This window comes from Python bivittatus, unplaced genomic scaffold, assembly GCF_059951505.1.
Source record: "Python bivittatus isolate LINGU-HERP-01145 unplaced genomic scaffold, Pbiv_v1 ctg000610_np1212, whole genome shotgun sequence".
Classification (NCBI taxonomy): domain Eukaryota; kingdom Metazoa; phylum Chordata; class Lepidosauria; order Squamata; family Pythonidae; genus Python; species Python bivittatus.
In genome coordinates this window covers 43,151,795-43,212,651 of record NW_028277088.1, presented here as the reverse complement: position 1 = coordinate 43,212,651, position 60,857 = coordinate 43,151,795, and the positions used below count along the sequence as shown (strand labels likewise).

General features: G+C 37.6%; 1 protein-coding gene across 2 annotated transcripts; it reads right to left on the bottom strand.

Moving 5' to 3' along the window:
- Positions 1-17,238: 17,238 nt before the first annotated feature.
- On the bottom strand, positions 17,239-40,189 carry ACP3 (acid phosphatase 3). 2 transcript variants are annotated; one of them, XM_088150897.1, is made up of 11 exons: positions 40,051-40,189; positions 33,880-33,975; positions 30,869-30,955; positions 29,859-30,011; positions 27,955-28,053; positions 26,001-26,105; positions 24,027-24,159; positions 22,593-22,672; positions 21,420-21,526; positions 20,051-20,220; positions 17,239-18,252 (listed from the first exon to the last, which is right to left on the bottom strand). In XM_088150897.1, exons 1-11 carry the CDS (start codon positions 40,162-40,164, stop codon positions 18,029-18,031), a joined length of 1,368 nt encoding a protein of 455 aa, XP_088007023.1. In that variant the 5' UTR covers positions 40,165-40,189; the 3' UTR covers positions 17,239-18,028. The 2 variants fall into 2 exon arrangements, with proteins under 2 accessions (XP_088007023.1, XP_088007024.1); XM_088150898.1 differs by having other exon boundaries at positions 17,239-18,249.
- Positions 40,190-60,857: the final 20,668 nt, after the last annotated feature.

The window sequence follows — 60,857 nt, the reverse complement described above, 5'->3', positions numbered from 1 at the left end:
TGGTGCACTGAATAAATGGCTGGGCTCATGTAATCTCTACACCTATATCAAACAAGCCCCATTATGGATTAGTGGAATGTGTGAACCCAGCACTAAGGGCATATGATGATAATTTCTTGCTCACATTTCAACTGCATGAATCCAACCCCATGTGCCATATGGCCATGTCAGTGCCTCTACTCTAATCATGACATTAAGATTAGTTTACAGAAGCTGCATACTATAACAATGATTAATATGGGAACCCTTCATGTTTGACAGCAACAAATGGGCCTTCTAGGCTTTTATGCTCTGGAAGTAGATTTCATGAAGCCAGAAGCCTCTGGATTACTTATCCCAAATCATTCTCCTTATAGACCAACTGGCCCTCCAGGGGGCTTCCCTCAAGTGTGAAATGAAATTGCCTTTGCTTTATAAAGAAGAAACAAAGGAGTGTAGACTCCCATTGTATATTTCATATTGAAATCTAATTTGACTATAGTCTTCTGATTTCTTTCTTTTTCTCATTTAGTTACGTATGAAGAAAAGGCAAGAATTATAATGGGGCAGAATGATTTCACTTTTGATGCTGCCTCTAGTTTGTGCCCATATTTTTCCTAAATCTATTCACTCAGTAGGAAGTACTAGTAGAACATAATAACAAATTATTTATCATATTACCATATGTGTCATTAATAATGATGTATTCAATAAACTTCCTTCTGGATAAAATTTATGTGGTTGCTTGATGGCACATAATCAATTCAATAAATTATTTTTGGCTGGATTCATATAACTCTCTAAGCTTAAACTAAACACATCACATTATAGATGAATGCAGTTATGAGCCCAGCCTATGCTCAGCACATGAGAAAGTCATCTCTTGTTTACAAAAACGATGCATGGATCCAACCCAATGACCCAAATGTATATGGCAATGGACTCAGCTTCAACTCCACTCCCCACCCCAAAGGTAGTGTACATTCACAACAATTAAAATACAAATTAGTAGGTTGGAAGCCATCATGGCAGGCAACAAAAATGGTCTTCTAGAATATTCTTGGCTTTTATGGTCCAAAGCTTCTGTATTTCCCAGCCCCAACTCATTCTTCCCAAGAGAGTTGGACTATGATAAACCTCCTTCAAGTGTAGCAGTAGTGGTTCGACATCCCATTAGCATCCCACAATTAACACACAAGTTTCTGCTTATTGCTGCCTATTGCTGCTAAGCATAATGAGACCCACCAGGTAAATCAGGGGTGGGTGGAATCATACTTTCTATTATAGGTTACTTTATCCTATTATACCCTACTTAGCTGATTCTTAAAAGATTAATCTTGCTCAAAATTTATGATGCCTTACATTGACAAAAATTATCAGCTATGTATAGTTTATAGCTTATACTTGAAAGGTCTTAAGTTATAACAGGCTCTTGGAAACAATGATTTTATAATTTTACTTGTAAGTTACAGATTATAGGTACATGAGCATTAAACAGCAGCAAAGAATTACTGAGTATTCCACAGAAAGTTTAAGAATGTGCGTGGCAATCAATGGCCCAGAATAATGATAAAAATCATTGATCTGTAGCATGATCATGGAGAGAAGACAAGAGGACAAAATGTACCATTGAAAACTGAACATTGTGGCAATTAGTTGCATAGTACTGAAACAACAGTCACAAGTAGCCCAAAACTGGTTACATAGAGTCTTACCTGAATGTTAAATTCAGCATTCACAAAGCTAGTAAGAGATTGGGTATATTACTGTAAATATTACAATATGTTCTCATTTGTGTGCACACAAATGCATAAGGAAACTGAGAGGAAAGAGGGAAACTTACTAAGAGTATGGATGTGTAATGATTTGGAAGCCATGGTTTCATACTAAGTCGTGATTTGCTTAAGCCACAATTCTCTGAGCTGACACAGCATATTAAAACCTAAAGCAAACCTGGCAATATTAAGGGCATAAGTGATCATATTTTGAGCTTATCTAAAGTTGGACAATGGGCAGGCCTTTGGGGCATACATCCTTTTCAGACTTCCTGTATTTCCCATCATGGGCATATTTGGGAAAAACTCTGTGTATGTAACTTTGGAAAAAGTATAATTATGCATACACTGTTTTGTATTCACTAACTAAAAGCCAGTAGGTATGATGCTTAATCTATGTGCAGAAGGAGGGTTTATATCAGTCAACAACAAATGTTAGACCATCTGCGTAAGGCCATCAATGCCCATTGAAAGCAGGATTTTGTTTTTCACCCACAGAAATGGGTGGCAGCAAAAGGGTGTCATCAATGATCAGTTAGATGGAGTCTAAATGTATTTCTGCTTCTCATTCATTCATTCATTCATTCATTCATTCATTCATTCATTCACCAAATTAATATGGCCGCCCATCTCACAAAAGAGTGATTCTGGACGGTGTACAATAAAACTATAAAACAGTAATATATATATATTAAAAAATTTACAATCCAGAAAATTTAAAGATTGTGATTGAAGGCTAAGAGAGGGTAGCAGATGTCAACAACAATGGAGACACCTCAGTACCTCACTGGTCCCTTGGGTCCCCCAGGCCTGATGACATAACCAAGTTTTGAGGGACTTCCAGAATGTTCTCCATTGTTGGGGATGAGCTTCTTTCTATTTAGTCTCTTTTCCAACAGTCTCCATGAGGGTGGGGCTTAAAACAGGCAAGAGGCCAATTGTGGCATCACAGTTGAAACCCTGATTCTTGTATGTCTGAGTGATCCCTGTAAGAAAGTCAAGGGATATGTAATAAGACTTGGATCTTCTGTGCAGATAGGACAGTTAATCTTTGAGAGTTGCTCAGAATTCTTCACTTTTTCTTTAGGTACAGTATTCTGTAGACAAGGTATGGACATCCTGTGCATTCCAAATGATTTGAAATACAGGTAGTTCTTGTTCAGCGACCACTCATTGAGTGACTGTTTGAAGTTACAACAACGCCGAATGAGGGAACTCACAACCATTCTTCATAGTTGTGGCTGTTGCAGCATCCCCACAGTCATTTGGTTTGGGTACTTGGCAACTGGCTTGCAATGACGATGGTCACAGTGTCCTGCAGTCATGTGATCACCATTTGTGACCTTCACTGCTGGTTTCTGACAAGCAAAGTCAACGGGGAAGCTGGCAGGAGGTTGCAAATGGTGATCATGTGAGCACAGGAAGGGCTTTGAGCATGATAGATGATTGTCCCAAGTTAGAGCTGATAAGATATTTTGTAGTTTTATATTACAACATCTAGTTACAGCCAATTCCTATTAGGAACTGCTATACAGATGAAGAAGGTAGTTTATTTCATGGAAATCACGCCTTGAGCAGCATGCACCATGAAATGTTCAATAAAATCAAGCTTCTACCATCAGTTGCATAACTGGTACCATAGAGAGAATGTCCATTACATATAATATCTGCTTATAGTTTGGATTTACTTAGCATGCACTTTCCATGCAGGAAGTTTGTTCCATTGTAATGATTTGCAAGCAGAACTGGAGTGCCAATTATGAAACCGAACATTATTCCTAAGGCTACATTTGAAGTGCCACAGAGTTTTTGCTTGCAAACTGTTTTTAAGAAATTGATATTGCAGACTGTACACTCTCTTTTCTTCCCACTGGGTTCCGATCATTGTGCCAATGAAATATACATACATTAGTGACTGTGACATCTAACAAATTGCTGAATATGTGCCTGACAGTCAAAGGTCCCCAGCAATTGTTGATTCACAAGGTTATTGCAGATGATAATTTAAAATGTTGTATTTCTTTTTAATGATAGAAATGACACTTGTGGGACACTGAAATCCCACAAGATTTGGTGACAGCACAGCATTTTGGCAATCTTTGGAATTTATTTTTTTCTAAAAAACATTTAGTTTTGTTGAGATGCAGACCCCATTTGGAAGCAGCTTTATAGACATCATTGTACCCACAGTTGCAGGGTAGATCCCCTATTTTATATGATGTTTTGGAAAAGCTTTTGATACCAATGAAATAGTCCACCTAAAGGAACAAATTGTGAACTCCTGAGCAAAAAAATGAAAAAGCTAGTGATCCCCTATTCTGGGTAGCTATGTCAATGCAGCGACAGTACACTCATAACCTTTCTCTGACTTATACTGAGATGAGTATTATGCTGCCTTAAAACTTGTAGGAACGTAGGATATTCATCTAACAATAAAAAGAGAAATAGTCATACTTATCCAGGATTAAGTCCGGTAACCCTCAAATTACTGGACCATTGGGAAGAGAAATTATCTATTACCGAGTAACTTTAAATGGAAAATTATGCAATTTATGGCAATTTATGTCATTCGTGTAAAGACGTTATTACTTAACTGATGTAAATTACCTAATTTACATCAGTTTGTATCAGCAATAGACATAATTGACAGACATCATGCAATTTGCATAATGATGTAAAATTATTATAAATTGTGAAGTGAAGTAAAATTAATATAAATTTGAGTGCCTCATCCAGACAACTTCAAATGCAATGAACTTGTCATTAATTTGGAGGCCTATCCATAAGCTAAAATCCACTAAATAGATGAGCCTTAAAATTAGATTTCACTGTATTTAGAGTTACAAGTACTTAGAGTTACTTTGGAGTAGACTTCCAAGGCCTGACTGCCATTGAAATGCTGCTCAGTTCTAAAAAGGCTCTGATTGGCCTTATTATAATATATTCAGATGTTGGAAATAATCAGTTCCTTCCATAGAAGACAATCTTCTTAATCAGCCTTTCCTGACCAGTCCACCTTTAGACGTGTTGGTGTTCTGTTTCAGGTTGCAGGCATCCACACACACAGACCTAGTTGCTAAGGATTTGAGGTTTTTACTACAGCTAAGCAGATAACCGCAGATAAGATCATCAATCAAGGACTTTGCAAAAAGCGCTTGCCTGAATAATTCTGTTTAAAGTCCAAGTAGCAATAGAGTGGTCTAAATACGTTCCAGGAACTACAGAGAGCTGAGTCGGGTAATCAGACGGTCTAAGAGTCAGGGATTCAAGGTACAAGAGTCACAAGCTAGAATTCCAAATGGTTGATTCCAACAAGGTCTGAAGGCAAAGTGGCTACACAGATCTATTTGCAGACAACTGGCCACAATTACTCAGGGCTTGCCCTTTGCCTAGTGCTGAGCCTCATTGAGTGGCATTGCTCTGCTTGCCACCACATGCGTGGAGACCTGGGGATTGCAGGTTGTGCATCATCATCCAGGTGATCAGGAGGTGCCTGTGGTTGATCAGCCTCAGATGAATCATGGCTTGATGATTCCTGAGGCTGACATTCCTAAGGGTAACAATCCACAGGCGTCCAGATCTCTCCATTCAGTAGGAAGTAGGGGCAAATAGGGAGGTTCTTGCATCACCCTACCTTATGTCTCACCAAATTGTGGTGCATTGAATAAATGGCTGGGTTCATGTAATCTCTACACCTATACCAAACAAGCCCCATTATGGATTAGTGGAATGTGTGAACCCAGCACTAAGGGCATATGATGGTAATCTCTTGCTCACATTTCAACTGCAGGAATCCAACCCAATGTGCCAAATGGCAATGTCAGTGCCTCTCCTTCAGCCCCAAAATTATGACATTAAGATTAGTTTACAGAAGTTAAATACATTAACAGCAATTAATATGGGAAGCCTTCATATCTGGCAGCAACAGATGGGTCTTCTAGGGTTTTTATGCTCTAGGAGTAGATCTCATGAAGCCTGAAACTTCTTACAGTCTAACTGGACCTCCATGGGACTTCCCTTGTGTGCTAAGAGTATTCCTCTTCCCATCCACATTCTAGAATCACATTGCCAATTACAGCAAAGCCTAATGAGACTTACCAGGTAAATCAGGGTGTGGGGTGGGGGCATCACCACTTTCTATTATAGGTTATCCTATTATTACCTACAATCCCTATATCCCATAATACCCTTCTCAACTGGTGCTTAAAAGGCTATCTTTAGTGAGCAATTTTGCTATGTTCAAATGAGATCTTAATAGGACGCAAATATCAAACTAAGAAAATACTCTAGAATGAGCATAACTGACTGGCTAATCTGACTACAGTCCCTGATCTTTACTTTTTCTGCTCTTTACATACCACAACGGTTAGCTTCACACATTACACTAAGCCAAAACCATAAAAGAACCACATTAATGTCTTTTTGTCCAACCAGTCATTGTACAGCACCATTAGCAACTGCATTTATGGAAGCAACGGTTGAAAGCTGGCCAATTCCTTAACCCTGATTCCAGGAAAGAGTTGTTGAATTAATTCCCTGCTTATCTGGCCATTGTGAGTTCAGATTGGTGGGATACATAGTCCTGGGTTTTCTGATCTAGTAGTATTAATGTTTTAAAACAGGATTTTAGATGAGTTGGACCTTTGGTTCAACCTAGTAATGTCCTTCACCCTTAAAATATGCACAGCTATAATGTAAGCTATTATGGTCTGTAGAACGTTTCTGTTCTTCCCACAAGCCATTATCCTCAAGGGCTTTTAAAATAGATGAGGATTTTATTTCATGAGAGAATGGAGCTCACAAGCTCAGCTATTGCTGTTGGGAGGCAATATACAGCTATTGTTGTATCTGGTGGGGTCTAATTCCTTGGATACATGTAATTTTTTTCTGTATATATATTTTTTAAAATGGGCATTAAGATACTTTTTAATGCTTTTAAAAAATCTTTGCATTAAATTGGATTCCACCTGCAAATTGCACTGTTCACCAGGAAAGCAAGCTTTTCTTTTAAAAAGGCTATAAATACATGAAATATACTGGTCGGGGAAACAATTTTACTTTGTGTTTGATTGTCGGCAGTGTTGCTTTTTTGTGTGGTTTCTTAGAATTTGTGGCTTGGTTTCTTGGCTGTTCTAGTGAGACTTCTCTGCAAGTATCTTTTTAACTTTGATCTTTGACAATGGCATATGATACCTTACACTCCCAAAGAGATCCAGACATATTTGAATAGTTTACTGAAATCTGCACATTTATTTATCTTTCTACACATAAATATACATACAAGCAAAACAGTTTAAGAACTTTGGAGCACTTTACATTGACAGGCCAATCAATTTTAACATACATGTCCACAGATACAGTTTACTTAATTAGAAGTATTCCGTAGGAGATGTAGACTGTGAAAATACTTGTGAAAACCCACACAATTCTTTATATAATTCTACCACCTTTAACGCAATTTATAACAAACATTAACAAAATGGACATATGAAATGTTATGATAATGGTGATATCCCAGCCCCTCTACCACAACCTGTACCAAGAAAAATCTTGCATTAGATCACATTTATAGGAAGTATTTCTGTAATAAGAATACAAGAATCATTTATTGAAAAGCAGATTAATCTCTTGGAATACTATTCTGAATCTGGAGTGTCACTGTTGAAAAAAAGTATTTCAGAACAGATCTTAACTCTCAAGCAAGTTTATATTAGAAAGCTTCTATCTTGTAATGGGTAGATGATACAAATATTTAAATTTGTATGTGTAAGATATATAGGACAAAAATGTGCATGTGGGCCTTCGAGTAATGTTGACTCCTGGAGACTGCCTGAACAAGTCCCTGCAATTTTCTTGTCAGGGTTTTTCAGAAGTGATTTGCCATTGCCTCCTTCCCAGGGCTGAGAGGCAGCGACTGGCCCAAAGTCATCCAACTAGCTTTGTGCCTAAGGCAGGACTAGAACTCAAAGTCACCCAGTTTTCAGCCTGCTACCTTAACCACTACACCAGCTGTCTTATAGGACAAAAATGCCATTATCTTAATATATCTAGTATACTAAATTAATTGAAAAATGAATATGGTGGCAATTAGTTGCACATGATCACAAACAGCATAAAATTGGTTACACAGAGTTTTTCCTGAATATTGAACAAAGCATTCACAAAGCTAATCAGCAGCTAGTTAATGTTTATTATTGTTAGCATTATCCTAACTTCTCAATTCTCTGCGCACAAACTCACAAGGAAATTGTGGATAAGAAGGAAACTAGCTAAGATTGGATATATTATGTTTCTTGACTTGAAAGACATGGTTTCACACTAAGCCATGATTTGTTAAAGCCACAGATAGCTGAGCTTACACTCACATTAAGCCTAACAGGGCAATGTTTATGGGCATAAGGCAATGATTTGTAGTTCAAATGTAGAGAATGGGCAGGTCTGCTGCTCTTTGGGGCATGTGCCCTACAAAGTTATTGTAAAAAAGAGCTCTGCTAGATCAGACATCTAGCCCAGCATCCTATTTCTCACCTTTGGCAACCCTGGGAGACTGGAAAACCAGACTGTTGATATAGTTTATCTGTGATTTGCTTGCTTCATGTACGACATTTGAGCCTCACTTGTAGAAGGCCAATTATCATCCTTTCCCAAATATAAGGGCATTTTTATAAAGTGAGCTTCACCTGGGCTTCTGCTCCTAAAGGAGAAAGGTTGCCCTCATAAACACTGTGGGATCTATTTTCCAAAATAGCACATAGAAAATGGGGTTTTAAATTGTTGAGATAAACTGTTAGGAGCCTAATGGCAATCATGCCTCTTTTACAAGCCTGCTTACCCCCTTTAAATAAGAAGAAAGGTCTGTAATTTTTCCCAACAGAAAAGAGTGACCCTCCATTTCCATTGCCTTTCATAACCTCATGTTGTTCAGTAAATGGAATGTCAGTGTACCTCCTTGCATTTGTACAACATCCTGAGCCCAAAGTAACAACTATATTTTAGTCTAGCCTGTTGTCAGCTACTCCTTGTAGTTAATTTATGTTTCACTGATGGATCTGTGCCATCGAAGCCAGAAAAAAAGGATTGAATAAGCCACAATCAAGTTAAACCATGGGTAAGAATTAGTAAGTATTACAGTGGTACCTTGGTTCACGAACTTAATCCGTTCCACGATTCTGGTTGTGAGCCAAATTGGTTGCGAACCGAATTAAATTTCCCCATAAGGTTCAATGTAAATAAGGTTAATCCGTTCTGACCCCTACGAACGTGTTCGCCAACCGAATTGGTCGCCAACCGAATCAAATTTTCCCATAAGGTTCAATGTAAATAAGGTTAATCCATTCTGAACCATATGTATTTTTTCTTTTAACCATCTTTATTCTTCAAAATAGTTGAGATTGTCGACTTCGCCATCTTGTACTCCGGGGCCAGATCAGCCACACGAATACCACGCTCATGCTTTTCTACAATTTCCTTCTTCAATTCAATGGTTATTTTCTTCAAAACCTTCTTACCATTCTTGCTCTGCACTTTCTTGTTACCTTCATTACTGCTCTGCATATTCTTGTCACCTTCATTACTGCTCTGCACTTTCTTTGGAGCCATGCTGGATGTACTGTATGTGCTAAAAAGCACACCAAAAAGCTTCATTGCAAGTGTCTGTCTGCAACCGCGATCTCGCCTAGAGGAAGCCATGACCACGTGTCAGAGCAGGGAAGACGGCCACGGGTCGTGTTCGTCACCCGATGCGGAGTGGGCGAAATTTTGCGAACACTCTTGTTCGTGAACCAATTGTTTGCGAACAGAAGCGTTCATGAACCGAGGTATTACTGTACTTGGATGGAACATCTTGGTGTTAGGTTAGCATGTTCATAAACTTCTGTGTGATTTTGAGATGGGCATAGTTATTCACCTTAATAATGCTTGCTAAATATTGCAATATAATCTTGACAAGAATTTTAACTTTTTCCCATCACTTTTTTCTAAGGCAGGAAAAAGTTTCATGTGCTAAATACGAAACAAACAGACAATAAATAAATATCTTGCCAAAAGGGGCCACTGAGAATAAAACTAACTTGGCAAGTCGGATGAACATGCTGAATCTATGAGGATCAGGAAGATCACGGAACACTAACCACTGACACTTTTCCGTGGGCAGGCTAGTTATTTTTGGTTGGCCTTGCTGTTTCTATTCCTAGCTTGCTCCATCTGCTACATGGCTGGATACAGAGACATACACAAAGAAAGGGATACATTCTGCTACATACTGGTAACCCTTGCAAAACTGTAATTAAGCAAAGCATGGCTTAGTGAGAAGTAGAGCCTCCTTCCTCCTCATAGCTGTCATTTTTCAGATCTACTCTGTTTCCTTACAATAATCACGTAGTATACAGGTAGTCATTGCTTAACGACCACAATAGGGACTGGAAAATTGATCATTAAGTGGGGTGGTTTGCTTTATGATCACATGATTCGCTTAACGACCATCATAAAAAGGTTGCAAATCGCAATCACATGACCGCAGGGGTGGTGGTGTGATGGTTTGCAATGGTTGTAAGTGCAAGTACAGGTCATAAAACACCTTTTCCAAGGCCATCGTAACTTCAAACCATCATTAAATGAACAGTTGTTAAACAAGGATTAGCTGTAGTTACAGTGACCTTTATTACATATTTATTACTTTATTTCAGAAAGCTATCATTTAGATTTATTTATTTATTTTTCAAAAACTCACTTTTGTCCTGTATTTTAGTCATTTAACTTTTACCATACAAATGGTACCACTTAATGCACAGTCTTTCACATTCATGTGAAAAATATGGAAATTGAATTGTCTTTTTAAAATAAATTTATATATATTATTTAATTTTAGACATTTTTATTACAGTATACATTTTTGTAAAGTTTTTCTTGTTTTACTCTTGAATTTTCCTATGAACGTAAACAAAGTTTTTTATCCTTATGAACCTCTTTCAGATTTGCCCATTTTTCAGGGCTGTCCTTTATTTTTTCAAAGAAAATATGGTCAATGTATGTATAGTGTACTATCTGCCCAATTGGCATTGGAGTTGCCACAGATGGAGTCGAGGTGTCTTTACTACCTCTAATGTCTCATCACTCATACTTTTTTACCTGCAAGGGGGTGGAGCTTGAAAAAAAAGATGGAGAGCCTGGAGCAGCCTCACTTTTGCAGGTTGTCTCTAGGCTGTTCTCTCTCTGTCAGGGCACTGGAGACAATTCATGTTAACCTGTCATCAAGGCATGGAGAACCTATCAGGGCCTAGCAAATGTAAGTTGTCCAACAACAACCCTGTATACCAGGGCTAATTGGGGTTTGATCCTACTCTGGAATTGATAAGTGCTTAAGTTATACAGAACACTCATTGATTATGTGCCATCAAGTCAGTGTCTACTCTTAATGACCACTTAGATCAGTGTTGTCCAAACTTGGCCACTTTAAGATGAATGGACTTCAACTCCCAGAATTCCCCAGGTAGCATGGTTGGCTGGGGAATTCTGGGAGTTGAAGTCCACTCATCTTAAAGTGGCCAAGTTTGCACAACACTGACTTAGATAGAATTTCTCCATGAACACAGAAGATACTAACCCTTAATTTTGGGTTATCAAACGCAATTATTTCTTTAATTGCATTTATAAACCACAGAATCAGCCAAAGACTCCCAGTAGTTTATAGTCATAAAACATCATAATATGCAGGAAAATAATATAAACATTAAAATGTCAACAGTAAAAATCTGATTAGACTTAAAATTACAGCCAATCCAATTCTGACAGAGCAATTATTATCCAAAGTAAGCCACACAAAAATAATAGCGTTAAAATATTTTTTTTAAAAAATCCATAATAGAGGCAATAAGGACAGCTTAGAAATGATAGGATGCCAGGAGAGCTCTGTCTTTAACATCTTCTCAAATAAAGAACAGTTGGGTCAATAAATGCAGTGTATACTAACTTACAATGAGAATGAATGAATAGCAGTGAGGTGGTACACTCCCACAAGATCCAAATAACCTTCAAAGTGTTCACAGCCTATGAATAAATAAAGTAAAAGCATTTCTGATAAATGGATGAGATTCTAAAGAGCAGAGAGCCCTCTAGTGATTACACTGCTTGTCACAACTTTTTCAGTTCAGAATTTGAGCACTGATTCCCTTATGTATAAAACATGTCATCCTGGGGGTAGTTTATTCTATTATGGCTTATCTTCCATTAGAAACAGCCTATTCAGGTTAGTCATGACTAGACAAGTATAACCAGGCAAGGAATAACTGTTATTTAATGGAGTAAAGTTCTGAATTTCTGAGGATAGCAGCAGTGCATATGAGTCCTGAAAGATATTTTAATATATCATTATTAGAAAAATATGGCAGTTCCTAGGAAAGTTTCGGACTACTTTTCTTTTTTAAAAATAATTTATTAATTTTTTAAAAAAATAAACGACAATACAATCTAAACTCAGAATGGAAAAGAAAAGAAAGAAAGAACAGAAAGCGCAACAGAAAAGGGAAAAAAGGAGAAAGAGGAAAAGAAAAGAAATACTAAAGAATTAGACATCATGACTAGCAGCTATAGTAACTATTTTCCATTTAGCTGTGAATAGTCTCTCCTTTTCAGGCTGTCTTTAATTTCCCACTATGGACATATTTGAAAAATACTTTGTGCCTGTCGCTTTGGAAAAAGTATAATATAAAAATGATGTATTATATTCACTAACCAAAGGTTGATAAGTATTATGATCAGAGTGTGTACAAATGGAGGATCTGTAGGAATTCCACCAAATAAAGTTAGATTATCCATCAGTTGATGGCTATCGATGCCCATCAATGCAATGTTTTACTTTTCCCCAAGAGGAGTTATGGCAGCAAAAAGTACACCCAGTAATCTCTCAGAGTCTAACCTCTACTGATTCCTGCTGCTGAAGATATGCTTCCTATTGTTTGTTTCTCTAGAAGCTTGAGTAATCCTTCCCACTCAGGCGTCTCTAGGTAAATTGAGACTACAAGTCCTAGAATTCATCTACCACCATAGCTGAAGGATATAAAGCCTTTGGTACTTTACCTAAAGTAGAGAGTGCTAAGAAGAGTAAGCTGCTCAGTTGTACTAGAGTGTGATGGCAATGTTGTTACAGACTGGACCATTCATATATTAGTACATAAATTTGCCCAAATTTCATGTTCATCATGTAATGTACATATTACTGTTGTCTTATATAAAGTGTCCTATATAAATTCCTATATAAAGTGTCCTATATATATGTCCTATATATCTGTCTTTTATAAGAACAGGTTTTCAGCTGAACAATAATAATTGTATTTAGAATTATAAAATACATAAACATTTTACAAATCTTAATTTAATTTTTTCTAGCAAAATACCTCATTCTTCAGCTAACTTCTGCTTCTGTTCTTTATGGGTTCTGCTTTGTCTTGCTTTATTTGGAATTCACTCCTCCTGTTCAGTGATTCAGATCATTTGAATGGGCACACTGCTGAGGAATAATGCTATGCTGTCCACCTATTCTTTGCAGGGTGCTTCTAGATCTAAATAAAAGACATTAAAATTATTGAACCAAATAAGAACAGTGATCATAACACTAAAAACTTCAGTAGTGGATGCGTGCTGAGAAAGCTCACCATAGTTATATTTTACTTCTAAAGAACACATTTCAAAAGCATAAAGTGATTGGTGATAAGAAATTTTGAAAGGGAGAGTTAATTCTCCCTGTAATGCTTGATGGTTATTCAAAACTACAACATTAGGGTCTCAGCAAGAACTTGAACCTCAGATCAAGAAAAGTATCATGCAACCCTAGAGGACTCCATATTGCCTAACAGGTCAGATCAGAGATGCTATTAGAGGTAAGCGGGCTTTCTTAAAAAAATAGGGGTCTTGCCTAAATAAGAAAACTTACAGGAACGTAAACTCTTTCTATATACAAGTTGTTGATAGAAGATTAAAAAAAACTTTGAGGACCACATGGTGGAGAACAAAACACCAATAAACATCACTATATAAAAGCCTTCAAACATATTCTAAAAAGGATACCAAATGATGTGGAGGGCAGAGGGAACGGCCTTGAATGATAGAAGAAAGAACCGCTGCCAAGGCAATGGTCAGGTAAAAGAGGACTGAGTCCGGGGCAAGAATATAATCTGAGTAAATGACTCAGACAAGCCCCTCCCTACTTCTTACAAAGATAAAGGGAGGGAGGGGGAAGTGTATTCAGACTTGCAAGATTCAGTTACTATAACTGTACAGTGGTACCTCGGGTCATGAATGCTTCTGTTCACGACCAATTCGGGTCACAACCAGCACTGTTCGCAAAATTTTGCTTCCGTTTGCGAACTCCGCATCAGGTGACGAACAGGATCCGCGGCCATTTTCCCTGCCGTGACACGTGGTCGTGACTTCCTGTAGGGAGGGGGACTCTCCCTCCAAACAGTAACTGCCTCCCCACCCGCCTTCCTGTCCTCCATACCTCAAGCAAGGTTAGTGTTCTTTCTCTTCATAGTGTACTGTACTGTACTTTGTGTCATATTTTTGTGGTTTTAAAAAAAAATACATATGGTTCAGAACGGATTAACCGTATTTACATTGAACCTTATGGGAAAATTTGATTTGGTTGGCAACCAAAATTGGTTGGCGACCAAATTTGTAGGGGTCAGAACGGATTAACCGTATTTACATTGAACCTTACGGGAAAATTTGATTCGGGTCGCGACCAATTTGGGTCACGACCAGAGTCGTGGAACAAATTAAGTTCGTGACCCAAGGTACCACTGTACAAGATAGCATTGGCCTACATGACATTGGTTTCCTGATCTACCTTGAAGGGCTGACAACCAGGAAGCTGTTGTACCTTTGGACAATGGAGCATTAAAGCTGTGCTAAAGGAGAGTATAGAACAGAAATTGAATGTTCCTTTTACAGTTGGCTTCACTTTTGAGGACGCTGGCTGGATACTTGGCACATGCTGGCTTTTTCAGGAGAAGCCAGGATAACCTGCAGCAAACAAAGGCAGTGAAAGATGAAAATGTAAGTCAAATTGGTAAAAGTAAATATATCTGTGGTCCAGTTGGTGTCCTCTGGAACTCTATAAAATTGCTGATCTTTTCACAAAAAGGAAGAGAGAAAGAGAGTGAGCAACTCTCATTTAATATCAGTTCTATAAGTTGCTGTTTATGTTGATTGTTAATAGCATTAAATGCAGTTTTGGTGGTATCTTTGGACTTCTGAATCTGAAGACAGCACTACTTTCCTGCTATTGGAAAAAGAGTACATTTAAACAATGTTTTTCAACTCTGGCAATTTTAAGATGCTTGGACTTCAACTACCAGAATTCCCCAACCAGCAAACCCTGCAGATATCAGAGTTCCATAGTAGAGTCAAGGACTGATCAGTAATACAACTAGGTCAAGAGATTATAAAGGAGGTGAAGTAGGCTGAACTTCCAGCACTGTGAATGGAATTACACATAAAAGTGATTTGGGTGTATTTGGGTGAAACTGAACTAAAGGAATGCTGAAAGGAATATTTTAGAGATTTTTATGGACAGGTCAAGAAATGTCAAAGAGTAGAATTGAAAGAAACGCTATAAACCACAGGTTCTCAACATTTGGGTCAGGACTTCCAGGGAGAGTCATGAGCAAGTTAGGCAGGATCAGAATTTTTTTCTGTGCAAGAAATGTGAAAAAACTGTCAGAATTTGGTCTGGGCTTGACTTCCTGCTTTGTCTGTGCAAACTGGCTACGGGCTTGCCATGCCAAAGTAAGACCAAGTTCTGACAGTATCCATGCATTGCATGGACAAGCTCACAGTGGATAGTTATGGTTCCCCCAATTTGAGAAGCCTTCTGATAATAGATTAAAATTTAATTATTAAAAGTAACATATTTATTTTTTCCCAGCTTTAATATCAACCCTATATTTGAGAGAGAGAAATCACAGAAATTCATTTATTATTTAGGGTATCATGATATGACCACATTTGAGAATCACTGATGTAAAAGTGTCTAAAAAATGATGAAAAGGAGAAAATAAATGCTGTGTGGGAGAATGTGGAAAAATGATAAGGCTGCAGGTGTTGATGGTGCAACTGGAGAAATATTACAATGTGGGTGTAGTTTGCTTATGGAGTGGCAGTGCAACTTATTGAATGTGTGTGTGTGTGTGTGTGTGATGACTTTGCCTTAGAAGCTATTTGGCAGAATTCTGAGGTGACAATAAGGTGCAAGAGGTTACAATAAGCAAAATTTGTGAAATACAGTGTGGCTATCTGTCAGGCAAGAGGTATACAACCAGATTTTGTTTTGCAGGAGGTCATTGACCAATCTATAAATCTGTGAAATAAAGTTTATTGTACATTTAATGAATCAGAGAAGATGTATGATAAAACAAATAGGCTTAAATTATAGACTGTTTTGCATGAATATGGACTTGAAGATTAGCGGCTGAATGTGCTAAGTAAGTATATGATGGAATTAAAGCCTACCTGAAAATAAATGGAATGCTTTGTGAATATTCAAAAATAAACAGTGAGAAAGTGAATATAGAATGTTAGGAAATGGAAATGCTGCTAGAAGGATAGAGGGGAGTATGAGATCTAGCACAAGGGATGAATGTTTGTCAAAGGAAGCAAACACGGTTATGTGTGAGTGTGCTTCTGCCTCCTCTTGTTATACAAGGTTGGGTATGTCAGAAGAAATATAAAAATAATCTGAATACAGTAGGAAAGAGCTACTTAACAAATATGTATGCTGAAACAAGAAGAAATATGAACAAGAAGAAATATGGATTGAATACAAAAATGGGGGACTGATACAAATGAAGAACATTGAAGTGGTGTGGTCATACAGAGAAAATGAATGGGGAGCAGTTGCAAAACAAATAAAAGAAGGAAGAGGGATTGGCTTGACATGAAAAGGAAGACCAAGAAAGTTGTGACTGGATGAAGTTGATAAGATTCTCAGAAATGAAGATGAGAAGCTTGAAGAGTAACAGGCAGTGGTGTGTGGGCATGGAGCAAACAAAAATGAAAAACAGAACAGAATTGTTGTTTCACCAGCAATACACTTTCTTAAAGTTTATTACTTGGCTGGTGCTTCTTCTCATAGGCATCCAGGAGAGGGCAAGTGACGAAATGTACATGACAATGCTGAGAGGCAAACTCTGTTTCTTATATACTTGTGTGTGATGTTGCAATGCAAGTACAAAGGTGCAGAGCTTGTGTCGTGACATGTCTACACATATTTCATCATTCTGGCATCATTATGTTTAGAACACATCCCAGTGCTAGTTCTGGTTTGACTAGTCCTGCCAATTATTTTTCTACCTCTAATCTTACTCATGGAATATACTGCCAAAGTAATTAGGCTGAGTTGCCTTCTTATTTACAATTACTGTATATTCATAATTTCTAGATGGGGATGCATACTATGTATGGCAGCAAAAACTAAGACACTTACAGCATCTTGAAGACTAACGCATTTATTACAGCATCAACGTTCATAGCTACACTCTGGGTGAGTTCAGATGAAAGTTAAATGTAGAAAATTTCTACAGTAGATATTGGCCATTCACAAAACTGTTTATATACCAAGACATCAAACTGGCTTCCAGAAGAACTTTAAAAAGCAGTAATACATATGGACAAGTGAAGGCTGCATTTATACAACACGTTGAACCATAAGTTAGCAACCATGATAGTAAAAAAAATCTATTGAATTATCTCAATGAAACAAATCTGTTGAATTAATTGGAAAGTAAACCTTAGAACAATTACAGTAGATGCACACTACAGTGATGATTACAAGCAGAGCAAAACTGATTATCTCAAACTTTTTGCAGCCTACTGAACACTACCATTGTATTCATTGATTTGTATTATAAACTGTATCTATGTGTATTAAACAATGTGCTTCTCAGCGATATTTCCCATAAATATGCTTTAGCTAAAGAAACGATGAATTGTTCTAATCTCTTGAATTTATCTTCTGTGCAGAAGGGAACATTTTAAACATTTTTCTTTTGCTCTGCCAGAGTTATGAAAGACAAAGTAGCTTAATGACAAGATGCTGTTTTTCTCTATTAGCTGGTTTCCTTCCAGATTGGCATTTCTGCTTTTCCTTGACTTGTGTTCTGGTTCTGAGGAGGCACCCTTAGGGTAAGACTGCAAGATCTTAGCAGGTCTTAGGCAAGATCAAAGCTTGTGCTGTCATCGGAGCTTCCCTCCAGTTCTGCTTGCTTGACATCTTGGAAACTTTAACTGGACAGTTCAGCCTTTCTTACTCTCCCCAAAAGCTGATGCCAGGTGTGTTTCTTGTGTTGTTGCACGGGCTTAGCCAGTGTCTGATGCTCAGGGATTGCAGTCTCTGGAAATTCAAGGGTCATGATCTCAGGGATCTCTTGTTCAGCAGTGGCAGTGGGACTTTGCATCTCCTCCATTGGCACCACTGGCTCATCAGTAGGTTGGGGAAATGTTCCTGCTGGAAATAATTAAGAGTCATTTTAGAAATCAAAGTAACTTATACATCCACTAATGGATGTATTATGTAGCCTAAACATTAACAGAATGCTGCTGAATTTCAGCTATGTGACTTGGAAAGGATTTTGGGGTTCTAGAATGCAACGTATAGTATCTCCACTCATTGTTCCTCAGTCAAGGTAGGCAGGCAGGCATATGAGGAGCTGTGGGATAGCTCAAGATTTGATAAACCATAGAATGATATCCCAGAAATAAGCTACTTTAAAACTGACCCTTGCTTGGAAAGGAACTGCATGAACACACAAGTTTGTCCTTCTCCTGCTACCAAGAATCAATGAGATAGTGGCAAACAGCTCCTTTGCCTTCCTGACCAGCTGCTAGGAATAAACACCTGCGCACACACATATTGCTGCATTCTAATTTTAAAAACATCTCGGTATAATAGCAGTAGTGCAGACATGGATTAAAGCCATACCCTGTTTTCTTTATGAGCCTGGAGATGAATCAGGAAATTTCCTAGGCTGAATCCACAAATGCTGGTGCTGAGTATACTCCAGTCAGATGGAACGTACAGGCTATATATAAGACTGGTCAAATGTTATCCTGTTTTGCTTTGCATAGTTTGGTTTTCATGGTGATGGAATAGTTCCACTAAAGAAAACTAAGTACACATTTGCTTTATTTGCTTTCTTATAGACAGCTGTCTTTTCATGTCCCTTGTGCTGCTATTCACTGTTATTTTTTTAATTCGCTTGCCTTTTTCTTGCTTCTGTTTATTAGAGGGTGGGGTTTTTTTGCAAGCAATAATCAAACATACAATTAATGTCATAAAAAGGTTAAACCTAATCATACTTGGCTGTATGGTGACATTATTCACGGAAAACAAATCCAGTTCTAAGTGAAGATACATCATTCCTTCCCTTTGAATGAATTAATAGTTTTGCCAGGAGCAGTCTCTAAATTGACTGCTGAAAACTGTGTTTGTCTATGGGACAGGAATTCCCATATGGAACAAGAACCCTGGGTCTCAATCCACTTAGAGAGCATCAGATGAACTTAAAATACTTATTAATTGAAAAAAAATAATAGAGCAAGTTTTGCTATAGGAGGTATTTTTTCTAAAGCAGTACCATAACACAATATAATGTAGCATCAGCGATGGTAACTTGTATGATAGACTTCATTTGAGAAGGAAAAGCTGAAATTCCACCTTGGTTTTCCAACCCAACAAGAAGTAAAAGGCAATCATGCAAATTGTGCTCTGTTGTGGTGATCCTGATAGCTTTGTCTGTAGATGTGATAGCCTCCACTCAGGAGGTAGGGAAAGATACCACCATGGCCCAGAAGTTTAAGAAATTCCAACATGTCATCCAAACTTTTGTTGATGACCAAAACTGCTTTTCTTGAGCAACCCCACAATGAATTCAGTAACAACTAGAAACTGGTTCTCTGACATCTTCTAGAACTTGAAGAAAATGTTCAAGCCCATAACTGCCAGTCAATGGCCTGACTTAATCTCCCCCTCAGCGGGGAAGCTGCTTGCGTCAATCACTGATGGGAAGGAGGCTGCTCATAAAAAAAGCTTAATTTTATATGCTATGAAACTCTGCGTATACATTTTCTTTGGATGTAGGATGTTTGCCTTAACAATATTTTAAAAGTCACATCTGGTTTCCAATTGGAAGTCAAAATACAGTATTTATATTTTGTAGTCACTTCTGTTTGCAGCATGTTACATGGTTAGCTAAGGTTGAACAACAGCAATAATAAGGTTTAATAATATTTAATAATAATATTACCTTCATCTCTGTCTGTCTTCTTACATTCTTTTTCCCAGTTGTCTACCAAGATAGGAGAAACCAGTTCTGCAAACTGTGATAGTGGACATGCAGATGAGCAGCCAGGTAGAGTGACTGGGTAGGGTTCTTTTGAAGTGTCATTTCGAAAATACATTTCAATAGTGTGAACTCTGATTTACAGAAGCCGGGGGGTGGGGGGGGGAGGAGGAAGAGAGAATATCACATGTTGAGGAATTTTCTTCAAAAATGCAGTACAGATCTAGAAATTCATTCTAGAAATAAGGAATACAATTCAACTATATGAAGCTACAGTAGGTCTATCTGACCCTTAAACTTTCTGATATAACGAGGAACATTACTTCAAGAGACTGTTCTGAACTGCTCCAAAAGAGAAAATCCCCAGAAACCTACTGCCCTAGGATAGAGTTATTAATTCCTAGATATTTGAAGATTAAGCTCTAGTTTTCTCTTGCCTTTCCATTTGAAGGAAAGCCACAGGAAGCTGCCGCTTCAAAGTATTCTATAACCCTATGGGATGAGGACATGGTAGGGAGCATCCTGGAAGAAAAGGGCAGAGATATAATCTTACCAGTTTGCCTATTAATAAATTGATGTTTGTGACATCCTCTATTTTGTGAATAGGCAAGCTTCTCCTCTCTAATATAGTAGTTCTGCATGCAAAGCCACGGCTTGCTCTCAAAATTCCAAATACGGCCATCAGCTCAAAACATTTGCCTACTCTTGGTGAAAATGAATGGATGCTGTCATTTGGTAATAAAGGTCTATTGATTGTTAAGGATGAAGCTACCAGATCTGCTGCAAAATTCCATATCACCATGAGGTAGAAGCAGAAAACCTCCTCCTCCTCCTCCTCCTCCTCCTCCTCCTCCTCCTCCTCCTCCTCCTCCTCACTCCCTCCCTTCTTCCTTCTTCCTTCTTCCTTCTTCCTTCTTGTTTTTTTCTTCTTTCTTCTTTCTTCTAGCTCAGATCTGTCAGTCCTAGCTGAAGATCAAAATATGTATAGAAAGAAGGTAGGTCAGGATCTACTGGTAGATTTCTGGGTGAGCTGCAGGATTTTGGTTCCTTTTTCTTTAACAGAAACAATAACTACAAAGCTATTTGCACTTAAATTAGGTTGCAGAAAAAGAAAGTTTGGAGCAGGGAGTAGGATTTTGTGTGTGAGAGAAAAGATCTGTGAACCTGATATCGATCACACAGTCCTGGAATGAGTATGTAATCACAAATAACCTGTTCTTAATGTTTTGTGTATATTTGCCCACCTGAGCTGCTTATTTTGTAGAGGTCCAGGTTCTAGCAAAAAATGAAATTGATTTCACAAGTATGCCCTCCCCTATGATAAAATACTTACCCATTTTCTTCTTCATACTGTTCAAAAATCTGGCAAGAAGCGTAAGGTGGTAGTTTATTATTGTATGTATTGAGTGCCATCTGCAGGGCACCAAGAGTAGTGTCATGCTGTAAAATGGGAAAAGGTACATATTAATATTATTGTGAATAGAATGATATTGCTAATTACAGTTGTTTTATACTGATACTGTACATAGATGCCTAGTATTGTTAATCTGAGAATGCGTCTTCCTTCAACTATTTTCTTCTGCAGTAAATAACAAATGTTCTCTCTCTTTGTTCCACCTGCACACACATATATGCATCAATTACAGATTATCTTTTGCATTTTCCAAGTAAGACTCCTGTATTTTTAAAACAAGGATGCACATCTTTTTTGGAGTATTTTTGTATTATGTCATTATAGACCTAAGGTATTATAGTAGCATCCCTACTAGGGAATTACCACCTGGATGTGAAAAGAGGGATCAATCCTTTCAGGATTCTGAAAGGATGCTGGCAGGAACATGTGCTCCTGATCAGGAGCACCCTTGTCTGTAAGGTCAAAGGGGAGGGAGATTACTCTTACTTAAAGTAATTGATAATAGAGGTGAGAGCAGGTGGTTTCTGCAGTCATGGGGGAAATCTAGAAGAGGGAACATCAAACTCAAACCCAGGAGAAGGCAAAAGACTTCTATAATGTTCCCAAGAAAACTGTATGAGCATAAGTGAAAACTTTAGACAAATCTGGGGGCCAGACAATGAAGCTCCCAGATTGGAAAGCCTCTAGTTATTAAAGAAGAATGTTGAGCTTCCATGAAAAGATCTGGAGATGATGATGTAGCCAGAATAATCCACAAGGAAGTCCAATTACTGATAGTCCCAGTATTGAAAGAGGACTCAGTGGGGGACAGATCATCCTGGAGAAAATCTATTGATGTGGTTGCTAAGACTTGACACTGACTTGATGGAACATAATGGATCAATCAATCTTCTGTATTATTCTCTATCATAATTCTCAGACATTCTCATCCAAGTTAGAGACCAGACAGCACTTCAAAATCACTTTGATAAAAGCTGTGATCCTCCACAAATTTCAGCTATTAAATTTCATTGAGTCTGAGCAGCAGAACTGTTATCAGTGTATGCATACAGTTGTTGGTTGGCTGGCTAGCTGATTTTTAAAGATACTTACTGCAGAATAGACTACCATCTTTCTTTTCTGTGGAAATCGAGCTTCTGAGAACTGTTGTAGAATATATTTCACAAGGAGACCTTAATGGAAGGGCAAATGAGTGTTATTAATAATGGTGAAAAAGCAAGTCAGGTTGCAGTCCTATACTTTCCAATGAACTTCACTGGAATGTACTTTAAGTATTCTTAATACAGGTACTATTGAGGTTCCAAATGAGAAAAAAGAATCAATTAAAGAAAACGGGTACATTGTTTTTCAGTGCTAGAGATTTTCTATCTTTGATTCTGAATGAGGGGTTAGGAAAAAGGGGTAGCACTTTCCCATATTGAAGTGGTACAGAATTTGGACTTCTCCTGGATTCCAGCTCCATTAGCAGGATTCAAAGGGTCTGGTTGGGAGCAGGGCTTCTTAGGCTGGGTTCACACAGTGTGCTAATCCATAAATGATACTACACTTTAGTGCCGTAAATAAAACCCCAGTAATTGTAGTTTGTAAACCATAGCTTATAGCTTAATGTGATATTGTTAACCTATTCATTAAACCTTGGTTAAGCAAACTGACTTAATTATGGGCATGGTTTGTAAACCATGGTTTAGGCATTAAGTGTGAATCAGTCTTGATAACAAACCAGAATTAAAATACACTAAGGTTAAATGTGAGTTTTGACCCAACCATAGTTTTCCATAATTGAAAAACTGTTTATCACTGAAAGGATGAAGCAAGTGCCTGTTTTTTTCCTAGCATGGCAAAAGAGGCAGGAGGCAGAATAAATTAATCCTTTTTTCTTAATGTTTGCACTTCATCAAATTTAAAGTATTCCTTTGTCTGAAATTCTCTTGAAACCATGGGCCTATGGAGAGGAGGCAAGGGGAGGCAATTAACACAGGCATCATAATGCCATCACACAAATGATGTAATTTATGTGGTGGCATTAGATGTCATAATGCAACATGGAATTGTATCATTTGCATTTGTGTTGACTTGTGTTGCCATGATGCTCATGGCATCATTTTGACATTATCGTGGCTTGTAACAAAAGCCTATATTTGAACCACATGCCTATGTCTGGAAACTTTGTTCAACCACTTCCACGAGATAGCTGGAGAGTATAGTGTTGCACTGGCACCCTAGAAGCTTTGAGAACTTGCATCTTTCATCTGTAATAATGGAGGGTAAGGGATATCGCCAACATCCACTACAATGAAACAGCAGACCCAAAATAGCTTTGAAAACAAATTTGTCTTACAATTCTGCCAATTAAAATCCTTCCTTGTTGATTAAAATTGGCCTCTATTGATTAACCTATCAGCCACAGCTTTTGTTGATTAAGAGATCAAAACTAATTAGAACATCCAGCCCAAATGCTTTGTGGTTTATTTTAGCTAGAATACATGGTACATAAAGATGTTTCAATGATCACAGTGCCTTTGTTACCTCCTTGCAGCCGTGCTTTTTCTTCTCTTTTGTAAATACCAAACAGTGATGACAAGGATAATTCAGTAAGCTCTGTCAACTTTGCCATTACATCTTCAGTAGCCCATTCAGGTAATGTAAAATTGTGAATAGACTGCAATTAAAAAGGATGATCTTAAGTCCTTTGTCTATTGGACACTTGGGATATTTGGCTTGGTTTCCCTTCTCTTCAATCTTCAGCAGTATCAATGGCTCGGTTTGCCCATTATGCAAAGCTATGGTTTATTTAATCATGTTTTAACAAACTACAAGTGGCTGGGCTTGCACAATAGCATGCTAAATCATAAGCTATAGTTTAAAAACCACAATTCCTGGTTACTACACTTACTACATTTTGTCAGAACCAAACAAACCACACTTCAGTGTAATATATGAATACATCAGGGTCCATGATCAATTTCAGATTTAGAGGGAACCTCAGTTACTTACTTTGGAACCCTGAAGCAAAGCAGGATGTTTCTGCATCTAGTATATCCCATGATAGTTCCAACTTAAACCTGAAATGGTCTTTTATTTGGCCCCAAAAAAATTAGAGGCCTAGTTTCCTCAGATCATGTTTTCATATGATGAACTTTTAATTTCCCTTGTCTTCCTAGCTTTGGAGTTTGCTTTCCATTTCTGGCAGAATGCCAGCAGCTCCCTAACTAAGAAATCCTAGACTTTGTTCCCTTACTCAATAACTTCCTGTCACAAAACAAATCATAGCTGTTGCAAGTTAAATTGTTAACTAATGTCCTGTCTTTGGCACAGGGACTTGGTGAACTCCTTTCCTCTCCCATAGAAATTATCAGGCAAAAGGAATTTTAGGCATAAGATATCACTGCAGTAAACAGGAAAGATACAGAAACTTCAAGCTCAGCAGAATCAGATAAAGTGATGAACCAGTAAAGCAACCTGAAAATCCTTTGGTCTTGGTCTCCAGTATGAGACACTCCTCATTCAATTCAGGCTATACTGGTACAATTGATGCAACTTTTGTTGAGTTGTAATGCTACGGCATGATTGATGATAAGAATGAGCTCTTGAGAACCTCAGGTTCATGTAATGTTCTCTGCTTCTTTCTTGTCCCAATTACAAAATTCTAATCTTGATTTATCATCTGAATAAGCAAGCTATGGTTCGTGGTGCTTTGCTGAAGACCAGGTTTGCAAATCTAAGTTTTTCATTAAGCTAGGAACTTTCATTACTCCTAATGGCATGATGGGAGATAAAGGACCCTATGAGTCAAATCAGGACTAATTCTTATAATGCTAAACCATGATTTGGTATTTAATCAGTACTTCCTCCCTGGCTGTGTTCATATCATGATAAACCATAATGCATGAATAATATGATAATGCATGAATAATATAATAAACATAATAACGATGAAACCAGCCATTCTGGTTTGTAAACTTTGGCTTATAGTTTACTATGATGGGGGATCTATCTTATTATCTGAATTTCCCCTGAATCAGGTCCATTCAATTTGTCTAACTGGTTCAAAGTTTTATGTAGGTAAAATGTATATGTGTATGAGTACACATGCAAAAATCTGTTGAATTGTCAAATTGATTTGGAGGCACTTGATTCAATCTGAAGTACTGAAACAAGCAGGCAATTCAGTCTCATGGAGTTAGCTGATTTAATCACCTTCAAATCAAAACCCTGCTCAGCTGTATTGCTTAACTATTATCTTTCATCCCATTGATCCATTCAGGCAAACAGGGCAATGAACTACAGTTAATGCCTAACTTTCAAATCCATTTTCCCAATAAAATAATTGTCATGCTTTTACACTTTATCAGAATATTCCATTCTTTCTTCATAGACTGTGTTTGACTTTACCACTGCTTCCTATGTACATTTTAGATCTTATCGAATAATTCTAAATAAATTTAGTTCTATCTATTGAAAGTAAGTGGCTGCAATATTAATTTATTAAAAAATACATACCTCACAGAATAGGGTATCCTGTACATGCCAGATTTTAAAATTTGTGGGATATTTGAGAACGGGAGCATCATATCCTGAATAGTAAGCTATTGTTTCGATGAATTCCTGAAAGGAGATAAAAACAGCATCCTTAAAAGGCAAAGCAAGACACAAGATACATGTTCATGCAGGTTGTGATATTATGTACAAGACTACAACAGGCTTGCATACAAGTATGCTGAGATCAGATTATAGTGCTTGGAATTAAATAGTCTAATCACATGCAGTGTTGCAATTATGTAGTCTCTAAGACAGTCTTTTCCAACCGAGTGCCTTCCAGCCAAGCTGACCTTTAGCTCCCATAATATCCAGCCAAAGGCAATTCAAATTGGGAATTATGGGAGTGGAAGGTTAAGATGTCTGGATGGCATTAGGTTGGAAAAGCTTACTCTAGTCCAGCATTACTGCCCAGACTAAATGTTAAAAGTTGAGGTAGAAATAATCATTGCATTCCTCTTCCCATCCTCCTTTCTAAGTAAACTTTAAAGCATTGTTTAAGATCCTGCCCGGTTCGGAAACTAGCAACTGTGATCTTCTGGTTCAGACATAATAGACAGCAATGCCTCACAATGAACAACCCCTTTTGAATCTTGGATGTAATAACATATATAAATTGCCAATAAAACAATTTCCTATCAGCAATTTTTAGTGGCCTACTGAAGGAATTCATTCAAAAGTGAATGAAAAGTGAAAATAACTATTCAATGATCATTTTTTCTTTGGCTAATCAAATAGTTGGATACATTAAGTTTGATTTGTACTCTAGTCTAGTTGAAAATATCATTTTCTAGAGGTTCTAGAGTAGTGTTTCTCAACCTTAGCAACTTCAAGATGTGTGGACTAATTGCTAGCTGGGGAATTCTGGGAGTTGAAGTCCATATATCTTAAAGTTGCCAAGGTTGATAAACACTATTCTAGAGTCTAGATATTTGGTCCATAGTTGAATAATACTACATGTTAATTTTTGTCCCAACTACAAAGCCATAATATGATTTATTAAACTAATCCTGTATTAGGTAATATGCAATGCCAGTATTTTTTTAGCATATTGTATTATTAAACCATTTGTCTCCATTTCAAACAGTTGTACTGGGTACTTTTTTTGTAGTGTAGAAGTAATGTCTCAGCAGAATATCTATTCTTGCACACTTTATTTATTCATTTATTTCATTAGATTTAAAGGACGCCAGACTCCAGAGTGACTTTGGCCTATATTTTAAAAGACTAAAAAAATAGTAACAGAAGAAACCATATATGTCTGGACAAGAAACTCCATATACTACAAAAACCACACGCAGCAGGGCTCAGTAGTCAGTTTACCCCAAGGCCTGGAAGAACAACCAGATTTTTAAAGACTCCCAGAACACCATCAGGATGGGAGCCACACAGATCTCTCTGTGTGTGTGTGCATGTGTGTGGGTGCATACCATAGCACAATCACTTATTGGTCCTCTTCTAAATAAATTTCACACAGCTCAGCCTACAGAGCTTCTATAGATATGCAGGCAGAGAAGTGCCTTGTGTTGTCATGACGGTTAAGACAGCACTTCATCCACAGATGGCAATTGGAAGAGACAGGCCTCTCTCAGTACAGCTATTCCCCAGTCCAATGATCTTTATCAGTAGTAAAGACTCCATTTTTTTGCTTGCTTACTGCAAGCACAGAGACCTTTGCATTTGAACCTAACAGCTCTGAGAATGAAGAGTCAATCTGGGTAGAACCCAAAGCCTTCCAGATGTGTTGCAACAATAATGCCCAGGATGGCCATTCTGTATGGCAAACAGATGTCCTACTGGAGAAGGCTGAGACAGCCTCACTTGCAGTCTGACATTCTCCTTTTTTTAACTGTAAAAAAATAATTCACAAGTAGTATTTTAAGACAATCTTCATCCTTATCACTCTATTTTTTGTTACCTCATATGGTTTAATTTTTTCCTGGAATTCATTTGATGCCATTGTTTTCTTCAAAAGTTCTCTGTAGCGTGGACATTGAAAATTTGGATAACGTAATTTCTGAAATATAAGAATGAGACTGTAACATGCAGCTAACTCATTTTTGTCTTCATACCTAAGGCTTTTCTTGATCACTTTTCTTTACATTGGGTTCAGACATTGCATTAAACCATGCTTCTTTAGCAAAGCTTTCTTGAAAATTCCATAGCGACCCTCGTTCACAGATAATACATCATACATTGGGGATTTGCCTCATGATACCCAGTGGTGTCAAGATGCAAACATCTAAATGGCATCATTGGGATCCCCCAAATTATTATTATTATTTAATTGCTGAATTGCTATGATCACCCTCTTTCACAACATTTCAGCCATTAAAAAAAATCACGTTGTTGTCCATATCATTTTGCATCCAGCAACTGGAAAAGTAGACACCTCTGCCCAAAGATTGTAAGCCATAACATCTGGGTTCCCACATCATGCTAAGTCTGGGTTTCTCAAAGCCTCAGCTGTAACTTTTCAGGGATTCATGATTGATGTAGGTGAGGAGGTCATAGTTTGTGGGGGAGTCACAGAATCTTAGTTTCAGAACTGCAGTGCTAAGCCAAGGTCAAATTATATTGTATGGCTTCCTGTGAATTTTGAAGGAAGGTGAGTGGGGTGGGGGAGGTGAAAAAAGAAGCAAAGCCACTAGTTGTATTTCATGTTGGATATAAATTCATCGGTCACTAGGTGAAACTGCGACTGTGCTTATGATCTTACTTCAGCTTTGTTTTACAGACCTGTGAAGGTCTTAAATGTGAAGATTTGTCATAGAGTTACTTTTTCATCACCGTTATACCTGTGAATGGTTGCTAAACGAGGCAGTCACTAAACAAGGACTATTGGTAATCAGTATAGTAATTCAGTGCATGTTTCTAATGCATGTGCATATAACTGTAGATACATTAAGTGGCTTGCTCTGCATAGCTGGCCATTTTACATGAAGATGTCAAGTTACAGTTCAAACTAGGACAGAACATGGTTAGGCAATTATAATTTTCTGGGTTATTTTTAACCAAAAATTAAAATGTTCAATAACTGGAGGCAGACTACAGTACCTAAAACAAAAAGCAAAAGCAAATATACATTCTATACACCTATGATTTTGGAGTACTTGAGGAATACAGCCTAATTTTCCCCTCCCCAGTTAATATCCAGATTTCAAATTTCAAACTCCATAGTACAATGTTAGGCTCAAAGCATACCATAACAGATATAAAAATGCATATTAAATGATAAAAATATTTAGAAATGAGTACTTTGATATTTCAGATATTTATGAATGTTTTACCTGTGCTAAAATGCATGGGAAATATCATTTCAATGCGTATTTAAATATTTTGGTATAATGCAAAAATGGGACAGAATATATTGATGCATGAACACATGCTAAATTGAAACATGGACCAGAAACAGATGGATCCATCCATCCTCACAAATAGCAAACAGAGTAGAACTAATCCAGCCCAAGGTGTGGTTATTCTACAGTCAGATCCTTAGCAGATCAAATCATGTGACTGGGCAGACAGGGAAATTCCTGTGCTAGAAGTAGTAGTCAGCTCCTCCTTTTGTGTTGGCAGAAGGAGCCTGAAACCCAACTCCTACATTCAAATGCAATAATGAAACTGATACTGAGAGTAATAAAGGACTGTAGATAAACTAGAACAGAGGATTTGTTGCTGTCTAATGTAGAAAGACTCTGAATTGGTAATAAACCTCTGTTTGGAGAGATGAGTTTGTCAAATAGAAAATGTTTGCATGTCCTTATTGACAGAAGAAGTGCCTAAAAACCTGGAAGAATGATTTATATTACTGATACTCACTGGATTGCTGGCCTTTGGAACTACATGTACTGGGACTGGTTGCCACAGGAGTTCAGGATTCCAGATTTGATCACCAGTAGGTGGGAACAGACCAGCAAGATTTGCCTGGGCGCTCATGATGGTTCGATCAATTTCAGTGCTCTGAATTAAGATCTGAAAGGAATAAAAGGGCACTGTGTTACAGCAACTTGGTGTTTTGTTCGGAATTTTGCCTGGCCACCTAGAGAAAAGAAAATTAAGCCTGAGAGTGGCGGAGAACATCCTGTGGAAATAGAGATGTGGTAGAGACAAGAGTGTTTTCTGTGTACTGAGTGTATTTCTTTTGCTTTAATGTGCATGCTTTTATATGGTATACTTGGTGTTACTGGTTTATTTCTTCTGGTGAGTGCACTTAACTTGTACAGTGACTGCACATTCTGTGAACAGGTGTGCCCCTTATGGCAGCATTTTATGAAAATGCACATGATGAGACCTTAAAAATTCAAATATGTCCCAAAACAGAAACAAGAGAACTCTACTTTAAGCAACCTTCTCTTGAGGCTTCTGTCAAAAATGAAGTGAGTTGAGACAGCCATTAAAAAAGTCTGAATGCTAATGTGATAGTTCTTAAAATTTTGAATGCGGACTGGGGAGGCCCAAATTCAAATCTATCCTCAACCATACAAGCTTACAGGATGACTTTGGGCCAGTCACTACCTCTCAGCCCAACATCTCCTACAGTGATGCTGCTGATGGAAAAATTGGAGGTGGTCTTAAGTTCTCCTGGAGATAGAAATCTGGCAAACAAACAGACAGATACATTAAATAGAATTTCCAGAAAGTTGAATTTATTCATCCACAATTCCCATAATTTGCTGGCTCTCAGATATCTTATCCTAGCTGTAAGTGTGAGAACAGTTATACAGGAAACATGTATAATTTATCTTTGGGCATCAGAATTCTGAGTCTTTGATATTTCGAGCCATATATGACTAGAATTGGAGAAAACTCTTATATGTTCCTGTACTCACCTCCTCTCTTTTGTAACTGGCACTCAGAAAGTTTGAATATCTCTTCTTTATGTATTGTCCAAGCTCATACTGTTGCTTCATTCCAATCTATGGAAAGGCAATACAACCATGAGTTATCTAGAAAGGGAAATCCAATCATAATGCACTTTCTAGTCCTTGTGAAGAGCTAAGCATTAATTTATTTAAGCTTCTATTTATAGGTCTCCTTAAAGTAACTCAGCCCTTGCAGTATTGATATAACAGCTTACTAGGGTAGTGATATGCTGACCTGACTCTTATTTCTGCCCTGAATAACTCACTAAAGTTGGGGGATAGGGTAGGATTTTCAGCATGCTTACCAGCTGATGAAAAGTAAATGGCATGTATTTCTATCTTCTGTCTCCAGACACCTCCTCCAAGGATCTACCAATGACTAATTAAAGTTGGTCTGGTCACATGGTCACAGTTCCCCCAAAGTGATGTATTTCAGTTTTCAGATTTTATTTTGGACCATAGTATTCCAAACAAAAAGGCTTCTACTCTGTGGAGAGTGGGTATTATATATGTCCCCTTCCACATGTAACAGCTGGTCTGTCACTGGTCCTATTTTGACTATGTGCCTTCAAGTCATTTTCGACTCCTAGCAACCACAAAGATAGATTTTTCTCCATGATGATCTATTCTTAACCTGTTCCTTTGAGTCTCCTGATTGTGCACTTATTTTCACTGTAACTGAATCCATCCACCTTGTTGCTGGTCATCCTCTTCTCTACCCTTACACCCTTCCCAGCATTACAGCCTTTTCCAGAGAGCAGGGTCTTCTCATAATGCGTCCGAAGTAGGATAATTTGAGCCTGGTCATTTGTGCCTCGAGTGAGAACTCTGGGTTGATTTGTTCAGTGATCCATCAGTTTGTTTTCTTGGCTGTCCATGATATTCTCAAGAGTCTTCTCCAACACCAAAGTTCAAAGGCGTCAATACTCTTCCTATCCTGCTTCTTTAAAGTCCAACTTTCGCTTCCATAGACTGTCACAGGGAATACCATAGCTTGCACAATTCTGATCTTTGTAGGTATAGACACATCATGGTATTTGAATATTTTTGCCAAGGTCTTCATGGCTGCTTTACCAAGTTTTAGTCTGTGGTGTATTTCTTGTTCCTTTACTATTGATGGTTGATTGTAAAAGGCAGAAGCCATCCACCATTATAGCTTCTGGTGGATAGCTTCTGCCCACCAAGGAAGCTATCTTCCTTGTCAATTCTAAGGCTGGTTGCTGTAACTGCTTCATTAATTTGGTCTTCTTTATATTTAATTTAGTCCCATTTTTTCACTGTGCTCTCTGACTTTTAGTACTAGGGCTTGCAAATCCTTTGCATTTTGGGCTATCAGGGTAGTGTCATCAGCATACTGCCGGTTATTGATGTTTATTCCTCCAATTCTAAAACCATGCCTATTTTTTTCCAATCCAGCTTCCCTTAATATATATTCAGCATATAGTGGTTCCAGTAAGTAAGAAATATTTTCTAAGGTATCTTGGATGTTGAAATCTCTACTGTATACTGTTTCAGTATACTCCTTCCATCTTCCTTTGATCTCCTTTGAATTGGTTATTATTTGACATCCTTTAGCATACCAATTCAAGATTGGAATCTCCTTCCTTTTCCTTTTTTTTTTAAATATTTTTTAAAATTTGTGATTACAAAAAGAAAAAAATACATAAAAGTGCTTTAACAAAAAAATGAAAAAATACAACAAAAAGAAAAAAAGTGTTAATATATCATTATAACAATAAACAATTACGATTCTATATATGCTTATCTAGTACAAATAATATTCAAGTACATATATATTTCTAATATATTTATATGACTACCATGTTTTTTTTAACTTATTTTGTATAAATGTATTTTGTATAAATGAGTCCCATATTTCATTATATTTGTCCATACAAAGTCTATGTCTATAGGCAATCTGCTCATAAGTGGCAAGTGCAATCAGGTCTTCAATCCACTGAGTGAATGGGGCCATACATTTATCTTTCCAATGCTGCAATATCAGTCTTTTGGCTATAGTAAGGGCATGGAGAATCCATTTACATTGTCCAGATGTCAAATTCCATGTACAAGGTACATAGTTCAGAAGAATACTATCCTCTCAAAATTTTAGCTTTTGTCACACAATCATATTTATATAGTCCACTATTTTCTCTCAAAACTTAATAAGTATAGGACATTGTAAAAACATATACTTTAAAGAGGCATTGTCCTTATTACATCTCCAACAAAATGTTGGTTCTGACAATCCTTTTCTATTCAGACGTAGTGGCATCCAATAAATTTTAAATATTATTTTTTGTCCATTGACACTCTTGCTATAGAAGTTAAGACACTCTCCCATTGTCTAAGCAATATAGAAACCTCTAATTCTTTATTCCACACATCTCTTAACAGTAGGTTAAGTTATAGTAGGTTTTTTAGTTTTAAAGGATTTAACAAGTTGTTCTAATATCACGTGTCTCAGAAGCTGAAAATGCTACTGGTCCAAACAATGTTGTTAACAAATGTTGTAACTGTAAATATTGGCATTGGGTTATATCTGATAGATGATATTTATCTCTTAACACAGAGTACATTAAAAATTCATCTTCATCTATCAGTTGGTCTAAAGCCATTATCCTTGCTTCCATCCAATTTTTCCATATCACCATCTTTTTCCCAATTTTTAAAGCTGGGTTTCCCCATAAAGTCAATTTGGTATGGGAAAAAGATCAGATTTTGAAAATATGAATTTATGTTCTGAAAATAACTTTCTGAATCTTGCCCTAGTTATTTTTTACTTTGAATGAATTATTAACAGAACAATAAATGTTGAGGAGGGATTCTAGGAGCTGACGTTGAACACATCTGAAAAGCACAGGGTTGGAGAAGGTTATGTCACTATTACATGCCAATAAATAAAAGTTAGTTATAGAACACACGTCTTTATTATATGTACTGTTTATCATCTTTACTACTATAGAAAACCAACAAACCTGAGTCAGTTGCCCAAATCCCTGTGGCCATTCACTTTCACTGTGTAAGCCATTGGGATAGTTTTCGATAGGACTTCTATCTCCATGTCGATAAATCTAGGAAAAAAGATTATAAAGACTGTGTCACTCTATTCTATTTTATTTTTCATAATAAACTTTTGATATATTTGCAATCCAACAGAACATTGGAAAGAAATGATATAAATGGGGTATCTATCTGCCCATCAATAGCGTAACTCTCTGAAAATAGAAGAGAACAGGTCCAAATGTGATATGGGGAGAAGCCAGCGATTGAAAGATCGTGTTTGAAAATGTGCCATTTTCAGGAGCCAGTGAAATAGAAATCCAAATAAACACACACACACACACACACACACACAGAGTATAAATATCTCCCCCAATGTATCCCTAAGGGAGAAGCAGCTAGGCAGCGATTCAGAGTGCTGCCAACTCCTCCATTCTAAGCCCCCTCCTGCCTCTCTATTAGTCACATGACTGAGGGCGGAGCTACGATTAAAGGTTGGAAAAAATCCCAGAAGCCGTGCTCTGCAGTCTTTCCCTATCTTGTTTTACATTAACATTGCATAAACAGTAAAGGAATATGAAGAAGCATCTAAACAAGCATGCAAATGAAACTTAATATTTTGGTTAAAGCTCACTCATATGTAACTTCAACACAATATATACATAAGAAAAAGGTAGCAGCCAAATGCCTGAAAAATGTCAAAATAATTTCAGAAGTTTGGAGTCAGTAATCTATATATCCTTCCTTACAGTAGGAATGTTTAATTGTTTGTTTATTAAAATACTTTTAACTATTCTAGATCCCAGGATATATTATTATTGAAACAATTCTATTATTGTTGGTCGCACAGTCAGCCAGATGTTTAGACTGGATTTGGCATGTTTATCCACCTATCAAGTCCTTTCCAAGGACCTGGGATAGGCAGATGTTGTTGTTTGATGGTGTTAAATAGATTGTTGCAGGATTGTTCCAAGTAAAGCTGCCTTTTGCAATTGACTGATGGTGATTTTGTCAATGCCAATGGTGTTCAAGTGGTGCTCCAGATGTTTTGGATTGCACCCAAGTCACCTTTTACTACTGGTACTATCTTTGCTTTTTTTTGCTATGGTCATTCTACTTCTGTTTGCAGGTCTCTGTATCTTGTGATTTTCTCCAGTTCTTTCTCTTCTAGTCTGCTGTCTCCAGATATTGCAACATCCACTATCCAGACTTCTTTGTCTTTCTTATCAACAGTTGTTAAGTCTGGGGTGTTGTGTGGCAGGTGCTTCTCTGTTTGAATTCTAAAGTCCCAGAGCACTTTAGCTTCTTCATTTTCTATTATTTTGTCTGTTTTGTGGTCCTACCAGTTCTTGCTTGCTACTTTGTCATGCCGTTGTTTGTAGTCAGTCTGTGTAATTTTCTAGCTAACGAGGTGGCCACTGTTTCTTCAGCTTCTTTGCAGAGGTGGCATTTGCTGTCTGTTGCTGTCTTCTCAGTTCTGGCTTTATATGCATTTGTTCTTAAGGCTTGGTCTTGTGCAGCCAGAATTAGCCCCTCTGTCTCTTTCTTCAACTTTCCTGCTCTTAGCCATTGCCAGGTCTTGTTTTCTGCTTTGGCTGCTAGTTTTGTGTGTGTGTGTGTGTGTGTGTGTGTGTGTGTACTGGCCATATAATACTTTGCCTTGCCATGTCTCTTTTCTATTCTTCATTTGGTCTTTCTTGTAGGCCAGTTTGGTCTCTTCAGTATTCAGTAAGCTTCATGGTGTACTAGCTTCAGTACATCTTCTTCACTGTCCTTCAGATGTTCTTCCAATGCTCTTTTTTCTTCTTCAACTGTCTGGTGTACTTGCAACATTCCATGCCCACCTATGCTCCTTGGTAAGTAGATTAAGTGTTATTAGACATTGTTTTGTTTAGGGTTCCCAAGAACAAGGAACCAGTTCTTCCCACATTAATATGGTCTGAGGCTTTTGCCCTATTTTCACTTGTTTGTGACCGAGATTCAGTGGTTTGGACTTATTCCTGGTCTATTGCTTACAACAAATATTCAATCCATCTTTTTCAAATGGTTCCCTAATAGTTTCCCTACCTAGCCCTTACCAGGCATAGGCCTACTTCCTTTTAGCAAGTTTGCTTGCTTCATCTCATGCCTTCCACCCATAGTCCTACTAATAGTGTTATCTGTGAAATTCCAGCTATTCTCTGCTTTAATTTGTCTTAACACCATCTCAGAAAGCAAGTTGGTACACCTATGTTTAATTAAAGATGCAAGGAGGCTACCTGTCATCACCAAGAGTTCCTTAAATCTGTACGTTACACCTTCCGCCAACTCTACCATCCTGCCTTTCCTGTATTACCAAACTATGTGCTGCAGTTGTGATGGTAACAGAGTTTCACCATAAGAACCTTTGTCTTTTTCACATTCAGCATTATCTGGAGTAACGTTGAGCTGGTTATTATGCTAAAGGCCAGTGTCCCTCAACCTTGGCAACTTCAGAAAGTGTGGACTTCAACTCTCAGAATTCCCCAGCCAACATGGCTGGCTAGAGAAATCTAGGAGTTGAAGTCCATGCTTCTTAAAGTTCCCAAGGTTGAGAAATACTGCTAAAGACAATGTAATATTTAGCTGATTGTTTTAAGATGTGGATAAATAGGTTTTGTTAACTTCCAGTCCCACCTTTCTACTACCAAGTGAGCTTCTGAGGTCACTCGCAGGTAGAAGGAATTAAAGATGGTTGAAGTAATGATACTATTTCAGCTGGTCCATCATTATGTATTTAGATTTATCTCCAGATAACAACAAGAGAGCTTTGAGGAAATCTTAGAGCAGAAACCAAGGATCCCCTTTTTTTATATTTCTTATGATTAGTTAATTATTAGATCTTTAATATATAGAAAGTGTTGATGTAAAGATGATTTATTTGTGTTTTTGTCTTTACAGGCTTATTACTTTTTTAATGTATGTGTAGTGTTATATTGTAATTTTAAATGGTGCTGAACAACTCTGACTGATGTTCTGGCACTAGATGGATGAGACATACATTTCTAGGTAAAAAAAAAAGCAGCTACAAGGGAATTAGACTGCAATCTTACGCACATACTTACTTTTGAATAAGATTCATGAGACTCAGTAGGATTTCTGAGAAGACTGAACTGCTAATTCTCAATGAATACTACTATGGAAGAGCAACAAAAGACTTCTGCGTGCAAACGACTTGTTCTAGCACTGAGTTATGAGCCTTTCCCTATTTTTATCCAGAGTGAATGTCTGCAAGCAGGCTGCAAAATGAGTATAACAATCTACATATAATAAGTAGTATATGAATGCTGTGTCTTTTGCCTTTTAAGTCTTGATGTTCCTCATTTCAGTTATGTTTGTAATGATTTTCCAAGCCCAGAACATTATATGATTAAAAAAACCATTCAAAAAATCTATTAATGCTGAGATTCCATAAAGCTGAGCTCTGTCACACCACCAGCCTTTCAATTTGCTAACTATTTCCAACCACTTTAAGTCCAACTTAGTTTCTCCACATTGTTTCACCATTTGTAGATTGGAAATACTTTCAGTTTGGTGTTAGCTATATGACTAGAGCCACAGAAAGCATTTCTGCATATTGAAGATCACCCTTCTTCTTTCTGTTGCAAATTGGCCAATTTACCCCAGAGCATCCAGTGCTCTGTTAATTAGCAGCTCTTCACCCTGCTTTGCTTTCTAGGCCTTTTCCTCGATACACAGCCTGTGCATCTGTGTACATTTCTCTAACAGTTTGCAAAGCTTTGCTTCCACCAGGCTGCTAGGGAGTAGTTGCAATGTCCTTTTTTGAAACTATTAATAAATGGACTGAGAAGCTTCAAAGGCTTTCTGTTCATTAAGAGTCAAATCTGGGTTGCAGATGGCATTCCAGCAATCCCGAAGAATGTTGCCTGGCTGCAAAGTCTGTGACCATAGTGAACTAGTAGAATTGCATTCAAGGCCTTTCCTCATATCTGGGTTAGATGAAATCTGAGCTAGGTAGGGGGTATGACAGTCTCCTGATGGGGAAATTCAAACACAGGAAGAATTTGTTGGGATGCAAATTTCATCCATCAATGAAGCAAAGATGGAAAATAAAAGCAGACTTTCAGATGATGAGGAGGAAACAGGTGTTTTTTTTTTAAAAAGGTTTATATCATGTTAAGGCTGATTTGCAGACAGCACTGCATTATTGCATACATGCATCAGTAGAGGTAGAAGGTTGACTCATATGTTACTGTATATCAACAATTGTTTGAACCATGGTTTAATGAGCCCTAGTCACCACATATAACACAAATCACAAACCTTGGCTTAGAAACCCAATAATTGGGGTTCCACACAAAGCTAGGCCAAACCCAGGATGGAGGAGGTCTTCTTGGGCATTAAATCTTTAATGCAGAATCAGAGGCTAAGCATAATTCCCCAAGAGATACCTATCCAGCTCTTGATTTATTTATTTACAGGACTTATATGGCCGCCTATCCCATATAATGAGTCTAGGTGACTCACAACAATCCATAACCACAGAGATAAAAACAAAATACCCTTCCCCTCAGGGCACCAGACCAAACAGCCTCCCAACTCAACCTACATCCTAGCCCAGTGCTTGGGGGAAGAGCCAGGTCTTCATGGCCTTCCAGAAGGCTAAAAGGGTAGGATCCCTCAGATCTCAGATGTGAGGCCATTCCTAAAGGCTGGGCAGCCACCAACAAGGTGCGCCTCCGAGGTCCCATCAGGTGGCAACATTTAAAGGAGGGGACCTGGGGCACGCCCACCCTATCTAACCTAGTAGGATGGGCAGATACCCTCAGGGACATGCAGTCCCACAAATGACCTGGCCCTGTGCCATGTAGGGCTTTCAAGGTGATAATCAGCCCATTAAATTGCACCTGGAAAACAACTGAGAGCCAGGGCAGTTGACACAGCAGTGGTGAACTGTGGGGCACCCAAAACTGCATACTGCTGCATTCTGGACCACTTGTAGCTTCTGGATGGTCCTCAAAGGCAGCACCATGTAGAGGGTGTTGCAATATTCTCCATTGTCATACTGCTCCATTGTCATACTGCTCCATGATTGTGATTTCAGATTTTGGGAAATACTTTATGAACTACATATGAGGCTAAACAGCTTGTGACTTTTTCAGCTGAACTTACTGGTGCCTTCACTAGTGCCAAAGCAGAGTGGAGATTGCAGGGCACTGCCAGTGACATCATAGTCTGCTGAGGATGATGAGCATGCTGGAGATGCAGCACACTGCTTTCTCTGCAGCATCACAGCAGCAATCATAGTACTATTATTCACAACTCCTCCTCCCTCACCCTCAGATATCCTCCCTGCTCTCATGGACAGCACATAGATGGAGTCCCCTGAGTAATGAAGTACTTGTAAGCACAAGTCCTACTTAATGCAACAGATCATCACTTCTCTCCCCATATATCCATCACATGTGAGTAAATCATAGAACCAGCTACTTCATCCAGTTACTTTCCAGTATAAAAAATAATTATACAAAAATACTGTCCTCTACTGTTTTTGTTTTTGTGAACAATAGTCTCTTATGCTGCTGGACAAACCACTGGAAACTTGGTCATATGTCTTTTCTATCACTGTACACTTAAGCATGTGTACATGCAACACCTTTTCTTATCTGATGCATCTTATTCCACAGCATCATTGATTTCCCAATTATCAAATAATATATATTTGATAATATATATCCTTTTTGGAATGTTGTTTATATGTCTCGACTAGCCATTTTCATTACAGATGAGCTTCTTACACACAAAGGCCATAAAACATTTAACTCTTTATAGGCTGGAGCTGACACTTATTACACTTCTAAAGGGTTATGAACAGTTCTTCACTGAAGAGGAAAAATCCCTTAATATAACTCAGATATAGGAGAAAATCTTATAAAGACAACATTCTAGAGGAAACTGATTTTATCATATCTGCCTGAATATTTACACAGAGCCCAGCAACACTGATAAAACACAAACCTGAACAAACAGCATCTATTTCATAATCTTACAGAGGAAGGGAAATTGTGGGACTCTTTGAAATGTCCAGGATCATAGATTAATCATGCCCGGCTCATTTTAAATTAAACCATATACATTTATGAACCTATTCCCTTTCCTGTACTTACTAAAATCACAAATTTCAACTCCCGTCCGAATGCTGATTGGAGAAGAGAAATAACGAGGGCCAGCAGAGCAAAGTGCAGATTCTTGGAGCCTCTTGCTAGACGTGTTCCTCCCATTCTGCCAGCAGATATGTAAACGCTCTTTCACTAGTACACGTGCTTTTTAAGGGATTCTAAAGGGTGGATACCAAACTGGTAATTCAAAGAGGAAGTGACAATTCCTCTTTGATCTATTTCTTAACTTAGGCTTTTTTGGGCAGCTGCAGCCCTGGGAAATGACAGAAACATAATTGGTGAAATCAGACTTCTTTCCAAAATAGATTCAGCTTCTATACGATGCAGAGAGGTGGACAGATTTACACATTGCAATAAGCTATAATGTGCTTGTTTGGTTTAGCATGTGGGAATCCACCTTTGCAGTTTGTAAATTATGGCTGAGATTTAGTGTGTTTTGTAAAGTGAGTCAGTTATGCTTAATTCATCTATGATTAAGCAAACCATAGCTTAGGACAACGTATGAACCAGGTCTCTGTTCTCCACCGATTGTCTGTTAGGGCTTTATAGAAGTTTAAAGGGGTGCTCTGTACATGCACGGGAGCCACTGTCTTTAAGGTGAGGCCATTAAGTAAATTACCTCTATTTTGACCTTCACAAGGCTGAGACATTGAATCCAGATGGAGTGTGCCCATTGCACATATTATTACTATCAACCTCTCCATCTAATTTGTAGCAACATAAATTAAACTAGTAATTTCTTAGGACTGAAGTATTTTGGAGCCAAATTGACTGAGGCGACACATATTTGTAACATCAAATCATTAAAAAACATAGTGAAATGCAAAACAACTCACATTGCCAATAGAGGAAAAAAGGTAAATAGTGATTATACAGTGAAGAATGAAAACCTAGATACTGTATATTATAGTGATTAAAATAAACTAAGCACAACAAAAGAAAAAGACCAGTTAACTGAAAAAAAGTTCCATATAGTACAATAACTATAGATAACAATGTAAAGCTGATTACATTCTTAAATTTATCATTAAATCTAGACCATCATCTTCTAATTCTCATAACACAGAGAATTTTTAAAAAATAGATAATGAATTCATATCTTGGATCCATTCCTTAAAGTCAGGAAAGTAAGTTTCTTTCCAGTTGCAAAAAAATTATCCTCTTTGCCATGTCCCAGTAGAGTCAATGCTCTTCATGACATGACAAATTCCATATTTTAGGTATATAGTTTGACATCACATTGAGTTCCTTAACTATAATATTTTTTCCCAAAATGTACTGACATATGCAACCATTTGAAACCAGAACAAGGTTATAACTGCACAAGACTTTTACATTCCTTATGAAATTGAATTGTTGGTTTCCATTCAAGTGCTGCATCTCTCAAGGAATCTAAAATTGCTGATACCTTGTAGACTGCTAGAGCATCCAGACTATTACTGTTTGATCAGTCCATGTTTCAATTATATATATTGCCAAGACAATATTATGAATAAGTAGTATTCAACACACAATCTCTTAAATCTTTAAAGCAGCCATTAGAAATCAGCCGATTTAAACTGTGGATTCCTTGTTTAGCCCAAGCATTTCAATAAAACATCTTTCCTGCTATTTTCAAATGTGGGTTATTCCTCAATCTCAGTTTTTCATGGGATTTGGGATCAAAATGTCATTGCTTACTTAATAATAAACAAATGTGCCTGGCACTTTCAAAGCATGAAAGAAAATCATGGGTTAGTATACCTGGACTTTAAAACAAGAAGTCAAGGAACTATACATATGGTCCCTAAATAAGCCCAAAGAGGAGAATAATCATAAAAAGTCTAATACTGTAAAAAGATGTTAAAAACATGCTAAATCATGGTGAATAAACCACAAATAGTTGTGTCATGTGGGCCAAAATATAACGTATAGGGTAAACATAATGATGGATGAATATGAAGGTAAAACAGAACCGAGAGACTGGTGAGCATCCAGAGGTACCATCATGAACTAGAGGGCTGTGCAATGCTCCAGATATAACACTGACAGATGCTTCCTTTTATCAGGTTACACAACTGTTTTATTAAGTCAGCACTCTGAAGCATATTTTTGGAATCAAAACTGAAGCATGGTGTAGCTGTGCTGGGTGAAGCCTCTCAGGACTATAGAATTCGAAAAAACCAGAAATGACAATCCCTTTTGGGTTGACCTTCATTAATCACCCAGAACTAGTAAGACCTGGAAGGACTTCCTTTGCCAGTAATTAGAGTGTGGGCTGTGAGGAATCTAGAATAGTGCTTTCAACTAATTCTGGCTTTAGACTGTACAGCTACCATATTGTGCTACACAAATCCAGATCATCATCAAGATGGCAGGGAAGTAAAATAGAAAAGTCTAACACTGGACAAGATATACTTTGTAGACAATATCGGACTGGGAAATCAAACTTGGGGAATATACAGCAATGGCAAAATTAACAGTATGCATCAAGAACAGAAGTTTGACTAACTTTAAGGAAGAATATATATTATGTGTCATACAACAAGGCAAATTCAGATATTTAGGGTATGGTTTTTAAGGGGGAAATATTTGATGTAAAGATAGTAACCAGAAGCAATTTTAACATTTATAAATAATTTGATGTAGTCATCAGTCGGATACAATGAGAAGAAATTTAGATGGTTGTACTGATTGTTATTATGATTTATTTTCATAAAAAATTATTTTTTATTTTTTCCTTTTTAAATTTTGATAATGATAAAAAGTGGAGATATCAGTATAAAATGCTTAGAGTTTTCTAGTGATTTACAATTATTTCTCAAGGTGATATAATGAGCTTAGCCTTATATATTCAATTAACTATTTAATGAATGAAATAATGAATTTTAAATTTTAAATTCTCTGTTTTTTTACTGATATTTTGCTTTCCATCCACTATGTTCTTTCTCACTTTCTTCTTTTATCTAGTCATTTATTTTATTCTTTAAATATTTTAAAATAAATACGTAAACTAAAAAAGAGACAAGAAAGTCTAACATTTTGCTACCATCTCATGCTCATCATTTAGTATCCCATATATAATCACTCTGTTGAGCTGTCCAAGTTTGGCTGCAGGACACAGAATCTCATTCTCGTTTTGTTGCTATTAGCTGCAACATATTCAATCTAACTGGAGGATGATTCTTCAGAGGAAGGTCTGTTGCTCCCTGAGTTGGAGCAATAAATAATTCTTGGAGAAATTCTGAAATAGAACAGAAAATTCATATTTTCTTAGGGAAATTCTCTCCTTCCTTGCGATGGAGAGAACTACAGCCTTGATATTGAATCACTGCCCAGCTTTTGGAGATAGGGTCAGATTAAGGGACAACTTAATCAATGGCCAAATAAATAAGTGCTCTCCAAAGAAACAGAAGTTCTTGTGAGCAAAGTTCTACTCATTAATAACATCCCATTTATAATTAGTACTTTGTAAGAGAATCTCTAATGACCTACATCTGAGTGGTTGGGCTTCAAAGCCCTCAGCTCCAGAATATTCTATACATGACACATTTTCCCAGGTTATCAACCACACATTTTTTTTGGATTTACAAAACACACTAATAATGCAGGATGTTTTTGCATACTATGCTAGGCTAAAATGAGGCTGGACAATTTATGGTTCAATATGCCATGTGAACCTAGCTACTGTGTAAAGTCAGTTGGCTGAATATAGACATAATGCAGGAAACCAGAATTAAACAAACAAATTGCTTTTCCACAATATGTGGGATTCAGCTACTGGTTGTGTTTGCTTGATACACTGAGCCATATACAGTGGTACCTCGGGATATGAACGCCTCTACTAACGAACTTTTCGGGTTACGACCAGCTCCAGCCGCAAAAATTTACCTCGATGTGCGAACTCCGCCTCAGGGTACGGTCATTTTTCCGCCCTGACATGTGGTCCGCGGCCGTTTTCCTGCTGCGCGGCGCCTGGCCGTTTTCTCGCCGCGCGGCGCAGCGCCCGGCCATTTTCCCGCCCCTGATGTGTGGTCCGTGGACACCAGAACGGATTAACGGTAATTACATTGAACCTTATGGGAAAATTTGCTTCGGGGTGCAACCAAATTCGGAGGGCGGAACGGATTAACCAGATTTACATTGAACCCTATGGGGAAATTTGCATCAGGTTACGACCAACTCGGGATATGCCCAGAGTCACGGAACGGATTAAGTTCGTATCCCGAGGTACCACTGTACATGATACGTATACATAGGCTGTCCACAGCTGATCATGATACATATACATAAACATATACATATGATATATGTATATGTATTTATATATATTATATATATACACACATATATATGATATATGAAATGATACATATATGTATATATGATATGATATGATACATATGTACATATGCATATACATATACATAGCACAGGTGAGCCCTGTACTACGAAGCCTCCACTGGCTTTGAAGACAGGCGCCACCAAAAACTGACAGAAAATCGTGAGCAACATCACAGAATAACACCCACAGTTACTATAACAATGGACTTCCAGTGCCCTCATTGTGCTAGACTACACTTCCAGACTGGGACTGCAGAGCCACCTCCATGTCCAGAGGAACTGCACAACAATGTGCCTTCTTCGAACCCGAAGGACTACCATATATTTTAACCTAGCATATTACATTATATAAATCCATATATATAGTTTTTTTATGACCCAGTAGGATCATGCAGAGCCAGAAAATTGGATGGACTGAATAATCTATGGTTAAGTTAATCATGGTAAGTATGTCATATGAACAAAACCAAAATTTAGACAGCACTTTGTTGAGTAAAACTGAGGTAAACCAGCTTTGATGTTACTGGCTTTGCATTTCTTCCTGAAGTCTCAGTACAGGTAGTCCTTACTTACTGACCACAATTGGGACTGGCAACTCCAGATCAACGTGACATGCTAAGTTCAAGTTAATTTGGACCCATCAGCATCTGAGCAAGGAAACATTTTGAGCTACATTTTGAACTATAGGTCACTGATTCACAACATCTCATCCCTTCATTGCTGTTATCTACAATATCACTAAAGTGAAAAAAAGAGTAATTAACTTCTTTCCTGAAAACTGGTACTTTTATTAACACATTAAGGCCTTTGGGGGATGGGAAAAGACATTGTCCAAGTGTTTGGGACTACAATTTCCCTAATCCCCACCAGGCTGGAGTACACAGTGGCAAGAATTATCCACCACAGAAGGCCACAGTACGGTTTGTTTAGCTTTAGTGTGTTCTGTGAAGCTACCCATTGTGGTTAATAAACCATAACTTGACAGCCACAGACTGTAATTGGAATAAATCCAGATTGATCTATATGTGTATTTTTACCTATATTTAAATTGTGTTTAAGATATGACGTGTGTGTACTGGTGGTTGCAAAGTGAGTGGGATTGCATCATATCTGTGGGTTTTAGGCAGAGAAAATTTAGATTTTTTTTCTTTCTTTTTTGGAACGTGCCTATTTTAGGGCTTGCATTATAATTTTTTGACTCATCTCAAAATACTAGAAAATTTTGTTAGTTTCAGTAATTATGGTCAGAGGGAATCAAAGGGCCAAAAAAAAAAAAAGAAAAAAAAATTGAGGGCTATAGATTGCCCACATCTGAACTATGGCTTAGTGAATCCAACCAACTGGTGGATTATTTAACAAAGTGTAGATAAGCAAACCCTATGTGATATGTGAATCAGGCCAATCCCACATACACATTCAAAAATTCATGTTGGGGGTGTGGTTGTATATCTCTGATAACACAAAAGGCTTTCAGTCCGTCATTTCTGAATACATACTGCAAAACAGAATGGTGGCTGAGATGATGTAAGGTATGTCACCTCACCATACAAGGCAACTCAATACTGTTACAGTACAGGGATGGGCACAATAAGAAGATAATACTATTTATTTCTGAATTCAATTAATCCAAAGGGTTAGTTTCAAGATTTAAAGCTATAATCCTACACCCACTTATCTGAAACCTGGGAGAATGCCTACTAAACTCAGTGAAATCTACTTTTTTGTAGAAAGAAATAGGATTGTGTTATCAATATGGTTTTGAGCCCAATTTATTTGTAGGGCTTGAGATTTATTTCTTTGTTTGTTTCTTCAGTTTATATGGCTACCCAATCTGAAATTATTCTGGGTAGTTTACAGCAATTTAAAAATCAAGATTAAAAACCTCGAACCTCAAAAATAAAATGAAGCAATCAAAGACAATCTCCATAAAACAACTCTTAAAACATCTCTCAGAGTTGAAATCACTCATTATTTGGCTCATTGACCATGGGAACACCCAAGTCTTCTGTGCCTTTTGAAAGGCCAACAGGGTCAGGACCATCTGCATTTTGGGAGTGAGCTGCTCCACAGGGCAGCTGCAATGACCGAATAGGCACTCTTCCTGTGTATGTGCACACCTTCAAGACAGTTATGAGAGAAAAGCAATAAAGGTGAATCCTAGTAACTTTTGGTTACCAACCCAGCAGCATTACAGAGGAAAGCCGTTCAGATCCTTCATTTACATGTGCTGTCTTTTCATATCATTCTATTGATAAGCACGCAGGATAGAAGTAAAAGGACAAGTAAAACTTTTAATAAATCTAAATAAACCTAATGCTTAATTCTGCATCCTTTCTGAAGGCAGTCCTGTCTACTTATTATTAAATGAAAAAGTGAGTAAAGAGATGCAAAGCAGAAGAGAGATGTTTGCCAGCCTAGCTGAAAGTTTTTCTTAGTTGTCCTCAAGATGAATATGGCCTGCTCTTGGGACTGACTTCTTTGGTGTATGTATTCCTTAGTAATTAATCTGGTTTTGGAAATCAGTACATGCCCAGCAATCTGGAGCTTCATGTGTTCTTCGTGTAGGCCTCATGTGTTTTTTGGTTCTTGATATTCCTTTTTATTTCTTTCTAGCAGCTCATTTAACTGTCACAGCTTCCTAATCACAGTCCCTCTTTAGCTCTAAAGAAGAATCTCAGTAGCATTAGGCAAAATGTCAAATGCTTCTTTGTACTACCATATCAGCCAATCATGACACCCACTCGATATCCCACCCTAGGAGCAATAGTCCTCTTGAACAATCACAAAACAAAAATGAATCAAGTCTAATGGAACAACCAACCATAAGGAACGCATCCTTTTGGCCCCCATGTTCTTACTGATGCCCACCAGGTCCCATCATTATAAGCTTTTAAATGAGCCCTAGATAGCCATATGTTTACCTTCTGTAACTGACAACAGAAGCCCAAATTCTGTTGGGATTGTATTGTCGAAGGCTTTCACAGCCGGCATACGATGGCTGGTGTGGGTCTTCCGGGTCTTCAAGAACACGGCCACACAGCCCAGAAGACCCACACCAGCCATCTGTTGGGATTATTTGGAATATGCATTTCTCATTTTCAATGAAAATTTTAATTTCAAAGAGGGAGGTCTTTGATATTGCTCTTCTTTTTCTGGCAAAACGTTTAGTTCTTCTGGAAGTCTTGATTTCTATCGATTTCTCCAACTTTATTCCCAGTTGCATTAATTGTAAATATTAAGCTCATGTTTGATAGTTTCAGGATGGCTTTTTCTCCTTTACGGTGATAGTTCTTAGCATTTCTGATTTGCAACACTTTTTTTAATGCCAAATCCTCTGTCCTGTCTAGAAATTCTTGGGAGCCTGTTTTTTCTTTCTAGATTTCTGATAAGATTTCAACTTAGAAGCAATACTTGTGCTAAATTGACATTTTTACATGGTACTCCATTGTGGCATTTATCCAGTTAACATGATGGCAACCTAGATCTTTCTGGATCTCTTCATGGAGACTTCTAATTAATTACCTATGACATAAATAAACAAGGATCCTATTAAGCAGAAAATCTGGGGTGCAGTCCCTGTACAATTCCCCTACGCACAAGGAAGTAAAAGTATTTTCTGCATTCTATAAAGCACTGTGGCTGCTTTTTAGACTGTGATTCATAATGAACAGAAGCTTCATTTAACTCAGCAGCTAACCTGATCCTTATCTAAAAACACACAAATCTCTTCCTCCCTGTAGGAGGAAACTCCCACATTTCACTGTATTTTAAAATACATTTATTTATTTAAGTCTGTCTGAATTTGGTCTGCTTGGGTTCATGCCTTGTCAGGCTTTCACTTCAGTTGAAAGAGGTAGCAACAACCTTGGGACTTTCAGATAAGGGGGGAAATATTTCAGTGTGGCAGTTCTGGCCATGAACTCTGAGTCCAAATATTTATTTGTTTATTAGATTTGCTTCTCACTGTTCCTCCAAGCAGCATACATTGTACTCCTTCCATTTTTCCCCACAATAATAATGTTGTAGAAATAGCTCATACATACATTTACTGATGAAATGAACTTAAACTTCATTTCTCTGTTCCTGAGCCCTCTGAATATGGTCACTGTGGATATCAGCATGCCCACAACTTCCTTAGCACTTGCCAGCCAACTGTTGTTGTTATTAATAAAATACAGTAGGTGGCCAAACAAATCACCAGCCTTCAACATAATATTTTTTCTGAGAGGTTTCCCATATTGATGTTATTTGCAGTCCAATGCTTTGTATGAAAGTATGCTCATTTTATCCTGGAAAAAATAAAAGGCTGGAGAAGATAGGGAAAATCTCCCCCAACTTACTTTGTGGTGTTTTGAGTGTTCGTTGATATTCCAGATGTGTCCATTGCTTCCAGATGGTTGGGCCTCTCTGCTGTACGATATAGAGTAAGAGATCTGTAGGGCAGAATATTGTGGGTGTTTCAGGCTACTGATTTTGAGTGTCAGAAAAGGGCAGCTAATTATTATTGTGTAATTTATTAGTGCATATTTTCAGTGCCAAAAATTGCTTTTCTAACTGAAATACTGAAATAAGAGCCAGCTACAGGTAATTTGAATCTTAATTCTAGAGGAAAACCTTTATCTTTCCATCACAGATAGTCAAAGAAAAGGCTAAGAAAAAGAGAGAGGGGTGGAGATGAATATATTTAATAATTAGGTTCTATTTTACAAGCTGGTGTGAGATAAATGCTACAACAATAATATACGCAAAGTGTTTTGGACTTCTAATAAAAATGTTTTTTTGATTCTACATTATCTCATATGAAATAGGACAGTGTGTTTAATGTATTAATTACCACTTTATACATATTTGAGTTATGAATGATGCAGAATGATTTATTGGACATTACATTTTATTGGAGCAATCCATGGATCTTCTAGATAAGGAGGGATGTACCAAAATGGTATTTTCCCAAAGAGAGTGAAATTCAAATCTTTGGACCCTGGGAAGCTTCAATTCTCCTTTCCGATCTTGGAGATATGGCTCTAATCTTAAAGAGGAGAAGCTGACATCAGATCCCCTGCTTTGTCTTTCCATCACCTTGGGTGGTGGCTCTTTCCAGGTTTAAAAAATGCAAAGCTTTAGAAAAGGGCAAACACTTCTCTTTATTCTTATTTCTGCCCATGAGATAGGTAGAATTTTGCAGTTCTCTGACAGTTCAAAGCCAATAATAAGATTGCTGTAAGTAGTTCTTATAATAATGAGATTAGAAACAATTTAGAGTAAAGAGGAGCCAAATGGAACTCAGAAGAAAAATTGATAGAATAGCCCTTTTCCTCATTTCTCCACTTTCCGCAGCCCAACAAAATTAACTGCTGCCAGGTGATATCTAATCATGTTTTGATCATCTGTATCCCATGATATAGATGAGCTTGAAAAGCTCAAGTATCTAATGTCACAAGGGGTCCAACACCTCCATATCTGAGTTATCAGGGCTACACTCAGGGCAGTGTTCTACCGTGACCCCTCCTCAATGAACATGCTGGGTGTGATAACCTGGGCTTCTTTGCTCCCTTCAGCTGCAGCTAAAAGTTGGCAATAGTTGCAGCCCAAATATTCTCCTATCAAGTCATATGCATCTAAGTGTCCATAGCCCTAGAAGACATGGGCCTTTTTGTGGTTATTGTTGCCGCTGTTGTTTAAAAAAAGTGTTCCCCTCTCCTCTTTTGTTCCATGGTCTGAAAAGTTGAAGAAATATATCAGACCCACTGAAGAAAACCCAATCCCCAAAGACATCTTTTTTGAGCTTTTTTCAGTGGATAAGTAGAAGATATATCTTTGTCCTTGGGATACAGTACATGCCACCCTAGCTTCAGAATAAAGATTAGGCTGTCTGATACCTCCCCAGCCCAAATTTTGTGGCCCCTAGAACTGGTTAAGATCCCATGTCCAAAATTAGCAGCTCTTTTTCAATGCATGTAAGAGTTGGCTCTCAAACTGATAAAGATAAGAGTAAGCATTATGTAAGGAACCAGCGGCAGACTTGCCTGTCATCAGAGATGGGAACTGCCTCCCCTCCCCTCCCCTCCCCTCCCCTCCCCCAAGACTGAGAAAAAGATTCCACCTTAATGTAGACTGAGATGTAATAGTACTTACTGGAACTCTCCTACCACTGTTGTTTTATCTTAATGCATCTTAGTTAAGTTAACTCTGTAAATTGGTGCTTCGTGGAAAAAAATTAGTTCAGGCAGTTTCTGAAAGCCTGACAATGTGGTAGTGGTTGTTGTTTTGCCATATTTTAAACAAATAGCCCAAGACACAGATATATTTAGTCTATAGGAGATTTTAATTAAATTTAAGTGCTTTGTACTTTTTTGAATAGGTTGACAACTGGTGGCTTTTTGCTGAAGGACTCTTTCCTTCAGCTATCACATTTTCCCAGTGAGGCATCAGTATCAAAGGCAAACAGGTCTATCTCAAAAGTTAATTAGAGCTATCAAGATCATTTAGGATCAATCAAAAGAAGTAAACAGCTCAAAGTTGCAATGTCCCAGATGCCTGCAAGATTCTTAAGTAGTCAAAATTTACAGCAATCATGGAATGCATGTTGTGATGGAAAAATTTTAATCAAATAAACATTTTTTTAATATTTAGCTTCAAGGTGGAAAATACACACACACACACACACACACACACACACTCTTGAAGTTCTCTCTCTCTCTCTATTTGTGCAACATTTTAATGTGATAGGATCTCAGTTCTTTATAAGCAAACTTAAAACTATTTTTTTCTCGATGGAGGAAAAACATGTTTTTTTGGTTGAGATGTCATAGAAAGAAATAGTACATATGGACAGCACCCTTCAGACTTCCACTTGGAGTCAGCATTTTAGAATGTTTTTCAAGATATAGCTCCCTTGTCAAATTAAAAAAAGGTACATCATGAAAAACATTGCTAGGGCAGTCGGTACTGGGTGCTGTTATCTTCTTGCAAAGTATTTTTAAGGGGAAACCTTCACAAATATAATTCCACCATGCATGAAATTTGAAATGGTTCTCTGCATTCTACTTCATTCTATTGTATTCCAACCTGAGACTGGTTTGAAATAAAAACACTCTGCCTACCTACCCCACTCCCAATTCGCTTTCCAGGTATAAGAAAGAAACATTCAGAGCATATATAAAATTGAATAGAATCCTCTAGTAAATAGATGAATGTTAAGAGTTGCCTTTTGCATCTATTCATTGGATTGCCTTTTTCTTTAAGAAGAAGTTCCAGCAATCTTTCTATTTTAATCTCCTTTTGAGGTCTTTTAAATCTAGGAAGAAATGTCTCGAAGCTCATTAGTACACGAGTAAACTATTAATTCATATGACACAGCTAGAATTTTTGTAGCACATTGAATCAACTGTATATTTATTTTGACTTCCAAGTCATAACATGATGCTGTAAGTCAGGGCAAGGCACTCTGATGCCCTTCAGAGATTTTGAATCACACCTACAATTCTTTGACATTGGCCATACTAGTTGTCTCATTTATCTAGATCAGTGTTTTTCAAACTTGGCAACTTTAAGATGTGTGGACTTCAACCAATGTGTTGGCTGGAGAATTCTGGGAGTTGAAGTCCACACATCTTAAAGTTGCCAAGTTTGAAAAACACTGATCTAGAGGGCATCAGACTGCTATCTGCTGCCTTACGTTAATCTGAGATATTGAGTATTAAGGAAAGGAATTTTGTGCTCATTAATTTTCTTCTTGGGAGCTGTGTGTGTTCATTAGTCACTGTTTGCACAGAGAATTTAATGCACAGCAACTATAATCTATGCCATTCAGTCACATTCATTAACAGTATACAAGAACTGTCAGTTCAGCTTCTTCCTAGAGAAATGAACACTTATGTTAAAACTATTAACCTCAGAGAGAAGCCAGCACAGGTAGACAGGCAGACAGACAGAAAGATGTGCATTCAAAAAGTCAAATTCAGATATAGTCAGAATAGTCCAAAATCTATTTGATGTCTTACATTAATCATAGCTCAGGTGAAGGAAGATACTGCCCCCCAGTGGCTATTCCTTTTTCTGTGCAGTATAGTTTTTGTACATACAGTATTATGTTTTTAATTTCTTCCCAATGAACCTCAAGGGACTTTGGTTTCGATTTGTAAATGATCCTGTGGAAGTATTTCTCCCATTAGAAGTTTAAAATTCCTCTTGTGCTTTTATTTATTAGGAAGGAAGCCACAACTGTGATGAAAAAAAAAGCATGCTTGTGCGTTAAAAAGTTTTGACACTTGCTCGAGTACAAGTCTTTTTCCTTTCCTTTGTCCTTTGTCCTTTGTCTTTCTCATCTCTTTTTGACTGTACTGACATGTATATGCTATTATATTAGATAGTATTACCCTCTCAGCCTATAGCTGAGGTTACCTAACTTCATATTTCTTTGAGCCAATATTAAAGTGGTGCTTAAGTGCAAGACAGTGAGCAATGGAAGCTATAGCATGGACAGAGCTCCCAGTATTTCCACTTTTAGAAATAAGCTAAAATGTATAAGAACATTAATAATATTAATACATTGTTCCTTTCTGTTATATTTGTAAAAATAATATTGCAAATGCAATGTAATAATCACTTAGACATTTTTATATGTTTACCGTGTTGGGTTGTAACTTCTCCTGAAGTAATGCTGATATTATTGTTTCATTCAAAATCTTGTTGTATCATGGACAGCCAAGAATAGCAATATATGAATCTTGGAGTTAATATATTAATTCAAGCATAGACTGGCCCACTCTGATATAATTTATCTCACTGCTGGATAAAAGAGCCACATGTCAAAGGATTATATGACTGTTACAACTTAGTTCTGTTCAGAGAAACCAAATCTGATTTATTATTAATTTTATTTTCCCTCTTTCTGTTTCTTTGCCCTATATACCACCTTTACTTAGCCTAGTGTTTCTTGTTAAATGAGCATATAGCTCCCTTCATCTCTAGTTCATTGAGCCAAAGATCAAGATGTTCAACGCATCTGGAAGGCACAAGTTGAAGAAAGTTGGTATGTATGAATTGTGGATTCATTCTCCAAGTATTAGTCCTCAGGTAGTCAAAACAGCACCACCTGGGTACCACAGGGAGATCAGCAGGCTCAGGGTGCCCCAAGATTGGCAGAAGTATGACCATTAAAAAAAATCAAAGAAATCTAAAGTAGTGCGGCAAGAAGGAGAAGGAGGAGGAGGAGGAGGAGGAGGAGGAGGAGGAGGAGGAGGCAGCTGTTAAGTAAAGAATCAGTGTTTTTGGTAGCACAACATGCTCATTCAATATTGAAGAAAAAATGGGGAGCCTGTCTTTACGGTGAAAGGGAAGACAGAATGGGTAGCTCTCCACTGTGCAGTATTCCATTGACAGTCTCATTTGTGGTTCCTCTGGTCCACTTGATTTTGTGTTATATTCAGAATAAACTTGTGATTTTTTTTTTTAAATTCCAAGATTGTAGCCTTTACATCTTTTTTTGCACAGTCATGCTAATTGGCTTAAAAGGCTTTACTCTGAATGTTATCCTTTCTCTAATGTTGTGTCCTTGTATCTCATTTGGATAATGAAACTCAACTTTGTAACAGTGTCTTCTGCACAACAACCTGACTGGAATGTTTATGGCAATGTTTGAAGTAAAATTCTCTCTCTTTGATTTCAGAAATAAGCATCCCAGGCAGACAATGTACATTATGAGTTAATTTACATATAATTAGTTTAAATGTCTACCTTCAAAATAGCTCTCTGTTATGAAAGCCAGCTTGCCTGCCTGCCTGCCTGCCTGCCTGCCTGCCTGCCTGCCTTCCTTCCTTCCTTCCTTCCTTCCTTCCTTCCTTCCTTCCTTCCTTCCTTCCTTCCTTCCTTCCTTCCTTCCTTCACATATACTGTAAAGATATCACTTGGGTTTTATCAAAATACATCACCAATTTTGGGCCATCATTGTGGTTAAAGAAGGGGCCTTGAACATTGAGATAGGGGAATTGCCTACCCCTATCTTAATGTTTGTAAGCTATTATTTAAGATGCACCAATGTTTTTGCCCAAAATGTGATTTTTTTTTTTCTGATGAATCTACAGTGGTATGTCAAAGTATTGAAAACATGAGAGCTGTCTTCCCCCAATCTTTTGGGCTACTTTTTCTCTCCTAACTGCTGAATATTTTTTGTAGTATTGATTGAATTAATGTATATCAAGGCAATCTAAAGCAATAGTTCAATTGTGAGATGAATCAAGAAACGCAGTCTGATTTTAATCACTGATTTGATTGTCAACTTTTCTATTTGTACTTCACATAACAAAAAGCACAAAGTACATAGTAGTTGCTAGATATGACCATGAATATGTTGATTACCATGTTGATTCACAGCTAAACAGAGTCCATATGGCAGTCATCAGGGAGCTGTTAGGCACTTTATTGATATATAAAATGATTCACAAAGCACAGCTTATTTAATAGATAGTGTGTTGTTTGTACAGCATATTGGGTATATGTCTGTACACCGCATGTGAGTTGGTGGGATGCAGGAAGCAGTATGTTGGCTTGCAAGGTAGTCAGCATGTATACAGAAAGAATTTCTTATCTGAAAACAAACAGATAAACACATATGGTGCACTGAACATATCTATTGTTGGAAGGTTGAAAAGTAGGTAACATGGACCTTTTCAATAGAAATGGGAAGAATGCACTCCTTTCAGAATTAGTGTATTAATATATTAACACATGAGCTTCCTGTATGTACCTTGTAACTGGGGGGATGTGGGCAGCAACAGTACTGTATGCTGGCTTGCAAGGTTGTCTTTAGATTAGATATCCTAGCTGGCATTAGTATTCTTCAGATAAAATTGAGATTTGGTTGTGTTTGTGGCATAGTAGCTAAAATGTGCTAAGACTGCTGATACTTACCTACCATTTAAAAGGAACACAGCATGCAGCATGGGTGAGATAAAGACTGGTAACCTAACTTATATCCTCACCTTATTACTAAAAAGCATTATTTGAAAGCCTTGATTGACAGAATCATGATGGGCAGCGGAGGTTAATATTTCTGAGTGCATCTGGTGACAACCATGGCATATGGAAGACTGCAGCTTGGAATGTAAAAGGAGTCAATAGTAAAATTATGAATTAACAGATAAAATAAAATAAATAAAAATGGCTGTGGTCTATGTCTGGGAAACAAGCAAGATTAAGGGGAAGGATTCCATAGATCTGAAGGAAGTGCTCTGATCTTGTTGATGAATACATGCAGGGAAGTGGAAGGGTACGCTTAATTATAAATAAAAGGGATAAAAAAGTATGATTTAGTGTCATCTAGGTTGTTGTTGTGGATGTGTATGAAAGTAGGAATCCATAGGTTGATGATACTTATATGTTACACACCAGTGAATGGTGATAATGGAGGAAGCAGAGATGAGTTTTGGGAAAAAATGCGGAACATTTTGAATGCCTGTGATCTAGTGGGAAAAACATATTTTTTAGGTGACATTAGTGGGTGAGTGGAAACAAGAGGTCAGAGTACAGAAAAAGTGATTAAGCCATTTGAAAATCCAGGAATGAATATTGGTGATTACCTGCTTAGAAAAATGGTGTTTTTGTTTCAAACGCATGATTTAAGGATAAGTCTATTCATATCTATATATGATAGAGGAATGAATATACATTTAAAAACATGATTAATTTGATTGTTTAAGATGAAAAATAAAAAAATAAGAGGTTCTGAATATGAGATCACTTTGATGTACCATCATGTATAGATCCTAGGAAAAAATGGACATGGCAGAAAAGGAAAGCAGTTAAATAAATGCAAATCAAAGAACAACTGCAAGAACAGAAAGCTTGAGTTCTGTATGAAAAAGAATGAGAAGATAGACTAATCTCTCAGCTGGATGAATGGAAAGTAGACATAAATACAGTGTGGAGTCTATTTGGAACAGAGTGAAAAGAATTGTGTTAGAGAATGTTACAGAGGTGTGTGGAGTTACACTAATGGAAAGTATGAAAAAAGATGGTTGTTGGAATGACACAACAAAAGAAGAAGCTGTGGAGGAGAAAAAGTGATGTAAGAACATGATTGCTGCAGAAAATGAAAACAAGAAAAATATATTTCGTACCCTGAGAAAAAGATGCAATAGTTGCAAATAACGTAACGGAAGTGAGCGGAGAACAACACAGAGAAAGATAGATACAAAGACTGTCATCAGAGAGAGCAAGAAGCAGTTAGAATTAAAAGAAGCTGAGGAAGTGCAGAGCAATTTTGATGGAAGTAAAAAATTATTTTGGGCATGAGTAAAGAGTGTAAACGAAGAGTCTTCAACAGAGTAAATGGAATTATAAAGTTGTTCAGTTGTTAATATTTAACCAGGAGGAAACATTACTTTAATCTGATCATGGCAGTTTTTAGAAGTTTTGGTATCTTTATTGAAACATTGAACTTTTATAGTAAATTTCTTTTTCCTTGTAGATTACTTCTTCCTCAAATCCCTCATTTAATGCTTTCAAAATACTTACTAAGCTGCAAACATGTTTATGATAGGCTCCCATGAAATTCTGTTTTAGGATTCATCGCTTGTTAGCTAACGTGGCCTAATTTTATAAGCTTCATACAATTCTGAGTTAAGGCAAACTGAAATTTGATTGTGATTACAAAGGACTAAATTCCCCAATCATTTGTTTTAAACAGTATTTCATTTTTAATTGAATTTTTTGATGCTGTTGTGGCCAAAACCTGGCTCATTTAAATAAACCAAATTACTTTGAAGATACAAGATAAATTTATTAAGTGTGCAAACAATGCAGAGGAAAAAGAGGAACCCAATGATAATGACTGGTGGGCTTGTATAGATAGAAATTCTCAGGCAGGATAATTAGATGATTAACAGGAACTTGGAAAACAGGAAAAATCAGAGGAGAAACGATTTAGTGAAATGGCTCCTGCCTAATTCAAATTAATTAGCTGATTCTTTACTTGGAAGTCAGTCCCACTGAACTCTTTACCTGCTCTTGGTCTACCAGGGAGGTGGCCTCCAAATGTATTTTTATGCTGGGCACCAAGAGTAATGTTTTCTGACTTGTGTCAGCACAAATAGTACTGTCCCATTCACCTGCTGAACTTCATTTCATTGCAGGCAAACAACTCTACACCAATAGGCTACAGTATACTATAGCACAGGGTTCCTCAACCTTGGCAACTTTAAGACGGGTGGACTTCAACTCCCAGAATTCCCCAACCAGCAAGGGGAATTCTGGAAGTTGAAGTCCACCTGTCTTAAAGTTGCCGAGGTTGAGGAACCCTGCTATAGCAGAAACACTTTCTCCCCTTGCTTACTGCTCGCTCCCTTCCATGGCTATATTGTCCTGCCTGATTACAGTGAAATGGTGAAAGGCACCATGTCCTTTTTTAAGACCTGGTGAAATTGACACAAGTGCTGTCTGTTTCCCCTTTCAACCTAAGTGACAAGAACAATGGTGGTATTTTCTTCACTTCTTGCCTTCTTTTTCTGAGTCACTGGTAGGAGCACCAGACAGGAAGGCTTCAAGTGCAACAGGGAATCACTGGGGAGGGGTGGGTGGGTTTGAAATCCAGAAAGGGATTTTGTAAGCTTGCTTCTTTTCCAGCTGATTTGCACATGGGAATTTGTGATGGGAGGGATGTTAAGTAAAGGTTGATATTATTTCTTTTTGCCATCAAAAAATGATAGGCAAAAAATCACATTCTAGTGATAGGACAGTCAGGGAGTGTGGGTAAACCTTTAGAAATGCCTGTGCTGCCTCTTAGCAGGCTATTACATTTTTTCTGGATAGTGGCTACTGTTACTTGGTAGGATAGCAATGAAACCTTGGAAGGATATTCAGACGCCCTGATGTGTTTACACCTACAAAGATCAGAATTGTTAGGGAATTATTTTCCCTGTGACACTCAATTGAAATCAAAGTTGGGTTTTGAAGAAGCAGGATAGAAAGAGCATTGACATCTATGAACTTGCCATTGGACAAGACTCCTGAGAATACTGTGGATACCCAGATAAACAAACAAATGGATCATAGAACAAATCAACCCAAAGGCTCAAATTAGCATATTTTGGACAAGTCCATCATGCTGGGAAAGTTGGAAGGAAAAGGAAGAGGATGGCCAGCAGCGAGATGGTTGGACTTGATTATACTGGCAATGAGTGCATTGGTGGAAGACCTGAAGGGCCATGTTGGGGTCAGATCATGTGTTGCTCTGTCCCCAGCAAAGCAGGGTTGGGTCAGAGATTCTTTAGGATATGGAACTGTATAAGAAAACAAGATAATAACATAACATGCAACAGCAATCATAGAATACTGAGGAATACAACATAATACAAGACAGGTTCAAAGAATATTCAATAATACAGTAAGGCAAAGAAAGAAAGACCTTATACCCCTTGTGCCAGTCAGAAAACCTCAAAGAGATTATGGTGAGTGGACCCTTTCAAAGCTAGCAAAAATGCAGCACTGTCCCATTGAGGTTTGCATCAAAATTCCATCCTATGGAGGTTTATGACTAGCTTACTGTATATAGGCTTTGAACCATAATTTTAAAAATCTGCTTTTCAATGGACTCCTTTCACTGGATTTTACCAAGGACAAGGAGGGTAAGTGTACTTTATATTGGAAAGCTTTACCTTCCTGCCAGGTAGGAGACTATCAAGGTTCAAGTCTGAGGACTCCTGCCAAAAATAAAACCATCAAGGTTAAGGAGTCTTTGTTTATACCAGGTGGCAACGAGACCATCTCAAAGTTAAAGAGTATCTATAGAAGCTAATATGTGTAGCTCAGAGTTGAACTGTGGAGTCCTTGGTTGTTTTCTTGCAAGTGTTTCTTGGTTGTTTTCTTGCAAACGTTTCGTCTCCCAGCTAGGTAACATCTTCAGTGCTAGAAAGAGTATCTGTTTGTCAAGGTTAATTGGACTGAATATGAGAAAGATGATCTTATTCTACATAGGTGTCTCACCAAGGACAAGGCAGAACAAAGTATAACCCACCTATGACCCTTCAGTGTCTAAAATAAATGCTTGCTTCATTCTGCACTACAATATTGAATCAGTAAATGAAAAAATAAAATCATGTAGAATTCTATGTACCATGTACCTGAGGGAAAGAGGTTCACCCCTTATCCAATTCCTTCTTGCCAATCTTCCAATGGCACAACCAGAACTACAGATCATTCTGGAAAAAGCCTATCCATATATTCATTAAAAGTCAACATTGACTTGATGGCATATATCAATCAACCAGTAACTTTTGTGGGCTTTTTTTACAATGCTTTTCAGGAGGCTACATATTTCATATCTCTGTCTAGAGGTAGAATTTAATTATAGGTATATAACTGTTTATGCATCCAGCTGTTATAAAACATTCTGTTAATAAGTAATGTTGTTGACAAGGAAAGAGCAGAAAAATTATTTGCTTTGGAAATGGATACAACCAACTCTTGCTGATCTGAAAGTTTCACTGTAGTTATGGCAACAGCAGTCAGTGAATTTGAAAATCATGACAGTTAAAGCAGAAGTTGCTGGTATATGTAAGTGGTAAACATGAGGTGAGCTGAACATTTTATAGATATTTTGCAGAGTGTAGTGATGAATCTGTCACAGCAAACTTTTTTGCCTTTGAAGGAAGAACTGGCCTTGGAAGGAAATATTTATGGCAAAACCCAGAAAAATGTCTTTAGCCACATGCAGCTGAGGTGGGAAGTTATGACTCTAAACTGAAAGTTTTTTTGTTTTTTGTTTTTGAGACGAGGGACTTTGAGTATGATCTTAGGAGTTATACCCATCCCATTTTGAGTTGTTTAAAATTTAATCCAATCAATTACACATCATTGATTTCACATGATTTCTCCCTATGAATTTAATATTTAGCCCCTTTCCATCACCAGAAATTACCATTTGGCAGCAGTTGTTGATGGATCTCTGGGAAGGTTGGTGGGAGGGCTGCATGTGGCCTGGAGGCCTCAAATGGTGCATCTCTGTTATTGGGCTACACACAATCTCTTGAATTTCACAATCACCCTATGGGTGATCAGTTCAGGCAGGCTGCAAATTGGGAAGGTAAAGGAGAATGACATAGAAAGTGAGCAGGAGAATAGATATCAGAACAAGAAATGTTCTGCTCCTCTGCAAGAACACGTTCACCCTGAAGAACCTTCCAGGCTATGTGACAGTCCAAATATAGATCTAGTGGTTAAAACTGGGATATTCAATCTGTGTTGGCTGATAAAACCACCAGGGAGGAAAAGTACAAGAGAGAATTTACGTCTTCATAAGCCAACTGCAAAAATTGTCAACTAACTCCCATCCTGCTGCCCTAAGGCTGATTTCCAGTTCGAGAACTCAGTTGATTAAAAAACTCATACCTTAAAAGGCACCTACAAGGGAGAGCTAGATGGGAGGAAACAGAGCTAAGCTATTCCTGTTAAGAGTTAAGTGGATACCTTCATCA

Excerpts from the sequence above, each read along its gene's own strand:
- ACP3 (XM_088150897.1), bottom strand. The coding sequence starts at position 40,164 with ATGGGAGGAACACGTCTAGCAAGAGGCTCCAAGAATCTGCACTTTGCT. Across the intron at positions 24,160-26,000 it reads AGGATACCCTATTCTGTGAG|TCTATTCACAATTTTACATT; the intron begins GTATGTATTTTT and ends TTTTAATTGCAG. Across the intron at positions 18,253-20,050 it reads GAAGACAGACAGAGATGAAG|CAGGAACATTTCCCCAACCT; the intron begins GTAATATTATTA and ends AATTATTTCCAG.